The 72,089-nt window shown below is 45.9% G+C and overlaps 1 protein-coding gene and 1 pseudogene across 3 annotated transcripts; one reads left to right on the forward strand and one right to left on the reverse strand.

Moving 5' to 3' along the window:
- Positions 1 to 10,464: 10,464 nt before the first annotated feature.
- Positions 10,465 to 60,473, forward strand: ppip5k1a (diphosphoinositol pentakisphosphate kinase 1a). 3 transcript variants are annotated; one of them, XM_065015499.1, is made up of 31 exons: positions 10,465 to 10,570; positions 19,115 to 19,734; positions 21,653 to 21,848; positions 22,305 to 22,395; positions 22,885 to 22,970; positions 25,039 to 25,193; positions 28,495 to 28,596; positions 28,708 to 28,869; positions 29,439 to 29,560; positions 30,483 to 30,584; positions 30,857 to 30,943; positions 32,521 to 32,596; positions 33,533 to 33,645; positions 34,186 to 34,271; positions 34,922 to 35,047; positions 35,123 to 35,244; positions 35,322 to 35,504; positions 36,327 to 36,468; positions 36,968 to 37,191; positions 37,558 to 37,685; positions 37,937 to 38,051; positions 38,159 to 38,266; positions 38,345 to 38,461; positions 38,994 to 39,134; positions 39,481 to 39,574; positions 45,382 to 45,507; positions 48,124 to 48,186; positions 52,799 to 52,978; positions 56,131 to 56,268; positions 56,428 to 56,541; positions 57,217 to 60,473. In XM_065015499.1, exons 2-31 carry the CDS (start codon positions 19,579 to 19,581, stop codon positions 57,834 to 57,836), a joined length of 4,275 nt encoding a protein of 1,424 aa, XP_064871571.1. In that variant the 5' UTR covers positions 10,465 to 10,570; positions 19,115 to 19,578; the 3' UTR covers positions 57,837 to 60,473. The 3 variants fall into 3 exon arrangements, with proteins under 3 accessions (XP_064871571.1, XP_064871572.1, XP_064871573.1); XM_065015500.1 differs by lacking the exon at positions 52,799 to 52,978; XM_065015501.1 differs by lacking the exons at positions 48,124 to 48,186; positions 52,799 to 52,978.
- An 11,064-nt stretch (positions 60,474 to 71,537) lies between these two features.
- The window catches only part of LOC115116026 (microtubule-associated protein 1A-like), a 16,043-nt pseudogene continuing 15,491 nt past the window's right edge, over positions 71,538 to 72,089 (reverse strand).

Below are 72,089 nucleotides of genomic sequence, written 5' to 3' on the forward strand. Positions count from 1 at the left end.
GTCCGATACCAACAGGTTTAGACCATTTCTGTCTACAAGCCGTCAGACTGCTGAACACTTGAACTGGATCTGCTCTGATACTCTGCACCTTAACACACACCCACACTGACATCCATAAACACACACATTAACTCAAATCAAAGTTTATTTGTCACGTGCGCTGAATACAACAGGTGTAGACCTTACAGTGAAATGCTTACTTACAGGCCCTAACCAACAGTGCAATTTCTAAGTAAAAAGGAAAGGTATTAGGTGAACAATAGATAAGGAAATAAATAAAAACAACAGTGAAAAATAACAGTAGCGTTACCTGTTCTGGAGTCTTATGGCTTGGCGGTAAAAACTGTTGAGAACCCTGTTGGTCCTAGTTCCTAGAGAGAACAGTCTATGACTGGGGTGGCTGGAGTCTTTGACAATTTTTAGGGCCTTTGACTGACACCTGCTGGTATAGCGGTCCTGGATGGCAGGAAGCTTGGCCCCAGTGATGTAGTGGGCCATACGCATTACCCTCTGTAGTGCCTTGCGATCGGAGGCTGAGCAGTTGTCGTACCAGGCAGTGATGTAACCAGTAAAGAATGCTCTTAATGTTGCAGCTGTAGAACCTTTTGAGGATCTGAGGACCCATTGCAAATCTTTTAGTTTCCTAAGGGGGAATATGCTTTGTCGTGCCCTCTTCACGACTGTCTTGGTGTGTTTGGATCATTCTAGTTTGTTGGTGATGTGGACACCAAGGAACTTCAAGCTCACAACCTGCACCACTACAACCCGTCGATGAGATTGGGGGCGTGCTCGGTCCTCCTTTTCCTGTAGTCCACAATCATATCCTTAGTCCTGGTTACATTGAGGGATAGGTTGTTATTCTGGCACCACCCGGCTAGGTTTCTGACCTCCTCCCTATAGGCTGTCTCGTCATTGTCGTGATCAGGCCTTTCGTCTCCAAACTTAATTATGGTGTTGGAGTTGTGTCTGGCCACCCAGTCGTGGGTGAACAGGGAGTACAGGAGGGGACTAAGCACGTACCCCTGAGGGGCTCCGGTGTTGAGGATCAGCGTGGCAGATGTGTTGATACCTACTCTCAACACCTGGGGGCAGCCTGTCTGTAAGTCCAGGATCCAGTTACAGAGGGAGGTGTTTAGTCCCAGGATCCTTAGGTTAATGCTACACACACATCACAGCTGCTGCTACCAGACTGTTATTATGATTGCTAAGTACCCTAGGCTGCTATACAATTTAAACACTTGACCCCCAACCCCCCCTTCCCAAAAATGGTGCCTTCCTGTGTTATACTGATGCTAACATGTTTATTCTATTCTACTGAGCCATTTACTTTGTTCGTATTCTTAAACACTACGTGACCAAAAGTATGTGGACACCTGCTCATCGAACATCTCATTCCAAAATCATGGGCTTTAATATGGAGTTGGTCCCCCCTTTGCTGCAATAACAGCCTCTACTCTAGATGTTGGAACATTGCTACAGGGATTTGTTTCCATTTAGCCAGAAGAGCATTAGTAAAGTTGGGCACTGATGTTGGGCGATTAGGCCTGGCTTGCAGTCTGTGTTCCAATTCATCCCAAAGGTGTTCAATGGGGTTGAGTAGTGATGCCGGAAGGGCGGGCAGGTGCGGGCAGCGATCTGTTGAAGAGCATGCATGTAGTTTTACTTGCATTTAAAAGCAGTAGGAGGCCACGGAAGGGGAGTTGTATGGCATTGAAGCTCATCTGGAGGTTAGTTAACACAGTGTCCAACGAAGGGCCAGTGGTATACAGAATGGTGTCGTCTGCGAAGAGGTGGATCAAAGAATCACCAGCAGCGAGAGCGACATCATTGATGTATACAGAGAAGAGAGTCGGCCCGAGAATTGAACCCTGTGGCACCCCCATAGAGACTGCCAGAGGTACCCCCATAGAAACTGCCAGAGGTCCGGACAACAGGCCCTCCGATTTGACATACTGAACTCTATAGGAGAAGTAGTTGGTGAACCAAGCGAGGCAATCATTTGAGAAACCAAGGCTGTTGAGTCTGCCAATAAGAATGTTTTGATTGACAGAGTCGAAAGGCTTAGCCAGGTTGATGAATACGGCTGCACAATAATGTCTCTTATCGATGGCAGTTATGATATCGTTTAGAACCTTGAGCTTGGCTGAGGTGCACCCATGACCAGCTCTGAAACCAGATTTCATAGTGGAGAAGGTACGGTGAGATTCTAAATGGTCTGTAATATGTTTGTTAACTTGGCTTTCAAAGACCTTAGAAAGGCAGGGTAGAATAGATATAGGTCTATAGCAGTTTGGGTCTAGAGTGTCTCCCCCTTTGAAGAGGGGGATGACCGCAGCAGCTTTCCAATCTATGGGAATCTAAGATGATACGAAAGAGAGGTTGATCAGGCTAGTAATAGGGGTTGCAACCATTTCAGCAGATAATTTTAGAAATGGAGGGTCTAGATTGTCTCGCCCGGCTGATTTGTAGGGGTCCAGGTTTTGCATCTCTTTCAGAACATCAGCTATCTGGATTTGGGTGAAGGAGAAGTGGGGAGGTTTGGGCGAGTTGCTGTGGGGAGAGCAGGGCTGTTGACTGGGTAGGGGTAGCCAGGTGGAAAGCACGGCCAGCCGTAGAAAAATGCTTATTGAAATGCTCAATTGTTATGGATTTATCAGTAGTGACAGTGTTTCCTAGTCTCAGTGCAGTGGGCAGCTGGGAGGAGGTGCTCTTATTCTCCATGAACTTTACAGTGTCCCAGAACTTTTTTGAGTTTGTACTACAGGATGCACATTTCTGTTAGCCTTAGCTAGCCTTTGCTTTCCTAACTGCCTGTGTATATTGGTTCCTAACTTCCCTGAAAAGTTGCATATCACGGGGCTATTCGATGCTAATGCAGAATGCCACAGGATGTTTTTGTGCTGGTCAGGGGCAGGTCTGGAGTGAACCAAGGGCTATATCTATTCCTGGCTCAAATTATTTTTGAATGGAGCATGCTTTTTTAAGATGGTGAGGAAGACACTTTTAAAGAATTACCAGGCATCCTCTACTGACGGGATGAGGTCAATGTCATTCCAGGATACCCGGGCCAGGTCAATTAGAAAGGCCTGTTCTTTGAAGTGCTTTAGGGAGCATTTGACAGTGATGAGGGGTGGTTGTTTGACCGCAGACCCATTATGGATGCAGGCAATGAGGAAGTGATTGCTGAGATCTTGGTTGAAAACAGCAGAGGTGTATTTGGAGGGCAAGTTAGTTAGGATGATATCTATGAGGGTGCCCGTGTTTACGGATTTGGGGTTGTACCTGGTAGGTTCATAGATAATTTGTGTGAGATTGAGGGCACCAAGCTTAGATTGCAGTAGCGTTATGCAGTAGCGTTAAGATTTCCCTTCACTGGAACTAAGGTGCGTAGCCCTAACCATGAAAATCAGCCCCAGGCCACTTTACAGTTGGCACTATGCATTGGGGCAGGTATCATTCTCCTGGCATCCACCAAACCCAGATTTGTCCGTCAGACTGCCAGATGGTGATGCATGATTCATCACTCCAGAAAATGCGTTTCCACTGCACCAGAGTCCAATGATGGCAAGCTTTACACCACTCCAGCTAACGCTTGGCATTGCGCATGATAATTTTAGGCTTGTGTGCGGTTGCTCGGCAATGAAAACCCATTACTTGAAGCTCCCGACAAACAGCTATTGTGCTGACGTTGCATCCACAGGCAGTTTGGAACTCAGTAGTGAGTGTTGCAAACGAAGACAGACCATTTTTACTTTCTATAAGCTTCAGCACTCGGCGCTCATTGCCTTCTTGAATCATGCAGAGATGGGCATCATGAGAGATGGGCGTCTCGTCATTGATTTTGTCGGAAAGGGGAGAAATTGTGGTTTACAATGGTATTGATATTACAGTTGATCTGGAAGTATTACGTTTTTTGGGTGCTAAAATAAGGTAAATTGTACGAACCAGCGCGATGTAGTGAGTTAGTTTACGTTAATCCACTTGTTCAACATGCAGACAAAGGAGTCCAAAAAGCTACCGCTAAACTTTGTTCAAACAAGTCAAACTACGTTTCTATTTAATCCTCAGGTATCCTAAAATGTAAATAAACTATAATATTTCATGCGGAAAGAAGTATGATCAATAGAAAAGTAAAATTAGTAAGCGCACGTCCTCTTCGTGGTGTGCGAACAGACAGATATTTTCTCAGACGGAAAGTTTTTGTAGGACTCTTCCTACAAAAACTTCTAATTCTTGCTTGTTTTTGAAGAAACGCGCCTGAAACAATGAACAAAGACTGTTGACATCTAGAGGAAAGCCATAGGAATTGCAATCTGGGAGCTGGAATTACATTGGACCCATAGATTTACATTGTAAGAGCCTGGGACCGCCCCAAAAAACACATTCTGGTTGGTTTTTTCTTGGAATTTCGCCTGCCATATCAATTGTGTATAGTCTCAGACATTATTCTTACATTTTTTTAAACTTCAAAGTGTTTTCTATCCAATGCTACCAATTATATGCATATCCTGGCTTCTGGGCCTGAGTAACAGGCAGTTTACTTTGGGCATGTCAGTCAGGTGGAAATTCAGGAAAATAGACCCTATCCCTAATAAATTTGGTTGCCAACCGCCATATAAAATCCACAGAAGAAGAAGAACAAGGAAGAAGGGGAGTGTGAGAGGGTTGGAGGGTTGGAGGTCGGAAATGGTGGCGAGTAGTGCGTACGAAATGGAGGAAATTGAGAAAAAGTTGGTGAAGCTCAGCTGTGTTGGAATGCGAACAATATGGGTGTCAGTTCTGATGGTTTGGAGCGAGGGATGAGGGTCAAGGACCGGAATTGTCGGTAGTGGAAAGACATAGGAAGAAGAGAGATCATGATACAAAAAGCAGTGGAGCTTTAAGTAAAGAAAGCATAAAGAGGGACAAGGTAGGAAGTAAGAGTAATGTGTTGGAGTGGAAAGTGGTGATAGTGTTTGATGAGACCACAGGGCCGCACTTAAACCCTATCCGACTAACTAATGCCGTAGAGAAAGAGGTAGGTGAAGTGAAATTAGCTTGATTAATTGGAAATGATAGATTGTTAATATTGTGTGGTAGCCAGGCTCAACAAGCGAAGATTCCGAAAATGGAAAATGTCAATGGGAAGAAGATTAAATGCGATGTCCTTATGCTAGATTGAGGGGAGCCATCACCGGGTCTCAATTTCTATGTCCACAGATGATATTAAAGAAAATGTGAAGGGGGGCAGAGTGATTGATACCAAAAGGTTGATCAGTAGGAAAGAGGGTAAAATAAGTGAAACCTTATCAGTGATAGCGAGGTTTGAGAAAGTCTTGCCAGGAAAAGTACAGATCCTTGGTTTCAATTTTAGAGAATTTGTCCCATATGCACTGGTGTGTTTTAAATGCCAAAGAATGGGACATGTAGCTGCTCAGTGTAAAGGAAAGAAAAGATTGCCAAGTGTGGAGGGGCACGTGATTACGGTGAATGTGGAAGCAATGTGAAGCTTAAGTGCTGTAATTGTGGGGAAGAACACAATGCAGCATTGGGTGAATTCCAGGTACAGAGAGAGGCTAGAGAGGTCAGAGATCTGCCCAGTGACATGAGCCTAACAAACAAGGTAAATAACTTCCATGCTCGCTTTGAGGAAAGTAACGCTGAAACATGCATGAGAACAACAGCTGTTCCGGATGACTGTGTGATCATGCTCTCCGCAGCCGATGAGAGTAAGACTTTTAAACAGGTCAACATTCACAAGGCCGCTGGGCCAGAAGGATTACCAGGACGTGTACTCCAAGCATGCGCTGACCAACTGGCAAGTGTCTTCACTGACGTTTTCAACCTCTCCCTGTCTGAGTCTGTAATACCAACATGTTTCAATGAAACCACCATAGTCCCTGTGCCCAAGAACACTAAGGTCACCTGCCTAAATGACTACCGACCCGACCCGTAGCATTCACGTCTGTAGCCATGAAATGCTTTGAAAGGCTGGTCATGGCTCACATCAACACCATTATCCCAGAAACCTTAGACCCACTTCCATTTGCATACCGCACCAACAGATCCACAGATGATGCCATCTCTATTGCACTCCACACTGCCATTTCCCACCTGGACAAAAGGAACACCTAAGTGAGAATGCTATTCATTGACAACAGCTCAGCGTTCAACACCATAGTGCCCTCAAAGCTCATCACTAAGCTTAGGACACAGGGACTAAACACCTCCCTCTGCAACTGGATCCTGGACTTCCTGACAGGCCACCTCCAAGTGGTAAGGGTAAGTAACAACAAATCCGACACATCATCAACACGGGGGCCCCTCACGGGTGCGTGCTCAGTCCCCTCCTGTACTCCCTGTTCACTCATGACGGCACGGCCAGGCACATCTCCAACACCATCATTAAGTTTTCTGATGACACAACAGTGGTCGGCCTGATCACAGACAACAATGAGACAGATTATAGGGAGGAGGTCAGAGACCTGACCATGTGGTGCAAGGACAACAACATCTCCCTCAGTGTGATCAAGACAAAGGAGATGCTTGTGGACTACAGGAAAAAGAGAACCAAGCACACCCCCATTCTCATCGACGGGGCTGTAGTGGAGCAGGTTGAGAGCTTCAAGTTTCTTGGCGTCCACATCAACAACAAACTAACATGGTCCAAGCACATCAAGACAGTCGTGAAGATGGCACGACAAAACCTTTGGCGTGGGTCCTCAGATCCTCAAAAAGATTTTACAGCTGTACCATCGAGAGCATCCTGACGGGTTGTATCACTGCCTGGTATGGCAGCTGCTCGGCCTCCGACCGCAAGGCACTACAGAGGGTAGTGCGTACGGCCCAGTACATCACCGGGGCCAAGCTTGCTGCCATCCAGGACTTCTATACCAGGCGCTATCAGAGGAAGGCCTTAAACATTGTCAAAGACTCCAGCCACCCTAGTCATAAACTGTTCTCTCTACTACCACACGGCAAGCGGTACCAGAGCACCAAGTCTAGGTCCAAGAGGCTTCTAAACAGCTTCTATCTCCAAGCCATAAGACTCCTGAACAGCTAATCAAATGGATACCCAGACCATTTGCACCCCCCCCCCCCCACACGCTGCTACTACTCTGTTATTATCTATGCATAGCCACTTTAACAACCTTACCTGCATGTACATAATTATCTCAATTACCTCAACACCGGTGCCCCCGCACATTGACACATTGACTCGGTACCTGTACCCCCTGTATATAGCCCCGCTATTGTTATTTACTGCTGCTCTTTAGTTATTTGTTATTCTTACCTCTTTTTTAAAAATTATTTTTAATTTTTAGGTATTTTCTAAAAACTGCGTTGTTGGTTAAGGGCTTGTAAGTAAGCATTTCACTGTAAGGTCTATGGGCATTAGGTGAAGTTCTAGGTCATTACATTATGGTCTCCCATACATCCTCTCTATGTGTAGGAGATAGTGGTTCTTTAACTCTTTTCACTTCAGCTTGAAGGCATCAGTCACCAGTCCTGTCTCAGGGGTCCAGGGCTCTGGACTGTTGTATTCGGCGTATGTGACAAATAAAATTTGATTTGATCTAGGATCAGTCGTGATGTATCATATGCAGAGGCCGTAAAACAGATTGGTAGAACTACAGTGAGGACTGATGGAGTTTACATGGATGTGCCGGTGGTAAGTGGACCTACTGTCAGACTGATGGAGTTTACATGGATGTACCTGTAGTAAGTGGACCTACTGTCAGACTGATGGAGGTTACATGGATGTACCTGTAGTAGGCGGACCTACTGTCAGGCTGATGGAGTTTACATGGATGTACCTGTAGTAAGTGAACCTACTGTCAGGCTGATGGAGTTTACATGGATGTACCTGCAGTAGGTGGACCTACTGTCAGGCTGATGGAGTTTACATGGATGTACCTGTAGTAAGTGGACCTACTGTCAGACTGATGGAGGTTACATGGATGTACCTGTAGTAGGTGGACCTACTGTCAGGCTGATGGAGTTTACATGGATGTACCTGTAGTAGGTGGACCTACTGTCAGACTGATGGAGTTTACATGGATGTACCTGTAGTAGGTGGACCTATTGTTGGGGCTGGTGCATCTGGTGGTCCTGGCATGGTTTCGAGGCCCGTTTAGAAATCTTGTGCTCATGAATGTGTGGTGTTAAAGGACACTGAAAATGAATAAAGTTAACTTCATAGCTTTTATTGTTAAGGTTGTCAGTACGCCTCGGGTTGTGGAAAGCACAAATGCTAGGTTGAAGGTTATTGTGGAGAAGGCAAAAGAGATAATGCGGGTAACAGATGTTACTGTTGGCATTCTGAAAAATCCTAAGGTTGGAGTGTTTCAGCATGATATAGATAAAGTTTAATGGGGTTGGGGATGGGTTTTTGGGAGAGGGGGGGGGTGTGGTAGAGGGTAGGGATTTATTTGGTTTCGAATGTTATTTTCATGATACTACAGAATTGGGCAGATCAAGATTGATAGTACATTCCACCACAGTAGGTGGCAACATGCACTTTAAACGTTTGTTTTCGGCCCCCATGATATCATAGAATAAGAAGATGTGTAGAAGGCGTATGATATGATGTGGAAGCAGGGAGTGTTAATCAAGCTTGATATTATGGGGTAGGAGGAAGAATGTTCAACTGAATAAAGGATTTCCTGTTTGGAAGGTCTATCCAGGTGAGGGTGAGAAAGTCACTATCAGGCAGCTACCTGGTGGATAATGGTACAGAACGGAACATGATTACTCCTCTGTTGTTCTCAATCATGATCAATTATGTTTACTCTCAGGTACCGCCGGATATTGGGAGGTCGTTACTTGCAGAAATGTGCCATACATCGTCAGGAAGCAATAGATGAGGTAGATCGGTGGCCATTAATGTGGGGATTCAGGTTCTCTAGAGAAAACTCAGACAGTGTTCTTTACCAGGAAGAAGGTGAGGTATGCTTGAGGTTGTATGGGAGAAACTTGGAGAGGGTGGGGGCCTTCAGGTTTCTTGGGGTATACTTTGACACTAGACTGACCTGGGCAGAACACATTGAGAGAGTGGTGGGAAAGTGTAAGAAGGTGCTGAATGTCTCATCCTACAGGCATGTTGGGAACATGAGCAAAGACAGAACACAAGCTTTGGGTGGGTAATACCCAGGCAAAGGAGATGGGACTGTATGGAAGGGAGTTTAGTCCAACGGTAGGTTTTCATGTAAAACCACCATGGCTACTCCCACCTCCAGTAGTTGATCTAGAAGTGTTGAGGAAACAGAGTGTTGAGTCATCTGATTTGTTTAACAGACATCTGTTGTTGTTTTTTTCCTTAACTAAGTAAGTTAGTTAAGAACAAATTATTATTTTCAATGACAGCCTAGGAACAGTGGGTTAACTGCCTTGTTCAGGGGCAGAATGACAGATTTTTACCTTGTCAGCTCGGGGATTTGATCTTGCAACCTTTCGGTTACTATTCTAACCACTAGGCTACCTGCCACCTCCTGTCCTTGGATATTGTGTATCAGGATTTTGTGGCCATTTACACAGATGGTTCAAAAGATGGTCAGCATTTGTAGTGCAGGAATGTGGGGTGGAAGTCAGGAAACGTATTACAGATCCTATGGCTGTATATATGGCAACATTGATGGCAATACTGTTGGCCTTGCAGTGGGTGGAGGAAGTCAAGCCAGAAAGAGTAGTTATTTGCTCTGATTCATGTGCAGTGTTAATGAGTCTCCAGTCCTTTAGATCACGTAGCAGACAAGACCTGCTTTATGAGGTGCTACAAACCCATTGCAGGATTAGACAGATGGGTATACAGATAAGATTTACTTGGGTCCCAGCCCATGTGGGGTGGAAGGGAACGAGGCAGTTGATGTACTGGCTAAACAAGCACTAAGAAATGGGGATGTTGTAGTTTCAATGAGCGAGGCAGAGGCAAAAAGACTGATATGGACAGTGATGGTGCAAAGATGGCAGGAGCAGTGGAATAGAGATACTAAGGGCATGCATTTATTTCAAGTACAGAGGAAAGTCGGGGAGGGGAGGACGGCAGGAAGGGACAGAAGAGAGGAGTCTATTTTTTACAAGATTAAGGGTGAGACACGGCAGGTTAAATAAGACTTAAATGTGACAGGAAAGCATCCAACAGGAAAGTGTGATTATTGCCAGGAAACAGAGAGTGTGGAGCATGTATTGCTACAGTGTGGGCAGTATCAGAGGGAAAGAGAGAGGCTGATATCTAGTATGAGGGAGAAGGGGATACATGGAATTATTTTAAACGGTGGATTGAGTAGAACGTCATTAGATATAGTCTCAAATATTTTCTATTTTTTTAAGAGCAACGGGGCTGTCAGATAGGATTTAGTTTCTCTCTGTCTCACACTCCAGTACAGTAGTTGGCGGTAATGCACCACAACGTTGGATGCCAACCGCCGATAATCTCCACCAAAGAAGAAGTAGTAGTAGTAGGTGGCGATAATGCAACATTATTGGATGCCAACCGCTGTTAAACCTCACCGAAGAAGAAGTGAGGTATTGCTTAAAAGCTGTCAAGGGGGAAAGAGGCGAAAAGACGTCAACAAAACGATATAGCCACTTCGTAAGTAACTTGTTGCTTAATTATCATCGACAGTTATATATTTGTTATAATGACTACAGTACTAGCTAGCTGAGTCACGGGGGGCGTTGATTACATACAAAAATGGCACGAATACAGGCTTGATTTACATAGCTAACTAGCGTTACCAGTCTTAGCTAGTACAGCAGGTTTGCAAACGTAGCTAGCTAACGTTACTGTTATGAGTTCAGCTATCTAGCTATGATACCAATGTTATTTACTATTATTATTGCTCTGTTATTCAAGATAGCCTAGGTAGTTAACTATAACTAGTATTATTCGAGGTGTTCGGATAAAATAGCTAACGTAGCTAGCTAATCTAACCTAGCTTGCTGATTTATTCACACTAACGTTAGCTAGTTTTGATCATGGTTTTGAAGCCGACAACAAATTAAGTCTTCTCTCCCTGCTCTGTGGATAAGATGGCCGAGGTTCAACCCTCACGTTGACACAACGACATATCAGGGCTTTACAAGAATAGGACAATCAACATCTCGCAAGATGTAACATTGATTTGATGAAAGACTGCTGCGTGCATCTGTGCATCTGCAACCGTTTACAACTCTCGTCAATGCAGGATGTGAGTGTTCACTTAGCCCTATAAATAGTATGCGAAATTCATTATATTAATAACAAATATTTACATTTGGATGTAATTGTTTATTTCTGTTATGCTTTAATATACTGTAATGACCTGACTAGATCATAAATGAACAATTGTCCAGACAGAGGCTTGAGTTTGCGAATTGACGGTTTATTAAACCAACTTTACACAGGCTACTGTTTGGGCCGTAGCACACGCCAAATAGATGACAGATAACCCACAAGCCAATCGTGACCTTCTCTTGTGAAGCCCAGACGTAAGAGAGAGAGAACAAAGGCTGAACCTGGTCTTAACTTCCAATGCTCCACCCCCCTGCCCAACCCCCCTCCACGCCACTCCGCCAACCACCAGGATGCCCGGCATCAGAACATTCCAGGCATTCCCGTGATTGGCAGATAGCAGGTTGATTGACATGTCGGACCCCGCGAACACCGGGTACTGGTCAGTACAACACAACCACCTCCTAGCCTAGCACATAACACACAGCTGTCTGTGCGGGTCGCTACAATACATTCATTACACACACAAAAAGACAATATGTAAATGTTTGAGTATCATGAATTTGATCATGAATCTCAGTTCCATTACACAAGTTATTGGATAAAGGTGTCTTATGTATGGGGGAGTACATTAAAAAAATTAATAATAAAACGTTAAATTGAGACTTTTTTTGTGTGTGGGGTGTAGTGTTCCCACACGGACATATCTCCATGTTACACTGCGTGAATATGGAAGACAGAGGGACCACCTGTGCTAATTAGCTATCTAGAATGCTCAGAACACCTGTGTGTAACGAAGGCAGCCAGAAACTTACTGAAAGATACTGTTGGCTGCAACTGATAAAGCTGGTTGAAACAGTGCACAGTAAGTGTTTTTTGCATTTGTGAAATAATTGATCTGATATTAAAGTAGAGGGCTTCTGTTTCTAGGACTGTATTGCAAGTGACAATTGATTCAAGTTTCGATGGAGTGATGGGCTGTTTTGGCTGTCAGAGCCAGTCTACCTCTGAAAATAACTTGGACATCTTAAGGAGCCTATCGTTACCCCTAGAGTACATCATGAGCTAGAATTTGGCATACTGTTTATAGGACTAGTGTTCTGTGCAGCCATCAAGTCAGCAACATCAGATTGTTTGTATATTTAGGTAGTGAGTTGGTACATTCTTTGGTTACCTGACATTGATATGGAACAAGAAATCTTAATTAGCAAAGATAATTTTGTTTTAAAATTTCAACTCTATTGGACTACCTGGATGCACCGCACAGGTACATAAAACCTATTTGTAAGTTTGTCTGAGATGAGTCTTACTGTTAGCCAGTGTAGCCTAATGACCCAAGAGAAAGGAATAGCTCTTCAATCCTCAGGTTGTTTTTAGCCTAAATAATCAATAATATTTCAACCGGACAATAACGTCGTCAATATAAAAGATAAACAAGAAAGGCACTCTCTCGGTCAGACGCATGAAAAAGCTCTGACACTTTAGGGCCCACCCATTCAGACTGCTCTTACTTCCTCATTTTTCAGAATACACGCCTGAAACCATTTCTAAAGACTTGACATCTAGTGGAAGGCAGAGGAACTGCAATTTGAGTCCTAAGTCAATGGATACTGTAATGGCATTGAATAGAAAACTACAAAACCAACAAAAATAACTACTTCCCGAATGGACTTTTCTCAGGTTTTCGTCTGTCAAATCAGTTCTGTTATACTCAGACACTATTTTAACAGTTTTGGAAACTTTAGTGTGTTTTCTATCCAAATCTACCAGCATATCATATCTTCTGGGCCAGAGAAGCAGGTAGTTTAATTTGGGCATGCTTTTCATCCAACATTCCGAATGCTGCCCCCTACCCTAGAGAAGTTAACCGGCTTACTTTGGTGTGCAGATTGATAGATTTGTGAAGATGAATCAACTGTCATTATGATTTCAGTTAGATTCTAGCCTATATGATTAGGCTATTTTTGAATGACCTCTGTTGGGGAACGTAGCCTAAACTAAAACATATATATGTGGTGGGTGGTTAGAATTGGATGTGAGATTTATTGTAGTCTATACGTGTCCTGCCGCTGTTTACCTAACTGTGCCATTACTCACATGGATAGCCTAAATTGTCTTTGAGCTTTTTCACGGCTAATAGTCACTATAACGGCATCTAGCCTACCATTAGTGATGATGGCCAATGTACCATGGACTTTGCTACTTTCACACAGTCAGCAGAATTTAGCTTTGTATGGGAGTTGGGGGCAGATATCAAACAGCAGTGTTCTGTTTGTGCCTAGCTTTCATTTAGTCAGTGCTGGCAAGTACAGGATTTTGTGTTAACATTTCTGTCTCTCTATGATGTGATTTTAATGCAGCATCGTTCAAGTAGGTAGAGTAATTAGACCTGACAGGTTCTACACACTCCCCTGCAGTTCCTCCTCTACCCCTACCTAGTCCCTATATTGTAGGTAATCACGTTTTAGGCTTCTCCATTTTCTTCGCTAGGTTTTTTGTTGTTGACATGTCCAGGCATGTAAGATGCTTTTGTGCAGTAATTAGGCAACGTATTTTGTAGCCTGACTATGCTATTCTATAATACTCAGCCAGGCACAGAATATTAGTAACAGTCTGTGAATAACAGCTCTCCTGATGGGAATTAACTGGCTGGATATTGTCTCTACAAGAGGCTTGTCTTCCAAAGTTCTGTATGATGTGGCAGGTTGTAATGAGTGGTAACAGCTAACCGAGAGCTTAGTAATCGGCCATGTAGGCCAGTGCTGCTCTGTCATGGGACACAGACCTGCAACCACAGTTCAGCGCTGATGTCAAATCATCCACAGAACACATACAATAGATGTGTTCTTCCTGAGGTTTTCCAATGCTTGATTACAGGGTTTTGCTGATGTCAGGGCAGGCAGTGTAACATTTAGTGTTTGGGGGGAATCGATGCGCCCTCATGCCACTGCTGTGTGCTCTTAACAGATGAGCTTGGTCACACTCTGGGGCGTCGGACGCAGTGTCCAGTTTTACAGAGCAATTATCAGTATGGAACTGGGCCTCTAGCCCCTCCCCCGTCTTAATATGGATGCTGTTGGGAATCCTATGGGCCAGTGGTTCCCAAACTTTTTATAGTCCCGTACCCCTTCAAACATTCAACCTCCAGCTGCGTACCCCCTCTAGCACCAGGGTCAGCGCACTCCAGTGGCGTACCCCCCTCTAGCACCAGGGTCAGCGCACTCAAATGTTTTTTGCCATCATTGTAAGCCTGCCACACACACACTATAGAATTAATTTATTAAACATAAGAATGAGTGAGTTTTTGTCACAACCCGGTTCGTGGGAAGTGACAGAGCTCTTATAGGACCAGGGCACAAATAATAATAATACATTTTGGTCTTTATTTAACCATCTTACTAATAAAACCTTATTTGTTCATCGAAGATTGTGAGTAACTTGTGCTTGAAAGGATGCTCAGAACTCTGCAATGTTGGGTTGTATCGGAGAGTCTCAGCCTTAAATCATTTCCCACAGTCTGTGCCTTTTCCGTTTTCATGTCAGTGCGGGCTGAGAATCCACTCTCTCATAGGTACGTGGTTGCAAAGGGCATCAGTGTCTTAACAGAGTGATTTGCCAAGGCAGGATACTCTGAGCGCAGCCCAATCCTGAAATCTGGCAGTGGCTTCTGATTAAATTAAATTTTCACAGAACCGCTTGTTGTAATTTTCGATGAGGCTCTCTTGTTCAGATATCGGTAAGTGGATTGGAGGCAGGGCATGAAAGGGATAACAAATCCAGTTGTTTGTGTCATCTGTTTCAGGAAAGTAATTGCGCACACAACTCACTCCGGTGCTTCGCTGTATCACATTTGACATTGTCCGTAAGCTTGAGTTAATTTGCACACAAATCATACAACGAAAATCTCATTTTATTTGTCACATACACATGGTTAGCAGATGTTAATGCGAGTGTAGCGAAATGCTTGTGCTTCTAGTTCCGACAATGCAGTAATAACCAACAAGTAATCTAACTAACAATTCCAAAACTACTGTCTTATACACACACAAGTGTAAGGGGATAAAGAATATGTACATAAAGATGTATGAATGAGTGATGGTACAGAGCGGCATAGGCAAGATACAGTAGATGTTATCGAGTACAGTATATACATATGAGATGAGTATGTAAACAAAGTGGCATAGTTAGTGGCTAGTGATACATGTATTACATAAAGATGCAGTAGATGATATAGAGTACAGTATATACGTATACATATGAGATGAATAATGAAGGGTATGTAAACATTATATTAGGTAGCATTGTTTAAAGTGGCTAGTGATATATTTTACATTTCCCATCAATTCCCATTATTAAAGTGGCTGGAGTTGAGTCAGTGTCAGTGTGTTGGCAGCAGCCACTCAATGTTAGTGGTGGCTGTTTGTGAACAGGCAGTGGCTGGGGTGGTTGTTGTCCTTGATGATCTTTATGGCCTTCCTGTAACATCGGGTGGTGTAGGTGTCCTGGAGGGCAGGTAGTTTGCCCCCGGTGATGCGTTGTGCATACCTCACTACCCTCTGGAGAGCCTTACGGTTGTGGGCGGAGCAGTTGCCGTACCAGGCGGTGATACAGCCCGCCAGGATGCTCTCGATTGTGCATCTGTAGAAGTTTGAGTGCTTTTGGTGACAAGCCAAATTTCTTCAGCCTCATGAGGTTGAAGAGGCGCTGCTGCGCCTTCTTCACGATGCTGTCTGCGTGGGTGGACCAATTCAGTTTGTCTGTGATGTGTATGCCGAGGAACTTAACTTGCTACCCTCTCCACTACTGTTTCATCGATGTGGATAGGGGGGTGTTCCCTCTGCTGTTTCCTGAAGTCCACAATCATCTCCTTAGTTTTGTTGACGTTGAGTGTGAGGTTATTTTCCTGACACCACACTCCAAGGGCCCTCACCTCCTCCCTGTAGGCCGTCTCGTTGTTGTTGGTAATCAAGCCTACCACTGTTGTGTCGTCCGCAAACTTGATGATTGAGTTGGAGTCGTGCGTGGCCATGCAGTCGTGGGTGAACAGGGAGTACAGGAGAGGGCTCAGAACGCACCTTTGTGGGGCCCCAGTGTTGAGGATCAGTGGGGTGGAGATGTTGTTGCCTACCCTCACCACCTGGGTGCGGCCCGTCAGGAAGTCCAGTACCCAGTTGCACAGGGCGGGGTCGAGGCCCAGGGTCTCGAGCTTGATGACGAGCTTGGAGGGTACTATGGTGTTAAATGCCGAGCTGTAGTCGATGAACAGCATTCTCACATAGGTATTCCTCTTGTCCAGATGGGTTAGGGCAGTGTGCAGTGTGGATGAGATTGCATCGTCTGTGGACCTATTTGGGCGGTAAGCAAATTGGAGTGGGTCTAGGGTGTCAGGTAGGGTGGAGGTGATATGGTCCTTGACTAGTCTCTCAAAGCACTTCATGATGACGGAAGTGAGTGCTACAGGGCGGTAGTCGTTTAGCTCAGTTACCTTAGCTTTCTTGGGAACAGGAACAATGGGGGCCCTCTTGAAGCATGTGGGAACAGCAGACTGGGATAGGGATTGATTGAATATGTCCGTAAACACACCAGCCAGCTGGTCTGTGCATGCTCTGAGGGCGCGGCTGGGGATGCCGTCTGGGCCTGCAGCCTTGCGAGGGTTAACACGTTTAAATGTTTTACTCACCTCGGCTGCAGTGAAGGAGAGGCCGCATGTTTTGGTTGCAGGCCGTGTCAGTGGCACTGTATTGTCCTCAAAGCGGGCAAAAAAGTTATTTAGTCAGTCTTGCCTGGGAGCAAGACATCCTGGTCCGTGACGGGGCTGGTTTTCTTTTTGTAATCCGTGATTGACTGTAGACCCTGCCACATACCTCTTGTGTCTGAGCCGTTGAATTGAGATTCTACTTTGTCTCTATACTGATGCTTAGCTTGTTTGATTTCCTTGCGGAGGGAATAGCTACACTGTTTGTATTCGGTCATGTTACCGGTCACCTTGCCCTGATTAAAAGCAGTGGTTTGCGCTTTCAGTTTCACGCAAATGCTGCCATCAATCCACGGTTTCTGGTTTGGGAATGTTTTAGTCGTTGCTATGGGAACGACATCTTCAATGCATGTTCTAATGAACTCACACACCGAATCAGCGTATTCGTCAATGTTGTTGTCTGACGCAATACGAAACATATCCCAGTCCACGTGATGGAAGCAGTCTTGGAGTGTGGAATCAGATTGGACCAGCGTTGAACAGACCTCAGCGTGGGAGCTTCTTGTTTTAGTTTCTGTCTGTAGAAAGACCTGTGTGTTGTCCTTGTTAATGCAGACAGAGAAGACAGAAGAGATCCAACTTCTGAATCATAGCCTCAATTTTTGTCCCGCATATTGAATATAGTTGCGAAGAGTCCCTGTAATCCTAGATTCAGATCATTCAGGTGAGAAAAAACATCACCCAGACAGGCCAGTCGTGTGAGAAACTCGTCATCATGCAACCAGTCAGAGAATTATGGTCAGTAAAAACTTTAAGCTTGTTTCTCAATTCAAAAAAACATGTCAATACTTTGCCCCTTGATAACCAGCGCACTTCTGTATGTTGTAAAAGCGTTACATGGTCACTGCCCATATCATTGCGTTGTGCAGAAAATACATGAGTTCAGGGGCCTTGCTTTAACATAGTTCACCATTTTCACTGTAGTGTCCAAAACAGATTTCCCTTGGCAGCAAGAGCCTCTCAGTGGATGCTGCCATATACCCAAGTGGTGTCGGGAGCAACTGCTTGCACACGCGTTACCACTCCACTATGTCTCCCTGTCATGGCCTTTCCACCATCAGCACAGATACCAACACATCTTGACCACCAAAGTCCATTTAATGTCACAAAGCTGTGCAGTACTTCAAAAATATCCTCTCCTGGTTTGCAGAAGAGGATGTCTTCCTTAATTGACCCCGCATAAACGTAACGTACACATACCAGGAGCTGTGCCAGGCCCTCCACGTCTGACTCATCCAGCTGTAACGCATAGAATTCACTGGCTTGTATGCCAAACAATAATTGTTTCAAAACATCTCCTGCCATGTCACTGATGCGTCGTGAAACAGTGTGTTGTTTGATGAAGGAATTGTCTGTGTATTTGTTGTTGCCTTTTCTCCCAGCATTGTCCCAGTCATATCTGTGGCAGCGGGAATAGTTAAGTCCTCCACAATAGTATGGGGCTTGCCTGTCCAAGCCACTCGTTAGCTCACCATATAAGACGCTTCTAGCACCTTCTTATTAATGGTATCTGTTGCTTTTATACATGTCTTACTACTTGAAAGTCATCTTAATTCTCGCCCAAAGAACACCTGTGGCTTATTTTTCAAATTGGGATGTTTTGTTTCTAAATGTCTGCGCAAGAGTGACGGTTTCATAGAGTTGTGAAATAGTACTTTTGCACATATACTGTAACACACTGTGTCTGAGGAAAGGCACTACTCTCAATATAAGTGAATCCCAAATCAATGCAGTTCTCATCATATTTGTGCATCTTCGATCAACTAACGTCATTGTCTGTTCGGTGCTTTCCCTGGTAAGGGGGCAGTAGCTCTTCGGCTGCATCAGATTCACAACTGTCAGTGTCCATGCTAGCTGGTCCTTCACATGTCAAATTACTGATGCTAGCATTGGATGTGCTCGTGGAAGCAGAACAACTTGTGTCATCGACAGGTGCAGGTGTAGTACTGCTGGTAGTAGCAGTACTATCAGTAAAGCTGGTATGTGTCTATGGATGCAGGCCTTACTAAATGGACTGCTTGAAAATGTGAATTATTATTCGGTTTTTATTTCAACTTTTTTATAGATTTTTGTATTTACATGTGAATCACATTTTTATTCGCCACATTGCGTGTACCCCTGGGGTACCTGCTATTGAATATCCTCTATAATCTCTGTTTCATTTCTAGACTCTGTTGATCTTGGACAAGAATAGAGGAATGGGCTGTGGTCCCATTATAGTTGGATCTACCCCTACTAGTCCTGAGACCACACAAGAAGCCCAGCCCAAGGCCAGGCCCGAAACATGAGATCTTTAACCGCTAAGTAAAGAATGAGGCCTCAGCAACCCCACCCCAGAAACACCATCACCACTACTACTAACATAGTCTGTCACACACCTATTACAACTTAACCCTCAACACATTCCCCCTGCCCCAGGACCAGCTCTTGTATCCCCTTCCCTTCCTCACCTAACCCCCTACCACCCCCAACCCAATACACCCCACAGAGCAGTTTAGCCCACCTCAAGACTTGAGTCACCAGCCAATCAGCTCCTAGTAGGCCTTGTGCGCCTCCATCGGCGGCCCTCCCCGGCGGTGTGTTGGTGTGCGATGGCGCGGCGGGACGCTGAAGGCTGCCGCCGGGGATTGTGATGTCAGAGCCCGCCAGCCCGGGCGAGAGCCAGCGCGGCGCTCCCAGATTCTTCGTGGGCTGCGAGGACGATGAGAGCGAGGGCCTGGAGGACTACGACGGCTGCAGCATGAGGACCGACATGGAGCTGTACGAGGACGACGAGGACACAGACTCGGTGAGACCGCATGAGACGAGACTACACAAGATTACATCAGGCCTCATGATGTCACATATGAATCACCCGCATGAAAATACATTAGACAACTGGCCCTGATATGGTAACCTCCATTACTATTACAGTTGAAGTCAGAAGTTTACATACACTTTGGTTGGAGTCATTAAAACTCGTTTTTCAACCACTCCACAAATTTCTTGTTTACACACTCTAGTTTTGGCAAGTCGGTTAGGACATCTACTTTGTGCCGACACAAGTAATTTTTCCAACAATTGTTTACAGACATTATTTCACTTACTGTATCACAATTCCAGTGGGTCAGAAGTTGACATACACTTAGTTGACTGTGCCTTTAAACAGCTTGGAAATTCCAGAAAATGATGTCATGGCTTTATAAGCTTCTGATAGGCTAATTGACATCATTTGAGTCAATTGGAGGTGTACCTGTGGATGTTTTTCAAGGTCTACCTTCAAACTCAGTGCCTCTTTGCTTGACATCATGGGAAAATCACAAGAAATCAGCCAAGACCTCGAGGGAAAAAGTCTGGTTCATGCTTGGGAGCAATTTCTTCCTGAAGGTACCACGTTCATCTGTACAAACAATAGTACGCAAGTATAAACACCATGGGATCACGCAGCCATCATACCGCTCAGGAAGGAGATGCGTTCTGTCTCTTAGAGATGAATGTACTTTGGTGCGAAAAGTGCAAATCAATCCCAGAACAACAGCAAAGAACCTTGTGAAGATGCTGGAGGAAACTGGTACAAAAGTATTTCTATCCACAGTAAAACGAGTTCTATATCGACATAACCTGAAAGGCCGCTCAGCAAGGAAGATGCCACTGCTCCAAAACCGTCATTAAAATGCCAGACTACGGTTTGCAACTGCACATGGGGACAAAGATTCTACTTTTTGTAGAAATGTCCTCTGGTCTGATGAAACAAAAATAGAACTGTTTGGCCATAATTACCATCGTTATGTTCGGAGGAAAAGGGGGAGGCTTGCAAGTTAAAGAACACCATTCCAACCGTGACGCACGTGGGTGGCAGCATCATGTTGTGGGGGTGCTTTGCTGCAGGAGGGACTGCTTTGCTGCAGGAGGGACTGGTGCTCTTCACAAAATAGATCGCATCATGAGGAGGGGAAATTATGTGGATATATTGAAGCAACATCTCTCAAGACATCACTCTTGTTAAAGCTTGGTCACAAATGGATCTTCCAAATGGACAATGACCCCAAGCATACTTCCAAAGTTGTGGCAAAATAGCTTAAGGACAACAAAGTCAAGGTATTGGAGTGGCCATCACAAAGCCCTGACCTCAATCCTATAGTAAGCAAGCAAGGAGGCCTACAAACCTGACTCAGTTCCACCAGCTCTGTCAGGAGGAATGGGCCAAAATTCACCCAACTTATTGTGGGAAGCTTGTTTTGAGGCTACCTGAATCGTTTGACACAAGTTAAACAATTTAAAGGCAATTCTACCAAATATTAATTAATCGTATGTCAACTTCTGACCCACTGGGAATTTGATGAAAGAAACAAAAGCTGAAATAAATAATTCTCTCTATTATTCTGGCATATCACATTCTTAAAATAAAGTGGTGATCTTAGCTGACCAGGGAATAATTTACTAGGATTAAATGTCAGGAATTGTGAAACTGAGTTTAAATGTATTTGGCTAAGGTGTATGTAAACTTCTGACTTCAACTGTAGATACCATCACAATGGAGGTAGATATTAGGGCAGCACAAGATCATGTAAGACTGCATGAGACTACTCAACTGTAAAGCACTTTTGTGACAACTGTTGATCCATTTCATTGACTAGTTGGTTGACTGGTTGTAAAGCTACTCAAGACTATCGTCAATAGACAAAGTAGCCTAACTCAATAAAGTGATCTCCCTCCCTCCCTCTCAGCCCCCCGAGCGACAGATCGTGGTGGGGATCTGTTCCATGATGAAGAAGTCCAAGTCAAAGCCCATGACCCAGATCCTGGAGCGTCTGTGCAGGTTTGAGTACATCACTGTGGTCATCTTCCCTGAGGACGTCATTCTCAACGAGCCCGTGGACAAATGGCCCCTGTGTGACTGCCTCGTCTCCTTCCACTCCAAAGGTGGAATACACACACACACACACACCAACTCTGTTCGCTGATGAAATAACTGTATTCAACTTAATTACCCCACCCATTATTCTATAGTCCAAAAAGTGATTACACATATTTAAACACAGTCACATGCACACTACATCATACATACACACACACACACACAGACAGCCCGTTCTCGTACCACGCTGTGTCAGCATTACTCGTCTTCAACCCATCTAGAGTAATTCTGTCTGACACCACAAACAGCCTGTTTTGACTAATGTGACTAAATTTGCTACCATTGATTTTAGGAAAGTGTTGGAGAAACCCACTTGAACAATGTTTGCCCACTCATTTCAATTACATTCACTTGTCTGTCTTCATTAATGTGTCCCATTCTTGCCCCTGGCGAAGTTTGCACATACGCTGTAGCCTGCGTATAGGATTTGCTAACAGTTGGTGTCGCATTTGAATTTGTAGGATTCCCGCTGGACAAGGCAGTGAGCTACGCCAATCTCCGAAACCCACTGCTCATCAATGACCTGAACACACAGTACTACATACAGGACAGGTACAACCAAAACTAGAGATGCATACTGTAGGATTGTCATGACAACAGTATCACAATACTCCGATTTAGAAGTCTCATGGCAAGCTAATAAAACAAGAAGCAGACTTCATTTCTTGAGGAAAACAGTCCTGATGTTGGGAAACAAACGGCCTTATTCTGTTACCCAGAGTCACGTGTTTATTATCCAAGCAATAAGACACAATATTTACCATATTTGCCATGTATCGGGACAACCCTAGCGTTCTGTATAGAGGGGTGTAGCTATCACAGAGCATCATGGTGAATACTGTGCTGTTCTGGAGGTCTTATGTGGAATAAGGACCGTATGTTATATTATGGTGATTACTGGTGGTGATGTGTGACCAGCATTGTTTGGACTGGTGTCACGTGGTGATGTGTGCTGCCTTCGATATACAGCGTTCATGTTAAGTGAGATGGCTGACTATCTCTCACTTGAATGCTGAATGTTATGTTTTGTCTGTTTTGTAGGAGGGAAGTGTATCGTATCCTGCAGCAGGAAGGCATCGATCTGCCACGCTACGCTGTGCTGAACCGCGACCCAGATAAACCAGACGGTCAGTGTGTGTTCCCCATGGGTCAAGCGTTGACTGTCCCATCAGGAATGGTCAATATTCTGTCCCTGCCCTGTAGTGTAAATCAGTCATTAGGGTTACATAAAATTGATCAGAAATACAGTGTAGACATTGTTGTAAATGACTATGTTGTAAATGACTATTGTAGCTGGAAATGTTATTTACATGTTTTTTAAATAAAATTTAAAAAATGGAATGTCTACGTAGGCGTACAGAGGCCCATTATCAGCAACCATCACTCCTGAGTTCCAATGGCACGTGTTAGCTAATCCCTTTTGCAATTGTTAGCACAGCTGAAAACTGTTGTGCTGTTTAAAGAAGCAAGAGAACTGGCCTTCTTTAGACTAGTTGAGTATCTAGAGCATCTTTCTTCTGAAACTCGTCAGTCTCTTTTTGTTCTGAGAAATGAAGGCTTTTCCATGTGAGAAATTGCCAAGAAACTGAAGATCTCGTACAACGCTGTGTACTACTCCCTTCACAGAACACTGCAAACGGGCTCTAACCAGAATAGAAAGAGGATTGGGAGGCCCCGGTGCACAACTTGAGCAAGAGGACAAGTACATTAGTGTCTAGTTTGAGAAACAGACGCCTCACAAGTCCTCAACTGGCAGCTTCATTAATTAGTACCTGCAAAACACCAGTCTCAATGGCAACAGTGAAGAGGCGACTCTGGGATGCTGGCCTTCTAGGCAGCGTTGCAAAGAAAAAGCCATGTCTCAGACTGGCCAATAAAAATAAAAGATTAAGACGGGCAAAAGAATAAATCAAAATCAAATGTATTTATATAGCCCTTCGTACATCAGCTGATATCTCAAAGTGCTGTACAGAAACCCACCCTAAAACCCCAAACAGCAAGCAATGAAGGTGTTGAAGCACGTTGGCTAAGAAACTCCCTAGAAAGGCCAAAACCTAGAGAGGAACCAGGCTATGACGGTTGGCCAGTCCTCTTTTGGCTGTGCCGGGTGGAGATTATAACAGAACACGACCAAGATGTTCATAAATTAAGAGCATGGTCAAATAATAGGTCTGGGACAGGTAGCACGTCCGGTGAACAGGTCAGGATTCCATAGCCGCAGGCAGAACAGTTGAAACTGGAGCAGCAGCACAGCCAGGTGGACTGGGGACAGCAAGGAGTCATCATGCCAGGTAGTCCTGAGGCATGGTCCTAGGGCTCAGGTCCTCTGAGAGAAAGAAAGAAAGAGAGAAAGAGAGAATTAGAGAGAGCATACTTAAATTCATACAGGACACCGGATAAGACAGGACAAGTACTCCAGATATAACAAACTGACCCTTGGCCCCGACACATAATCTACTGCAGCATAAATACTGGAGGCCGAGACGGGAGGGGTCAGGAGACACTGTGGCTCCATCCGATGATACCCCCGAACAGACACTGGACAGAGGAACTCTGCCCCCCACCCCTTAATGCTTCTAAAATGTTACAACCCTTTCTCAGTAAAGGTAGAGCTGTCAGTTAGTGTTATCACGATACTTCAATGTCAAAAAAAGAACATGAAGCAGACTCCACTCAATGGTCCTTTTAAGAACCTGCTTTATGTCAAATACTGTGTGCTGTAGCTTGAAGAGTAAACATGTGACCAGCTGTTAGTTTCTAACATTAGGACTCTGATTTCCTCAGGGAATTCAGTCTGATTAATGTTTTGTTTGCTTGCCATGATACTTTGAGAATGTTGATAAAACAACACTATTCAGTGTATGAGGGCATGGTTGTACAGACTGTCAATGGTATACTAAGACATGTAATTGTCTGTTTTTGAAACGGGGACTATAATGTACAGGTTCAACTGGTTGAATCCTACTATTTACAGTTGAAAGGGCTGACCATCGTCTGACTATGACGATGAACTGACAATATGCACCTGGTTCGTATTCACTACAAACTGAATGGAAGAAGTGGACCGAAACTAGGAGGGGCTACCTGAACTTGTCCAAAAAAACACATTTTCTTTGTATAATGTTTTCTGTTGCAAAACATTTAGCTGCGGTGTGCACTAATAAATACAACTTTGTATTGGTGTGTCTTCCCCAGAGTGTAACCTGGTCGAGGGAGAAGACCATGTGGAGGTGAATGGGGAGGTGTTCCCTAAACCCTTTGTGGAGAAACCCGTCTGTGCTGAAGACCACAACGTCTACATCTACTACCCCACCTCAGCGGGAGGGGGAAGCCAGCGCCTCTTCAGAAAGGTCACATTCTGATCCCTAAGCCGTTAAACCCTTAAAAAATGACCCCAATACGTTCCTCTGTCTAACCCACATGGGAAAGCCCCTGGGGTAGCTTTTTGACCAGGCTTCTTTCTCCCTCACACTTCCTCTCCTCCCTCAGCCCCAACCGAAGAGTTCCTCATAGCCATAATAGCACTTATTCTAAAGCACATTAAGGGTACTTAAATAGGTGAAGCCACACCAGGCACTCACTCTGGCTGGGCTCATCAACCAGGCAGGAACACGATGACATTAGAGCTGTGTCGACACTTGACATGAAACCTCTGCTATCAGATTACGAAGATCGCATTGAAAAGGCAGGTGGTCGTGTGGTCAGATTGCGTTCAGATCTGGCTGACCACTTCAGGAGTTGGTCAGGGATGTATTGTGTGTGGATTTCTCCTCAGTCTGGACGCAATCAGGCTACCGAAAGCGCATACAGTGGGCACCGTCATCAGCAGTCTGCCCATAGGTCTCCAGAAATGGTGTGTTTTTGGCGCGAGAGGCACCTTTTTTCATTAAACATGGGAGGAAATGCATTCTTAGCATGTGAGGAACGTGTTTGCTGGCTTCAAATGCTAGCCAGCTAGCTTATTTAGAAAACATATTTTTGGTTTGGCTAGAGTTATGCTAACCTCTTTGCAATCCCTTTAATGTTGCTTTCTGGCTAGTTAGAGGTTAGCTACAGTAGTTGGCTACTGCCATCCAGTTGTTGTTATCAGATTTAGCCGGTTCCACCGTTTGCAGAATGCTTACATGCATCTGAATATTACGTGGGAAAAGGGAATCCAGACACAATGTGGACACGGTAGACACATTTAAATGTAGGTCTAGAATTCCATGGTCAGAACTCTAATCAGAATACAAAAGCTGCATGAACTGTCAAGTGTAGACACGGCCTAGGTTTTATCTAGTCTGCGTCCCAAATGGCACCCTATTCCCAATATAGTGCGACACTTATGACCAGAGCCCAATGGGCCCCTGTAGTGCACTACATAGGGAAGCAGGGTGCCATGTGTGATGCAGACCTCCTATTCTGACAGTGGGAGGAGAACAACCATCACTTTACTACAACAGTATTTTCAAAGGAAGAAAAGGAACCTGTTATTTTCTGATCTGACGGATGGTCCGGATTCAGATATCACCTGTTATGCTACTGCCAGTAGGGTATAACACACACCGTGCATTCGGAAAGTATTCAGACCCCTTGACTTTTACCACATTTTGTTATCTTGCAACCATATTCTAAAATGGATTAAATACTTTTTTCCCCCATCAATCTACACACTGCCCCATAATGACATAGTGAAAACAGGTTTTTAGACATTTTTGCAAATGTATAAAAAAAGATGCTTTATTTACAAGTATGCAGACCCTTTGCTATAAGACTCGAAATTGAGCTCTGGTGCATCCTGTTTCCGATGATCATCCATGAGATATCTCTAAAACTTGGAGTCCACCTGTCGTAAATTCCATTTATTGGACATGATTTGGAAAGGCACACGCCTGTCTATACAAGGTCCTAAAGTTGACAGTACATGTCAGAGCAAAAGCTTAGCCATTAGGTTGAAGGAATTGTTCGTAGAGCTCCGAGGTAGGATTGTTTCAAGGCACAGATCTGGGGAAGGGTACCAAAACATTTCTGGATGAAGTTTGGAACCTCCAAGACTCTTCCTAGAGCTCTAGAGCTGGCTGCCCGGCCAAACTTAGCAATCGGGGGAGAAGGGTCTTTGTCAGGGAGGTGACCAAGAACCTGATGGTCACTCTGACAGAGCTCCAGAGTTCCTCTGTGTAGATGGGAGAACCTTCCAGAAGGACAACCATTTCTGCAGCACTCCACCGATAAGGCCTTTATGGTAGAGTGGCCAGATGGAAGCCACTCCTCAGTAAAAGGCACATGATAGCCCGCATGGAGTTTGGAGTTTGCCAAAAGGCACCTAAATGACTCTGACCATGAGAAACAAGATTGAACTCTTTGGCCTGAGTGCCAAGCGTCACGTCTGTAGGAAACCTGGCACCATCCCTACGGTAAAGTATGGTGGTAGCAGCATCATGCTGTGGGGATGTTTTTCAGTGGAAAGGACTGGGAGTCTAGTCAGGATCGAGGGAAAGATGAACGGAGCAAAGTACAGAGATCCTTGATGAAAACCGACTGGGGCAAAGGTTCACCTTCCAACAGGACAGACCCTAAGCACACAGCCTGGAGAGACTTGAAAATAGCTGTGTAGCAACGCTCCCCATCCAACCTGACAGAGCTTGAGAAGATCTGCAGAGAAACTGGAGAAACTCTCCAAATACTGGTGTGCCAAGCTTGTAGCATCGTAGCATCGTAGACTTTACCAAGCCGACTGGAATGGAACGAAACTGGGATGGACCAACCTTTTAGTTTCAAAACATCGTCCGACACTTTGCTACGGTGTGCAACTAATGAATTCACCCCAGGACTAGGTTTCGTCTGGGAAATTTCCCAATAGAATATAGCTATCGTGATTGGCTCTATATGTTCCATATTCTATTTGTATGTGTTTAACTGTACACACCAGTTGCTTGATTATGACAGCTGCCAGGCTTACCTCCTGCTCTATTAACAGGCTCTGAGGTGAAACGTCATCTAGGTACAGATCTTGGATCAACTCCCCAATCATAACCTTAACCATTAGTGGGGAAAATGCAAAACTGACCCAAGATCAGCGTCTTCACCTTACAATATTAATAGTAATACATAGTCCTTCAAATATACAACAGCCCATTGAAATTATATTTGACTCAGTAAGTTTTATTCAGTGTGATCTCACCTCACATTCTCAGAGGGCTTTCGGGACTTTCATAAAACGGACCAATGTTTTTTGTCGGGATTTATAACCATTCGATCCCAATAGCGGATTTTATCACACACATTATTAGCATCCCAGTCGACTGTAGTAAGCTGCTCTGTGTTCTTCCTCTGAAATGGAATAGATAATAAGGGATGTGCAACACTGTCTACTGATGAATGAACCCTAGTCTCTTTCTTTGACTCTGGTTACAGTTGAGTAGTATGGTGGACGTTCATTCAGTCCTAATGTAATCCTATCGTGTGAAGAGCAGCATTTCCCAAGTGTTTAGTCCACCTGGAGCCTGTTGGTGGGTGGTTTTATTCTGCGTTGTAGAATGATTGGTCTGTTTAGTTGGTGGTTCACACCAACAGCTTTCAGTTGATCACAGAGCTAAAGGAGTTTGGGAACCACTGCTGTAGACAGTACGTAGTTCTCCCAGTTCTGACGCTGTTGCCTCTGTCCTGTAGATCGGGAGCCGGAGCAGTGTGTACTCACCAGAGAGCAACGTGAGGAAGACTGGCTCCTACATCTACGAAGAGTTCATGCCAACGGACGGGACAGACGTTAAGGTGTGTGTTATGTGATTGTCAGTCTGTATTTCTGTTTATCTGTCTGTATCTATGCATGTTTGTTTATTTGTTGTGTGTGTGTACTAAATCTCCATGTGTATCTGTCCTCAGGTGTATACGGTGGGGCCTGACTATGCCCACGCTGAGGCCAGGAAGTCTCCTGCCCTGGATGGGAAGGTGGAGAGAGACAGCGAGGGGAAGGAGATCCGCTACCCCGTCATGCTCACCGCCATGGAGAAACTAGTGGCCCGCAAGGTCTGCCTGGCGTTCAAGGTCAGTTATGGCTCAGTTGGTTGTGGGTTCGATTCCCACGTGGTGCTGAATAGATTGCCACATTATACTGAATAGCCGATAGGTGTGAACTATTTGCTGCTCTGGATGAAATCTACATCAAGTGCCTCTGGCTAGGGGCTATGGGTCGACGTGGAATTGGTCATTGATTTGCCCCTCTTCTATTTAATGAGCTGGTACACAGTTCAGACCTGGGTTCAAATGCTATTTTAGATACCCTATCTGTGCTTGCCTGTTGCAATGGAACCAATAGGAAAGTGCAAATCCCACCCACCTAGCAGGCTAAAAGCACTTAAACTGTTTTAACCCAGGTCTGACGTACTGTAGCTCCAGGCAGCCTGTTGAGTGCACTCTCAACTTGATCGATCACTTTGATAAGGGAAGTGACAAGAGCGAACAGAACGGAGGCTGAGGTCATATAAAGGAGAATCAACAAATACAGACCCTCAATAAGTACATTTTCCCCCTCTTACCCTGATTGATATTCTTGATAATGCCACCCCCAATTACACTACATGTCATTCCTATCTGACTGTCTTTTCCCCCTGCAGCAAACAGTGTGTGGCTTTGACCTTCTCCGAGCCAACGGTCACTCCTACGTCTGCGACGTCAACGGCTTCAGCTTCGTCAAGAACTCCATGAAGTACTACGATGACTGTGCCAAGATCCTGGGGTACGATGTGCCAGAGGGCTATTTCGGTCATATTGTGTTTTCATAGGGTTACATTATGCCAGGGCTATGCCGGTTCTGACTCCTGGTCCAACAGGGGCATAGTGTTCTGACTCCTGGTCCAACAGGGGCATAGTGCTCTGACTCCTGGTCCAACAGGGGCATAGTGTTCTGACTCCTGGTCCAACAGGGGCATAGTGTTCTGACTCCTGGTCCAACAGGGGCATAGTGTTCTGACTCCTGGTCCAACAGGGGCATAGTGTTCTGACTCCTGGTCCAACAGGGGCATAGTGTTCTGACTCCTGGTCCAACAGGGGCATAGTGTTCTGACTCCTGGTCCAACAGGGGCATAGTGCTCTGACTCCTGGTCCAACAGGGGCATAGTGTTCTGCCTCCTGGTCCAACAGGGGCATAGTGTTCTGACTCCTGGTCCAACAGGGGCAGACTTCAGATCCACCCCTGCTGTAGCACAACTGATTAGACTAATTGTGGTCTTTGTTGAAGACGGGTAATTAACCTGGCACCCTCCAGGATCAAGGTTGCCCCCCTTCTGTAAGCCAATAACAACTAGTCCAGTTCAGCACAAACTGATTAAAGGTAGCCTAGGGTGTTGTTTGGGACAACTGATTCTGAATCATTTCAAGTTTTTTTGTCCGGAGCGACATGTAGTTAGTGAATTCATCTTAAGATAGCTAGGTGGAACAACCACATTTCAGTCATAGTAAGAACGTTTCCTCAAAGTAGCATTCAGCAATGTCAGTGGGGAAACAAATGGTACTACAGATGACTTGCTATTATTATCTCACTAGTTACATAGAATTTAATAATCCGTCAGAAGATCCAGATGTTGGTAAATGTTGACTGTATGTTAACCATAATCTATTTCTATGATGTGAACTGTGTTTCCTTGTCTTGTCCTCTGCAGTAATATAGTGATGAGGGAGTTAGCTCCTCAGTTCCACATCCCCTGGTCCATCCCTACTGAGGCTGAGGACATCCCCATCGTCCCAACCACATCTGGCACCATGTGAGTCTTACACACACAGACTAGTATGTTAGTGCATATGATCGGTAAAACGTTGCCAAGACGAACTTGTAGGCGCAAAAACATTGAGGTAGACAAATGTACAGTTTTACTGTAGCCACAACATCAAAACCACTGCTGTCTCAGGAGATAACTGGCTTCACTGTGAAGTTTCTGCTTATTTAGACATGCCAGTGATGGGTAAAAGTCATTACCCCGACCTACCATCATTGTTCACTCATATTCCTTTTTACTGTCACATTCCCTCCAATCAGGATGGAGTTACGCTGTGTCATCGCAATAATCCGCCACGGAGACCGAACTCCTAAGCAAAAGATGAAGATGGAAGTGCGGAATCCCATGTGAGTTCTTTGGTAACCCTGTATGTGAAGTCTAGGTGTAATGCCTTAGATGTCATGATCGTCAAGGACCCCTTAATTGTGTTTAACATTTTTAATTGAACCTTTATTTAACTCTTTTAATTCTTTAAACCGTGTCATTAATCCTGACAAATTACCAGTCATTAAGTTTCATGACATCAACTGTTCCATGACGACTCGGCAGGTAGCCTATTGGCCATTAACCGAAACGTCGCTGGTTCGAATCCCAAACCAACTAGATTTTAACAAATCTGCCGACATGCCCTTGAGCAAGGCACCTAACCCTAATTGCTCCTGTAAGTCGCTCTGGATAAGAGCATCTGCTAAATAACTAGTGTCCAGAGCATGGAGGCGCTACCAGGAGACAGGCCAGTACATCAGGAGGCCGTAGGAGGGCAACAACCCAGCAGCAGGACCGCTACCTCTGCCTTTGTACAAGGAGGAGCAGGAGGAGCACTGCCAGAGCCCTGCAAAATGACCTCCAGCAGACCACAAATGTGCATGTGTCTGCTCAAACGGTCAGAAACAGACTCCATGAGGGTGGTATGAGGGCCCGACGTCACAGGTGGGATTGTGCGTACAGCCCAACACCGTGCAGGACGTTTGGCATTTGCCAGAGAACACCAAGATTGGCAAATTCGCCACTGGCGCCCTGTGCTCTTCACAGATGAAAGCAGGTTCACACTGAGCACATGTGACAGTCTGGAGACGCCGTGAAGAACGTTCTGCTGCCTGCAACATCCTCCAGCATGACCGGTTTGGCGGTGGGTCAGTCATGGTGTGGGGTGGCATTTCTTTGGGGGGCTGCACAGCCCTCCATGTGTTCGCCAGAGGTAGCCTGACTGCCATTAGGTACCAAGATGAGATCCTCAGACCTCTTGTGAGACCATATGCTGGTGCGTTTGGCCCTGGGTTCCTCCTAATGCAAGACAATGCTAGACCTCATGTGGCTGGAGTGTGTCAGCAGTTCCCGCAAGAGGAAGGCATTGATGCTATGGACTGGCCCTCCCGTTCCCCAGACCTGAAACCAATTGAGCACATCTGGGACATCATGTCTCGCTCCATCCACCAACGCCACGTTGCACCACAGACTGTCCAGGAGTTGGCAGATGCTTTAGTCCAGGTCTGGGAGGAGATCCCTCAGGAGACCATCCGCCACCTCATCAGGAGCATGTCCAGGCATTGTAGGGAGGTCATACAGGCACGTGGAGGCCACACACACTACTGAGCCTCATTTTGACTTGTTTTAAGGACATTACATCAAAGTTGGATCAGCCTGTAGTGTGGTTTTCCACTTTAATTTTGAGTGTGACTCCAAATCCAGACCTCCATGGGTTGATACATTTGATTTCCATTGATCATTTTTGTGTGATTTTGTTGTCAGCACATTCAACTATGTAAAGAAAAAAGTATTTAATAAGAATATTTCATTCATTTCAGATCTAGGATGTGTTATTTTAGTGTTCCCTTAATTTTTTTGAGCAGTGTATGTGTGTGTTTTATTTATTATTTTTTTACTACATTTGGTATAAAATACAATGTCTTTCTCTCTTCAATAGGTTTTTTGAATTGTTTGACAAATACGGGGGTTACAAGACGGGGAAATTGAAGCTGAAGAAGCCAAAACAACTGCAGGTAACTAAATAGAATGAGCGACCAACAAAGCCACACGAGAAGAGGGCGTTATAGTTTCAACGTTTCAGTACAAAGGCCTTTCTGGTCTTGAAAGGCTTTTGTACTGGAAGGTTGATATTATACAAACTATATCCTCTTTCCTTGTTTCTTCTATAGTATGTAGCCCTTTAGGGGATATACTTCACTGTTGCTCTTTATTTTACTCACTTTAGCCAAGTAATAAATCAATTCCTGTCATTTTACATGGCTGACTTAACTTTTTAACTGTACTTGTCCATGTGTTTGTGTTTGTTAACCACGAGACTGTGGAAATAATTTCCTCCCTGGAGGAGGACAATACGCATGGAAAGTGGATTAGTGTACGTCACATTTTGGTCAAACGTAAACACAACTGTGGCCACGTCATCATTTTTGGAAACGTGTTACGGTAGCTAGTGCATGAGTATAGGAGGGATTGTTAGCCAGATGTATTATTTACAGTTAACTTACTTACAGATGCTGTCAAATATATTGGCACTTTTGCGTGATTCACTTTCTTCTCAAATCTGTTAATTTAATTTTTGTTTTGTTTACATGTGTGTGTTTGATTAACAACTGCATAGGATCAAGAAGAAGAAAACAATTGTACATTGTGATTTTTCTCTTCATTTGACTACATCTGTACTTAGTTATATCTTACTAACTTGGCTAAATGTGGGTTGAAAGAATTCACTTACTTAGTTAGCCATCGCACCGCTCTTTGATCACAAATGTATCAATTCCTGTGTTTCGATGGTCAAAGCTGTATGTAGGAATCCCATTTGACACAACTAATTTCAACTGTCCATTTTGTTTGTGTAAACCACAAGACTGTTAAAATAATTTCCTCAAAGTAATATATTCTATTCCATCTCTCTGATGGCTTTGTCATTTTGTCCACTTCCTTTGTGTGGTTAGGAGGTACTGGACATAGCTCGGCAACTGTTGCTAGAACTGGGTGATGGAAGAGAAGACTGCGAGATCGAAGAGAAGAAATCCAAACTGGAACAGCTGAAGACTGTTCTGGAGATGTGAGTGACATGTCTAACTAGGCCAACGTGTTATTAGGCACACAATCTCACCTGGGGCTTCTTGACTTTATGGGCCATCGTAGTTCTATCGAAATGTCATCAAAACTAGATTGTGGAAAAATATGAACTGGACAACTCACATATTGTCCAGTTTTGTCTGTGCAATACGCTGTAAAGTAGTGTATGGAACCTGTAGGTTAGTCCAATCAGATGTCATTCTTAGACATTTGAAAGATTGAGGAAGAGTGAATCCGTTCTCTTTGAACTGGTAACTAGTTTATGATAATGACAAATGATCTACAAGCAGCCAGAACAAAGTTGAGGCTGTTAAAAAAAAAAAATGTCAGTGATTAACTGGTTCTGCATTCAACAACACTATCATTGCGTAGTCCCTGATTTCCAGGCACGTTTTAGCTAGCTAGACAATGGCAAGTTGGCTGAAGCAGAAACAGACATCCAGGCTATTCGATGCATGATTGACTGAACCTGGACAGTCATAACACATGGTTCTCCCTCTTTTTCTATTCTTGTCTTTTCCAGGTATGGCCACTTTTCTGGGATCAACAGAAAAGTGCAGATCACCTACCTGCCCCACGGGCAGCCCAAAACATCCAGCGAGGAGGAAGGTAGGAAGCAGAAAACGGAGGAAGCATTTCACCTCTACTGCTTAGATCATAAGGGGACAGCTTACCCCCAGCCACCAGCACCATGTACTATATGTCTGAGTTGCATTTGTGGAAAAAGTGTTCCATCGTAAAACGTCCCTTACGCGCCAATCCTCCAGCAAGCATCAGTGTCTTATGGTAGCCAGATATCACTTGACATACCAGCAAATGAACACTGGTCTCTATTAAGAGCTGGGTATCAGTTTCTCCTCACATGAACACATCAAATTGCGACTCTGCTCCAGTTCATAGTCATTGTTTCTCTATCTAGCGCTAGACGTTTGAGCCCTGCATGACAAAAACACTGTCGGTATTGCCAATTAGTGAGTTTTATCACAGTGGTAGGTAGGTTATCTGTAGTTACTTTTGCGTAATCTTCATTTTTTTCATTTAGTAACAAATGCTTTGTGTGCTAATTGTAACAAAAGTGTTGTCAATTTCAAACTGCTATCAGTGATAGGAATTGTATTAAATGCCTGAGTACAATACGTATTGGTCTCCAACCAAACTCAACTTCACACACAGTTAAAGCCAGCCTGGGCATTCAATTGAGGTTTTACGATACGTAGGATTGAATTGATTGCTAGTTAAGCTGATGTGGTGTTCCACAGACACACGTAAGGAGTGCCCTTCTCTGCTGCTGGTGTTGAAGTGGGGAGGGGAGCTGACCCCAGCAGGCAGGGTACAGGCTGAAGAGCTGGGCAGGGCCTTCCGCTGCATGTACCCTGGAGGACAAGGTGAGAGACACACACAAACACTGTTGCCAACTATGTTCACTGAAAAAAACATCTGATCATTGTCTGTTGTTCTAGGAGACTATGCTGGGTTCCCTGGCTGCGGGTTGCTACGGTTACACAGCACGTACCGACACGACCTCAAGATCTATGCATCTGACGAGGGCAGAGTGCAGATGACTGCCGCAGCTTTCGCCAAGGTAACCACTAAGCGTCAGAGGTTAGAGGTCAAAGCTCTTTGTGTGTAAATGTGTTTACCTGAGTGTTTGCCTGGCAGGGTCTGCTGGCGTTAGAGGGAGAGTTGACGCCCATCCTTGTGCAGATGGTGAAGAGTGCCAACATGAACGGCCTGCTGGACAACGACAGCGACTCGCTTAGCGGCTGCCAGCACCGCGTCAAGGCCCGTCTCCACGAGATCATGCAGAAAGACCAGGAGTTCACAGAGGACGACTACGATAGGGTAATTGATTTTATTGAATTCCTGCTCAGCCAATCACCAAGTGCAACCAACCTGGGTAGTGTTCAGGACACACCGTAGCAAAACTTGTGCGATGCAAAACAAAAACAGGCTTGTAGATAGTACCTGCCCATTCACTCCGCTTCGGGAAGTTTTCATTGGTTTTGTGGCTCAGGTATCAAACTCGGGTCGTCAGTGTGCCCTAGCCTAGGCATTAGCTTGGGGAGCTAACATGAGTCGTATTAGACCTAAGCATTAACTTGGGGTGCTGACATGAGTCTTATCAGGAAAGCATAGGTAGATCACCATACTTACCTCCATTACAGACACAAGCTGTGAAAAAGAAATGGGCATTGTTACAAAGTCTAAAGTAAATCTAGCCTCCGGAAGGGCTTAATCCTAATGAGGTTTGCAAGCGGAACAAACTCCCTTTTCCACAAATCCTTTCTGAAGCTTTTAGTTTCCTATTTAATGTGTCTTACTGAATGGGAAGGGACAGGAGCTAGGCTAAATCAAGCTGGAGCTAGGCTAAATCAAGCTGGAGCTAGGCTAAATCAAGCTGGAGCTAGGCTAAATCAAGCTGGAGCTAGGCTAAATCAAGCTGGAGCTAGGCTAAATCATACGTGAGTGAGATGATGTATAGAAACTAGTAATTGCTACAGGAGGGTGGAAATTGTTCTGCTATGTTATTGCTCTGCTCTTTGATCATTCTGGGCTTTGTAATTGGTTGTAATGAAAGCAAAGCGGATTTAGGTGTTTTAAGCTGTTCATTATTGCATAATGTTCTTTAGCGAGTTGTGTGTGTTCATCCATCCATCCATCCAGCTGGCCCCTACAGGTGCATCCTCTGTGGTTAACTCTATGAGAATTGTGGAGAACCCTGTGATGACATGTGACCAGGTCTACACACTCATCCAGAGTCTCACCTCCCAGATACGCAAGAGACTAGAGGACCCCAAATCTGCAGGTACACCCTTATGTTAACATAGTATAGCACTGTGATGGTGTTATTTCAGCTCGATACAATGTTGAACGCGAACCATACATTGGCAATCAATACAGCACAAGGCGAGGTGGATCTGCTACTCTCTGTTATCATCTATGCATAGTCACTTTAATAACTCTACCTACATGTACATATTACCTTGACTAACCGGTGCCCCTGCACCTTGACTCTGTACCAGTACCCCCCTGTATATAGTTTCACTATTGTTATTTTACTGCTGCTCTTTAATTACTTTTTTATGTCTTATTTGCTTTTTTATATTTTTTAACTGCGTTGTTGGTTCGGAGCTCGTCAGTAAGCATTTCACTGTAAGGTCTACCTACACCTGTTGTATTCGATGCATGTGACTAATACAATTTGATTTGATCTGTACCAATCCCAGACTACTGTGTTTCTCCTACCTGCCCTCTACTTCCTCTTCTCCTCCATCTCCTTTTCTTCCTCTCCTCCTGACCGTCAGACCTGCAGCTGTACCACAGTGAGACTCTGGAGCTGATGCTGCAGCGCTGGTCCAAGCTGGAGCGGGACTTCCGGATGAAGAGCGGCCGCTACGACATCAGCAAGATCCCAGATATCTACGACTGCGTGAAGTACGACGTGCAGCACAACGCCACGCTGGGCCTGGAGGACACACTGGAGCTGTTCAGGCTGTCCCGAGCCCTCGCCGACATCATCATACCACAGGTGAGGGGTGGAATGGATGGATGGACGGAATGGTGAGTGGAGAGAGGGGTGGATGGATGGAGTGGAGAGTTGGGTGGGTGCATGGATGTTTGGAAAGATGGATGGATACTCTGTTCAGATTGTCACACGCCCTCGCTGATATCATACCACAGATGAGAGAGGGAGAGTTGGGTGGGTCAGTTGTAAGCGGTAGATGGATACTCTGGAACTCCACAGGCTGTCAGAGGCTCTGGCTGACATCCTCATACCTACTGTTGATGGATACAGTCACTGTTTATATGCTCCCAGACTTTGTATATAGCAACGCTCTGACCACTGTGTGTCTTAGGCAGGGAGTAATTCTCACGACTTGTGTATTCTCCTCAGGAATACGGCATTAACAAAGTGGAGAAGCTGGACATAGCGTACGCCTACTGCCTACCTCTGGTCAAGAAGATCCAGCTGGACCTCCAGAGGACCCACGAGGATGAGTCAGTCAACAAACTCCATCCACTGTGAGTCTTGAATCGCAGGGCAGCAATAGTCAAGTTGCACCTAGACGCTGATTTAAGGTCAGTTGCGTTTCCTCTCTCTGAATGGTTAAGATTTGGAAAGGGTGAGCTGATCCTAGATCTGAATCTAAAGGCAACTGCAACATGAAGTTGTAGCTCAGTCAATTATGTCCCACATATGTCTTTGTTCACACGGTCCATGTTTGACGGCAACTTAAATAAAACATTGATGTTCTGTTTCTCTGGCGACTCAGGTACTCTCGAGGAGTGATGTCACCAGGTCGCCACGTGCGGACACGTCTGTACTTCACCAGCGAGAGTCACGTCCATTCTCTACTCAGCACCTTCCGCTACGGAGGCCTGCTCGACGTAAGCACACAACTACCACAGAGGAACTACGGTTACCTAGAACTACATTTCCCTGAACAGCAGCAACAGAACTACATTTGATCCAATAATTGGTGTGTGTGTGACAGGAGGAGAAGGATCAGCAGTGGAAGCGGGCGATGGACTACCTTGGTGCCGTTTCTGAACTCAACTACATGACCCAGATAGTTATCATGCTGTATGAGGACAACAACAAGGTAGTGGTGTGTGTTTCTGTAGTAGTTGTGTGTCTGTTTCCCTTTCTTTCACTAAGCCCTCTCTGTGCTGTCCCTCAGGACCCGTCGTCAGAGGAGCGTTTCCATGTGGAGCTTCACTTCAGCCCTGGGGTCAAAGGTTGCGAGGAGGAGGAGAAAGCGCCAATGGGCTTCGGCTTCCGTCCCGCTTCCGCAGAGGTAAGTGTTTAATGTCTGGTCCTAATGTTAATCTAATATCTAATCTAATCTAATATCTAAATCTAATGTTTTCACATATGAAAGTCACTACCCTGGTTTGGTTTTGAAGCATTTCTGAGAATTCTACAAAATATGTTATGGTTTAACAAGAACTGAAAATAACCGTTTCACGGTGCAATTTGCAAGATGTACTTTCTACATGACTTAGCAAGCTAGCTTGTTTACAACGGGCAGAAGTTTAACGCTACTCGGGCTGCTGTGTCACAAAGCCTGGTACTCTGGTCCTGGTTCTTGAACCCACCACTCTGGCAGGTCCAGGATTCATTCAACCAAGGTTTGTTTGAGTTTCACACATGCTTTATAGCGCGGATCAGGGTACCAAACAATCTAGCTTCCGGATCATACAGGGAAATGTGAAAGTGCCCATAGTGGTACATCAATGCCCTGTGAAGTGTGGGTATGGTATATTGTGTTTTTTAAATGTGTTGTGTGCACGCACCCCATGTCTGTGGCACCCTTCTTCCTGGTTCAGAATGATCAGAAACAGACAGACCCTGGCAGCTTGGAGGATCTATCACGTGACGAGCCCGACCGGGCCCTACCACTCTCTGAGCCAATGGGCATCCACCGGAGATCCCCTCTGATTCGCAACCGCAAGACTGGGTCTATGGAGGTAAAATCTCACACACACACACACACACACACACACACAACCTTCTATTGTCAATAAAGCCAGGGGTAGGAGTAGTTGTAGTGATAGTAGCAGCAGCAGTGAAAGATGAGACAAGAATTGCAAGCATCTTTTGACTATAGAGATATACTATAAGACTTTTGTGTTCCGTGAGTTAGGATGCATCCATAAGCCAGGGCTTTCCTGCTGTGTTGTTGCTCTGAGTTACTTGTCTGTTTGGCAGTGGTCACATGTGGTCCTTCAGTCTGGCAGCCAGTGATGGAGATCTGTGTATGGTGTCAAATGCTCTGAATTTGCTCCTTACCATATAATGTGCGTGTCACCCCAGGTCCTGTCGGAGACGTCTTCATCCAAAGCAGGCAGCTACCGTCTCTTCCCCTCCTGCTCTCGCCAGTCCCCTGAGATGAAGCAGAGTGGTCTAGGTGGGTGTCTCCTTCCTCTCTGCTCCCGAACACGCTCAGATCTAGGATTAGTTTCCCCTCCCCCAATCCTAGCCTTAACCGTTAGTGGGGGGAATGCAAAATGAACCTAAGAGCAGCGTCTAAGGGCAACTTTACCCAATCCTTCCCTTACACTGTAGCTATGGCAACTGTGTTTACCTATATCACCCCAACTGTCATTAAAACCTATGGTGGTAGAGGGAGGGGTGGCATTGGTGCGCTCACTGTCTATTTCTGATAGAAATCAACCTGGAGTTAGATACTGTGCTAGAGGCCTAGCTAGGTACTAGTCCCGTGTATCTCAGTTTGTAGAGCATGGCGCTTGAAACGCTAGTGTTGTGGGTTTGATTCCCACGGGGGACCGGTATGAAAATGTATGCACTCACTACTGCTCTGGATAAGAGCGTCTGCTAAATTACTAAAATGTCAAATGTACTATGGACAATAGTACAGGCCTAGCTAGGCACATGCGGACCATGCTAGAGGCCTGGCTAGGCACATGCGGACCATGCTAGAGGCCTGGCTAGGCACATGCGGACCATGCTAGAGGCCTGGCTAGGCACATGCGGACCATGCTAGAGGCCTGGCTAGGCACATGCGGACCATGCTAGAGGCCTGGCTAGGCACATGCGGACCATGCTAGAGGCCTGGCTAGGCACATGCGGACCATGCTAGAGGCCTGGCTAGGCACATGCGGACCATGCTAGAGGCCTGGCTAGGCACATGCGGGCCATGCTAGAGGCCTGGCTAGGCACATGCGGGCCATGCTAGAGGCCTGGCTAGGCACATGCGGACCATGCTAGAGGCCTGGCTAGGCACATGCGGACCATGCTAGAGGCCTGGCTAGGCACATGCGGACCATGCTAGAGGCCTGGCTAGGCACATGCGGACCATGCTAGAGGCCTGGCTAGGCACATGCGGACCATGCTAGAGGCCTGGCTAGGCACATGCGGACCATGCTAGAGGCCTGGCTAGGCACATGCGGACCATGCTAGAGGCCTGGCTAGGCACATGCGGACCATGCTAGAGGCCTGGCTAGGCACATGCGGACCATGCTAGAGGCCTGGCTAGGCACATGCGGACCATGCTAGAGGCCTGGCTAGGCACATGCGGACCATGCTAGAGGCCTGGCTAGGCACATGCGGACCATGCTAGAGGCCTGGCTAGGCACATGCGGACCATGCTAGAGGCCTGGCTAGGCACATGCGGACCATGCTAGAGGCCTGGCTAGGCACATGCGGGCCATGCTAGAGGCCTGGCTAGGCACATGCGGGCCATGCTAGAGGCCTGGCTAGGCACATGCGGGCCATGCTAGAGGCCTGGCTAGGCACATGCGGACCATGCTAGAGGCCTGGCTACTGTAGGCACATGCGGACCATGCTAGAGGCCTGGCTACTGTAGGCACATGCGGACCATGCTAGAGGCCTGGCTACTGTAGGCACATACCATGCTAGAGGCCTGGCTAGGCACATGCGGACCATGCTAGAGGCCTGGCTACTGGCGGACCATGCTAGAGGCCTGGCTAGGCACATGCGGGCCTGGCTACCATGCTAGAGGCCTGGCTACTGTAGGCACATGCTAGAGGCCATGCTAGACCATGCTAGGCCTGGCTACTGTAGGCACATGCGGACCATGCTAGAGGCCTGGCTACTGTAGGCACATGCGGACCATGCTAGAGGCCTGGCTACTGTAGGCACATGCGGACCATGCTAGAGGCCTGGCTACTGTAGGCACATGCGGACCATGCTAGAGGCCTGGCTACTGTAGGCACATGCGGACCATGCTAGAGGCCTGGCTACTGTAGGCACATGCGGACCATGCTAGAGGCCTGGCTAGGCACATGCGGACCATGCTAGAGGCCTGGCTAGGCACATGCGGACCATGCTAGAGGCCTGGCTAGGCACATGCGGACCATGCTAGAGGCCTGGCTAGGCACATGCGGACCATGCTAGAGGCCTGGCTAGGCACATGCGGGCCATGCTAGAGGCCTGGCTACTGTAGGCACATGCGGACCATGCTAGAGGCCTGGCTACTGTAGGCACATGCGGACCATGCTAGAGGCCTGGCTACTGTAGGCACATGCGGACCATGCTAGAGGCCTGGCTACTGTAGGCACATGCGGACCATGCTAGAGGCCTGGCTACTGTAGGCACATGCGGACCATGCTAGAGGCCTGGCTACTGGGCACATGCGGACCATGCTAGAGGCCTGGCTAGGCACATGCGGACCATGCTAGAGGCCTGGCTAGGCACATGCGGACCATGCCTGGAGGCCTGGCTGCTAGAGGCCTGGCTAGGCACATGCGGACCATGCTAGAGGCCTGGCTAGGCACATGCGGACCATGCTAGAGGCCTGGCTAGGCACATGCGGACCATGCTAGAGGCCTGGCTAGGCACATGCGGACCATGCTAGAGGCCTGGCTAGGCACATGCGGACCATGCTAGAGGCCTGGCTAGGCACATGCGGGCCATGCTAGAGGCCTGGCTAGGCACATGCTAGAGGCCTGGCTAGGCACATGCGGGCCATGCTAGAGGCCTGGCTAGGCACATGCGGGCCATGCTAGAGGCCTGGCTAGGCACATGCGGGCCATGCTAGAGGCCTGGCTAGGCACATGCGGGCCATGCTAGAGGCCTGGCTAGGCACATGGGACCATGCTAGAGGCCTGGCTAGGCACATGCGGACCATGCTAGGCACATGGCCTGGCTAGAGGCCTGGCTACACATGCGGACCATGCTAGAGGCCTGGCTAGGCACATGCGGACCATGCTAGAGGCCTGGCTAGGCACATGCGGACCATGCTAGAGGCCTGGCTAGGCACATGCGGACCATGCCTGGCTAGAGGCCTGGCTAGGCACATGCGGACCATGCTAGAGGCCTGGCTAGGCACATGCGGACCATGCTAGAGGCCTGGCTAGGCACATGCGGACCATGCTAGAGGCCTGGCTAGGCACATGCGGACCATGCTAGAGGCCTGGCTAGGCACATGAGGCCTAGGCCATGCATGCGGCTAGGCCATGCCATGCTAGAGGCCTGGCTAGGCACATGCGGGCCATGCTAGAGGCCTGGCTAGGCACATGCGGGCCATGCTAGAGGCCTGGCTACTGTAGGCACATGCGGGCCATGCTAGAGGCCTGGCTACTGTAGGCACATGCGGACCATGCTAGAGGCCTGGCTACTGTAGGCACATGCGGACCATGCTAGAGGCCTGGCTACTGTAGGCACATGCGGACCATGCTAGAGGCCTGGCTACTGTAGGCACATGCGGACCATGCTAGAGGCCTGGCTACTGTAGGCACATGCGGACCATGCTAGAGGCCTGGCTACTGTAGGCACATGCGGACCATGCTAGAGGCCTGGCTACTGTAGGCACATGCGGACCATGCTAGAGGCCTGGCTACTGTAGGCACATGCGGACCATGCTAGAGGCCTGGCTAGGCACATGCGGACCATGCTAGAGGCCTGGCTAGGCACATGCGGACCATGCTAGAGGCCTGGCTAGGCACATGCGGACCATGCTAGAGGCCTGGCTAGGCACATGCGGACCAGGGCCTGGCTAGGCACATGCGGACCATGCTAGAGGCCTGGCTAGGCACATGCGGGCCATGCTAAGGCCTGGCTACTGTAGGCCTGGCTACTGTACATGCGGACCATGCTAGAGGCCTGGCTACTGTAGGCACATGCGGACCATGCTAGAGGCCTGGCTACTGTAGGCACATGCGGACCATGCTAGAGGCCTGGCTACTGTAGGCACATGCGGACCATGCTCGAGGCCTGGCTACTGTAGGCACATGCGGACCATGCTCGAGGCCTGGCTACTGTAGGCACATGCGGACCATGCTCGAGGCCTGGCTACTGTAGGCACATGCGGACCATGCTAGAGGCCTGGCTACTGTAGGCACATGCGGACCATGCTAGAGGCCTGGCTACTGTAGGCACATGCGGACCATGCTAGAGGCCTGGCTAGGCACATGCGGACCATGCTAGAGGCCTGGCTACTGTAGGCACATGCGGACCATGCTCGAGGCCTGGCTACTGTAGGCACATGCGGACCATGCTAGAGGCCTGGCTACTGTAGGCACATGCGGACCATGCTAGAGGCCTGGCTACTGTAGGCACATGCGGACCATGCTAGAGGCCTGGCTAGGCACATGCGGACCATGCTAGAGGCCTGGCTACTGTAGGCACATGCGGACCATGCTCGAGGCCTATTCAAGTGGTAGCCAGGTTTTCGGTTTTAAGATTGTAGGGATGTGTAGTTATCTTGTCACTGATTTTCTTTTTTTTTTCTTTTTTATCAGAGTTTTGGTAAAAATGTATGTTTTTATGATTAACCATCCTAATGACAATTCTTTTGAGTTTCCAAGTGCATCTACTCACATTTTGGATTTTCTAACAATTGAGAAACTTACTTTGAACTTACTGGTTTGAATGCTAATATTAGCTTCATAACATTGAATCAGCTGGGCCACGGTCATGAACACCATATTAGGAAGGAATAGGGTTCCATTTGCTCAATGGTGTTTTCCTGCTTTTTGAATGGAGGTCAATGGAGAAAGATTTTAAACTGATTGAATGGCTATTTTTACCAGGTAGGCACCAGCAACTTAAGTAAATAAATTACACACAAACAAGAATCACTTGCCTCCAACCAAATTAATTAGAATTTTGTGTAATTTAGTCCAGGCCATAATTATTTATTTTTACAAAAGAAGACAATTAGATTTCACTTCAAAGTAAAATTATGTGTAAACCAAACAAATACACGTGTGCACAAAAAATTTCAACTTATTTTAGAAGAAATAGTGAAGCGTGCAAAGCTGGCATTATATTTGACCGCATCTGTGTAACTAGGAAGTGACACGTACCGACTTAAACCCATTTCACACCACTCATCTGAGCCAAGCTGAGCCATGCTGGCCTGGTTACGCACCCACCATAGTTGTTGGAACTGTGCTGGAAAGGATCATGTGAAAATCACAATCTAAATATAATGATAATATTCCATTTAGCAGATTATTTTATCCAAGGTGACTTACAGTACAGTGAGTGCCTCCATTTCTTATGCGTGTGAGTGATACCTTTAGGAATTGATCCTACGACCTTGACATTGCTAGCGTCACTCTCTTACCAGCTGAACCACATATTATCAGAGCCAGTAAGGTCTAGTCGGAGCGCTATTGTGAAAAGGGTATTAAATAAGCCTAGTGGCTCATAATAAGTCTATTTACAGTAGTTCCCTTGGCCTTGCATAGGTTAGGAGTTGGGATGTTGAATGACCTTGGTATGGGGAGTCATGTGACTACTACACCTGGGTTCAAACACTATTTGAAATCTTGCAAATACTTGTGGAGTTAGCTCTAGTCTGCCTAGAGTGAGTGCAAGATGTACGCTGTTGTATTTATACATTTTTTAAAATTGAATCTTTATTTAACTAGGCAAGTCAGTTAAGAACAAATTCTTATTTACAATGACGGCCTAGGAACAGTGCCTTGTTTGGGGGTAGAACGAAAAATCTTTACCTTGTTAGCTCGGGGATTCAATCTATCAACCTTTGGTTACTGGCCCAATGCTCTAACCACTAGGCTACCTGCCACCCACGGTTTCCACTTTAAAACTGTTCTGTTGGTTCCTTTGCGCCAGACAAGCTCAACAAGCCCAGATACCGTATTTGATAGGATTTCAACCCAGGTCTGCTAAGTACCTCTCTCTCCTCATGCTAACTGAGTCAGAGCATTGTTTGAATAACTGCATGTTGTGTTGTGGTGACTAAATCCCCCACCCCTCCCACAGGATCTCAGTGTGCGGGACTCTTCAGCACCACTGTCCTGGGAGGCTCCTCTAGCGCCCCCAACCTGCAGGACTACGCACGCACACACCGGAAAAAGTTCTCCTCAAGCAGCCTGTCCTATAAAGACGGTATGTGGCCAAGATCCTGTTTCTAATTCCTCTAGCCTAGAGAGACACACTGTTTCTAATTCCTCTAGCCTAGAGAGACACACTGTTTCTAATTCCTCTAGCCTAGAGAGACACACTGTTTCTAATTCCTCTAGCCTAGAGAGACGCACTGTTTCTAATTCCTCTAGCCTAGAGAGACGCACTGTTTCTAATTCCTCTAGCCTAGAGAGACGCACTGTTTCTAATTCCTCTAGCCTAGAGAGACGCACTGTTTCTAATTCCTCTAGCCTAGAGAGACGCACTGTTTCTAATTCCTCTAGCCTAGAGAGACACACTGTTTCTAATTCCTCTAGCCTAGAGAGACACACACTGTTTCTAATTCCTCTAGCCTAGAGAGACACACACTGTTTCTAATTCCTCTAGCCTAGAGAGACACCCTGTTTCTAATTCCTCTAGCCTAGAGAGACACCCTGTTTCTAATTCCTCTAGCCTAGAGAGACACCCTGTTTCTAATTCCTCTAGCCTAGAGAGACACCCTGTTTCTAATTCCTCTAGCCTAGAGAGACACACAGTGGATGGGTATTGTTAGACCTTGAGTGGGCAACCCTGGTCCTGCATACCCTGTGGCTATCTAGGACCATGGTTGTCTAACCCTGCATTAGACTGCTGGTCACCAGACCTCCATACCATCCCTCACATTGCATAGTCGCACACCAAGCAGGGCAGGTTTCCCTTCATGCTTGTAATGCACCTTGGTGCTTTTCACGCTACTGAGCTGAACCGTACTGAGCCAAACTAAGCTGAGCTGGCCTGGTCACATCCACCGTAGTTGCTGGAACCATGCTGTAAAGGAGAAATATGAAAATAAATTTTATAAAATTCTAAAAGCGCATTTACAAAATAAATCCGTAACGCAATGTCATTCATTTGGAATGGATAACATTGCATAGTTTATCATCAACAATGAATATATATATATACATACACACAACATTATAAATAGGCCTACAGATTATTTTTTTTCTCCATTAAACTGAAGATAATTTATACAGCCTTGACATTTAGCCTTGTTTCTACTGGACACTTGATATGGAAGCACTACAGATATTTCACATGAAGTCTATACAGATATTTCTTAATTATATTGCAGCACTATGTGCCAGCAGGTTTTTATTTATATATATATTTCTAGAACGTTCCCATGGTTTCCTGATCAGAGTTGAATGTATTTATGAGACTCGGTCAGCAGATGGCTCTGGAGCTCTAGTAGAAAGTCCCAGTAGTTGATTTAGCAGAAGTCCCATTCAATGATGAGCACAGTATGCCATTGTCCATACTCTTACTTGGCCATGTTTGCTCTTACAATACGCACATATTTGCATATGCACATATTTGCGCTGATATCACGACGCACACATATGAGTGATTAGGCCATTCTGTATTTGGATCTATTTATGGAGAGGACGCCCTCGTCATTAATTGCTGTCATTGACGGTCAAGAGATGCCATTTTGTGTTTACCTGTACATACCAACTTTACGTAGCGGTCAAGCTTTTGAGTTGTTCATTGTCTTTTGTGTTGTCTAAACCAGCAGACATGGGACGACAAAGCTGTCTGTAGTTGGCTGTCCACATGGTGTCACTGTGATGTTGTCATAGCTGTTTTTCTATTGGGCTGCCATCTTCTCGGTTGTCTTGTTGCGTCTCACTCAGTGTCGAGTCACACTCATCATGTCTGCTGTTCCATTAAGTCTATCATTTGCGTCCTTACTCTTGTTACTGATCATGAAAACATCTGAAGCGGAGATCACTGTGATCTTTGGTGTTCTCATACATAGTCCCTTTTGAAGAACCTATATTGACATGATTAGTGCTTGTGTGTGCGTGCATGTGTCTGTGAAGCTGGCCTTCCAGAAACATGATGCTGTTGAGCAGTACTTTGCTGCTGTCAGTCTTGATGCTTTGTTACTTCGAACAATACTCCAAGCTTTTGATATAGTTTGCCCAGCACCGTGGCACACCTGGAGGGCTGATAACCTAATTCACAATGGAATGGGCAAGCTAAATCAAATGCACCCATATCTCCTCCTGTATTTGGGATGCAACACATCTGAAGGGAGTGGTTGGTGTTGGGGGCGTGTATAGGCCTACATCATACGTACCGCTAAATGTCCCTAATTGTTGAGAAGTTGTCAAGATGGGAAATGGGTTTTTGTCTTCCTTTTTTGTCTTCCATCTCCTACATTTCCAGCCGTCTCATTTCGTCCTGTCACCATGAGAGATTTTCATCCAATGTGCCTGTAATTTGACCTTGAAAGTGTCCGCACTTCTAACACACATTGTACCTCGTCAATTATAGCCCATGTAGTGTGATCCTACAAAAGATCCTGCCGGTCTTTCCCTCTTATGTCCCTTTTTAATCTTAACTCCTCTTAGAACCACAAACACTTCACATGGAGTAACTTGTGGACTTTTCTGCTATGGCCCCTAAATGCTTCCCACTGTACCTAACGCTAGAAAAACTCTTCTTGAAATAGTTAACACCCCTCCCACCAAGACCTCCAGTGTACACACACAAACCCTTTGCAGGTGTTCTGTGACCGATGGTAACACTAGTGACCTTTCTCTATTTCCTCAGAGTTGTTGTCTATGCCGGCAGTAAAGAGATTTTCTGTGTCGTTTGCAAAGCATCCGACTAATGGTACGTCTGCTTCTTTCCGGTATATTTCCACTTCTCCACCTCCGTGTGTCTTGCATGTCTTTGTTGGAAATCTCTTTATTTGTACATTTCGGTTCTATTTCACGTGGCCGTTACTACCATGTTTCCCAACCCTCTGGGGTTTTTAGTTTTTCTGCTGTCTACCCATTCACTTTATCACTACCCCACGTTCTCTTTGTTACAACCTTTTCACCCTCACCTAATGATTCAATATTTGTCAGTGAATAGAGAGAGAGTGTGTGTGATCTTGGCTGTGTGTGTGCATACACATCTATTATTTATGTTGACGATGTGTATTGAAACCATCTCTTGAAAACACCAACCAAAAACCCTCACCAACTCCTAACCCTTCCCCTGTTTCTTGTGACTTCAGTCCCCACTATTCTCATGTAATATTCTGCATTGGCCACCTAAGCTACAACTTATACCCTACACTTTTGAATAGGTGACTGGATAACTGAATAAACTGTCTTGACTGGGACAGAACGATTGGCGGTTACTGCTAAACGGGGAAAGGGTTCATGTGTTTAGTTTGTTTTGTACCAGGTATGGTTGTCATGATATGGATGAATCTGCATATGACCAATGTGTTTAGTTTGTTTTGTACCAGGTATGGTTGTCATGATATGGATGAATCTGCATATGACCAATGTGTTTAGTTTGTTTTGTACCAGGTATGGTTGTCATGATATGGATGAATCTGCATATGACCAATGTGTTTGCTTGTGAAATACCGAGCTCATTGTTTTCCAGGACCTTTTTCAGTACCTTGGGCTTTTGAACACTTTCCTTGACACCGGTTATATTCACTGGGTAGTGGGCACCAAACAGAAGTCAAATGTTTTTAAACAGAAAACGAGGATTCAAATCACTCTTCAGTTTTCTGAAAATATGTTCCTCCTGGTTGGGTCTACAAGCTATGTAGTGAACGTTTAAACATGATCATTGTATTGGAGGGGTTTAGACCTTTTCTTAGCAACACTGTCAAGGAAGAACTGGTTTTCAAGAGAAATTTTGGAAGCTCCTTTATCCAAAGTGTGCATAAATGTTTGTGCAAGTGCCCCCAGGAAGAATCAAACCCACACCCCAAGCACCATGCTCTACCTAATAAGCCACACAGGCAACTACAACACAAAACAGACTGCTGTGTATCAACTGTATATTTCAGAGGGTCTATGTAGTGTATCCTGCAGGGCTCTCCAACCCTGCTGTAGGTTTTCATTCCAACCTTAATATAACACACCTGGAATTAAGGCTTTTATTTACAGTCTTGCCTTCATTGCAGTCAGGAGGAACTCCATGTCCAATCACTAAATACCTGGAGAAAATGATAATTAGATTGACACATGAAAACAGTAGATGACCTGCTCTGAGCACACTTCACACTCTGGGGTCCAGTATTCTGACTGTAGGGACGTTGGTTAGGGACAGGTGTACTTGGGTAACTGCCTGTGGGGTCCAGTATCCTGACTGTAGGGATGTTGGTTAGGGACAGGTGTACTTGGGTAACTGCCTGTGGGGTCCAGTATCCTGACTGTAGGGATGTTGGTTAGGGACAGGTGTACTTGGGTAACTGCCTGTGGGGTCCAGTATCCTGACTGTAGGGATGTTGGTTAGGGACAGGTGTACTTGGGTAACTGCCTGTGGGGTCCAGTATCCTGACACTAGGGATGTTGGTTAGGGACAGGTGTACTTGGGTAACTGCCTGTGGGATCCAGTATCCTGACTGTAGGGATGTTGGTTAGGGACAGGTGTACTTGGGTAACTGCCTGTGGGGTCCAGTATCCTGACACTAGGGATGTTGGTTAGGGACAGGTGTACTTGGGTAACTGCCTGTGGGGTCCAGTATCCTGACACTAGGGATGTTGGTTAGGGACAGGTGTACTTGGGTAACTGCCTGTGGGATCCAGTATCCTGACTGTAGGGATGTTGGTTAGGGACAGGTGTACTTGGGTAACTGCCTGTGGGGTCCAGTATCCTGACTGTAGGGATGTTGGTTAGGGACAGGTGTACTTGGGTAACTGCCTGTGGGATCCAGTATCCTGACTGTAGGGATGTTGGTTAGGGACAGGTGTACTTGGCCACTGCCTGTGGGGTCCAGTATCCTGACTGTAGGGATGTTGGTTAGGGACAGGTGTACTTGGGTAACTGCCTGTGGGGTCCAGTATCCTGACACTATGGATGTTGGTTAGGGACAGGTGTACTTGGGTAACTGCCTGTGGGGTCCAGTATCCTGACACTAGGGATGTTGGTTAGGGACAGGTGTACTTGGCCACTGCCTGTGGGGTCCAGTATCCTGACTGTAGGGATGTTGGTTAGGGACAGGTGTACTTGGGTAACTGCCTGTGGGGTCCAGTATCCTGACTGTAGGGATGTTGGTTAGGGACAGGTGTACTTGGCCACTGCCTGTGGGGTCCCTGAGGGATGTTGGTTATCCTGACTGCCTGTGGGGTCCAGTATCCTGACTGTAGGGATGTTGGTTAGGGACAGGTGTACTTGGGTAACTGCCTGTGGGATCCAGTATCCTGACTGTAGGGATGTTGGTTAGGGACAGGTGTACTTGGCCACTGCCTGTGGGGTCCAGTATCCTGACTGTAGGGATGTTGGTTAGGGACAGGTGTACTTTGGTAACTGCCTGTGGGGTCCAGTATCCTGACACTAGGGATGTTGGTTAGGGACAGGTGTACTTGGGTAACTGCCACCATTGGAGCCAATGCTGCTGGACTTCTGGAGAGTAGCAGGTTCTGGAGAAGACTACCTTTTCATTTGGACTGTGTATTATATACTGCGCTGCCTATTGGATCTCAAAGCAGAAGTTGAAATACTGTACATAGTCTGTCTGTTTAGGACTACTAGGATACTCAGTCCAGTTCAATGAGAGATGGCCGTGGTCATTTGTTGTATGGCTACTTGGGGAATATGAACCTATCACAGCCAGAAAAGGTGAGGAATGTATTCTGCAATGGTTATGAAAAAATAAATAAGAAATACATTCCTGTGTCTTTTTTTTTTTTTTATTCCAAAAATAAACCAGATTTTCTGCTCTTTTCACTAATGGAAAATGGCTGCCTCTTGTTATATTTTCCAGTTTTTTAGTAGTTTTTTGGATAAGAGTGTCGTCATATCCTGTATTTGCACAAAATACTTGTCTGCTTGCTATACAACCACTAGAAAATGTGTGTATGCATGGCCTAAAGTTTGCGGGTCTCACTCATATTTCGGGGTATATTTTGTGCATACCAAACGTTTATAAATGAGGGCCCTAAAATGTAATTCCAGTACATGAACACATCACCTAATTGCTTTTATGGGATTTTGTTAATGACAGTCATTTCATTTTAAGCAACTTGAAGCATGTCAATTCACAACTGTGTGTATATATTGACTTTGATAGGGACACAGGATGACACGTGTGCTGTGGCTGTTCCCCCTCTGTGGGGGCCTGTGTCAGGTACAGTAATGAATGAGGCTAAGGTTTACATCCAACTGCAGCTTTATGCAACCGGTCAAACAGGATTGATTGTACAAAACGATTGTGGCACGGCAAAAAACGCTATGCACGCTGGACCGCTTTCGTGTAGTGTATTTTTATTGGACACCAGATTGAGTTATTTTCTCTCTAGGATTTGAATGTATTCACAATGAGACAAACATATTTGACATATCTAAGCATGTGTAGCTCCACGTCTCAGCGGTTTGAACGTCTTCAGTTCTATCACAAATGCTCCCATGTGGTCTCAACTTGAAACTAGTCAATGCTGTTAACAAATGAAATGCATTAAATACAAACGCAATATTGACATTTCCTCTGTGGATTTTCATTGGATTTGTTTTTCTGTCTTCTAAACCTATAGATTGTATCCCAGAGCTTTTTCCGTAACCAAGATGAGATTGCAGTGGAGCCATGTGATACGCTATTCTGTCTTTTGGAGTTTGAGGCGTTTCTCTCTCTGTCAATGCTTGGGACAGTTGGATGGAGCAGATTTTGCTGAGGTCTTTGTGCAAACCTGTGGGATGATTGGGTTGGATCCGCTGAATGTTGCTTGACGGTTTTTGCCATTTCTGGTAGCTGGTCCAGAGCATGGAGGAATGGAATGGTTGACAGGAGAAGGTTGGCTGTTAGAAATAGCAGTCATTTACTGTACCTCCAAGTCACCCATCTCTGGCCACACAATGGGTGATACCTCTCCTCCCTCCCTCCTCCCAGTCACCCCTTTCTGTCTGCACAATGGGTGATACCTCTCCCCCTCCTGCCAGTCTCCCCCTCTGTCCACACAATGGGTGATACCTCTTCTTTGTCCTTTCCCCCCATTACCTCTGCTGTGTCATTCATCCACTCTCTCTCCTAATTTTACCCCCCCCTTACTGTCCTTCTTTCCTCTCTTCCCCCTCTACTTTCTATCCTCCTATTCCTCTCTTCCCCCTCTACTTTCTATCCTCCTATTCCTCTCTTCCCCCTCTACTTTCTATCCTCCTATTCCTCTCTTCTTCTTCCCTCATCCTTTATGGTCATCCTCTGCCTCCCCTCCTCCTTCCATCTCCGCCTCCCCTGCTCCATCCGTCCTATCCTCTCCTCCTGTTCCTCCTTCCCCAGAGCCCTTGGAGGAGCACCACGTGACCCAGCTGTTGAGGCGCTTCTCCACTGATGCCAGCCTGTGCCGCCCTCTCTCTCTGGACGGGGCGCTGGCCCACCACCTCAACCAGTGCTCCTACCACCTCCGCCTCTTCCGTAACTGGCTCATCTCTGGCCAAGACCCCCTAGAGTACTTCTACGGTCAGCCCCTCTTCAACCCCCTGCCCTCCTATGCCCTTTAAACCCTCTGCTGTACTGCTTGCAGATCTGAGGATTCGTTTGGTACTGGTGTGCTGCTAGTTACTGCTGCCGCAGTTGACTTTTGCCGCTTTGCCTTCGGGGGTTTGTTTGACGCATGCTTGCCTGCGACTTTTGGGAGAGCGGCTTGTCATTGGTGTGGTTTGGCTTTTCAGGTGTCTTGCATTAGTTATCTTAACTGAATCTTATTTCCTCCCTGCAGTTCAGTTCTTATTTGATCTTGCTTCTTTTTAGTGCTAATGGTCTTAATTTGAGTGACTGTTGCCAACGTAGATCTTTTGAACCAGGACCTGGCTGCAGTTTGGAATGTAGCTGAGCTAGTGGATGGATGTTGTCAGATGCTGTTTGTCTGAAATGAAACCCATTGTGTTGTATAAAACTGCACAGCCTGTGACTAGATCACTTGTCTGAGATGAAACAACTACTGAGGTATTACTAGAAAATGACAATTACATATCAACTAGTTTCTGGTTATAATGACATTAGTTCAACCAGTTTTGCCCACTAGGATGTTCCTGATACAACATACTCAAACCGTGTGGCAGTTCAATTTTGCATAGTAACAGCATCCCTGTCTGGTTGGTGTAGACTTTGGTTAATGCTTTTCTATCCAATAGAGTGAACTTGATTGTAAACTGTTTTTCGCGATTGATGTGAAATGTACCCGGATTGCAGTGAACAGTGAATGGATGGTCTATCAACTGGACTGATTTGTTGCTTTGTAGACACCTTGGGCTGTATGATCTGAAGTGTTCCGGTGCTTTACTGACTGTCAATAAGACCCGTTTCACACTACTGAGTCGAGCTGAACTGTACTGCCCTGGTTACACATCCACCATAGTGGCCGAAAAAGACAAAGAAAATATTCAAACAGTACAGTTCTGGTCAGCACAGTAGTGTGAAAGACAGCGTGCATGTCGGTCTTGCTTCCTGGATATGGTTTGAGTCGTGTGTCCACTACAATGGATAAAAAAATGTGTTGTACAGTAGATAGAAAGCGTACCCAAACTCGCTTCAACCCAGCCTGGACAAAAAAGGGAACCGACTGAGGGACTGGAAAATCCCAAATAGCATTTTTTACCCCAGGACACTTCAGCAGGTGACAATATATAAAAATGAGCGCTCTGTGTCTGCATTGATCTGAGTATGTATTTATTTATGGGACATATGTCGGCTTGGGCGCCTTCTTCAGAGACTTGGGTAGGAAACCCACCTACATAGCTGAGCCATGATTAATACTCACATAGTACCGTATGATCGCATCTTTACTCTCCTGTTAGTGTCCTGGGGTAAGGGATGCTTTTTGTGTTGTACAGTCGTCTTGAATGAGATTTGTCAAAAGTTTGAACACCTACTCATTCAAGGGTTTTTCTTTATTCTGCTGTCCAACTCATCCCAAACCATCTCAATTGGTTTGAGGTCGGGGGGTTGTGGAGGCCAGGTCATCTGATGCAGCACTTCATCACTCTCTTTCTTGGTTAAATAGCCCCGACCCAAGCCACACCTCCGGGCTGTGTAATTGGCCTGTTGAAAAACTAATGATAGTCCCACTAAGCCCAAACCAGATGGGATGGCGTGTCGCTGCAGAATGCTGTGGTAGCCATGCTGGTTAAGTGTGCCTTGAATTCTACATTTATCACAGACGGTGTCACAAGTAAAGCACCCCACACCACCACCTCCATGCTTCACAGTGGGAACCACGCATGCCGAGATCATCTGTTCACCTACTCTGCTTCTCACAAAGACACTGCGGTTGGAACCAAAAATCTTAAATTTGGACTCATTAGACCAAAGGGCATATTTCCACTGGTCTAATGTCTATTGCTTGTGTTTCTTGTCCCAAGCAAGTCTCTTCTTCTTATTGGTGTCCATTAGTAGTGGTTTCTTTGCAGCAATTTGACCATGAAGGCCTGATTTACACAGTCACCTCTGAACAGTTGATGGTGAGATGTCTGTTACTTGAACACTGAAGCATTTATTTGGGCTGCAATTTCGGAGCCTGGTAACTCTTATGAACTTATCCTCTGCAGCAGAGGTAACTCTGGATCTTGCTTTCCTGTGGCGGTCCTCATGAGAGCCAGTTTCACCATAGCGCTTGATGGTTTTTGCGACCGCACTTGAAGAAACTTTCTAAGTTCTTGAAATTTTCCGCATTGACAGGCCTTCATGTCTTAAGGTAACGATGGACTGTCGTTTCTCTTTGCTTATTTGAGCTGTTCTTGCCATAATATGGAATTGGTCTTTTACCAAATAGGGCTATCTTCTGTATACCCCTCCTACCTTGTCACAAAACAACTGATTGGCTCAAACGCGTTAAGAAGGAAAGAAATTCCACAAATTAACTTTTTAACAAGGCACACCTGTTAATTGAAATGCATTCCAGGTGACTACCTCATGAATCTGGTTGGCAGAATGCCAAGAGTGTGCAAAGTTGTCATTAAGACAAAGAGTGGCTACTTTGAAGAATCTCAAACATAAAATACATATTAATTTGTTAAACACTTTTTTGGTTGCTACATGATTCCATATGTGTTATTTCATAGTTTTAATGTCTTCACTATTATTCTACAATGTAAAAAATAAAAACCCTGGAACAAGGTGTGTCCAAACTTTTGACTCATCCTGTATGTGGTTACATGAATCAGACATGTCCAGTGTCTGCCTGTATGTGGTTACATGAATCAGACATGTCCAGTGTCTGCCCCCACTATTGTTTGTGTGGAAACCAACCGTAGCAGAAATACACATAACAGAAATACAATGTAATATTAGGGCAGTGTTCACCTTCCACCTCTAGTTCCAGAGAGTTACCCGGTGTGCAGGCTTTGGTTCCAGCCCAGCACTAACAAACAAATGGAACTGTTTGTGATCAGCTGATAGTGCAGGGCTGGAACAAAGCGCTCCACATCCAGAACTAGGACGGCCAGTGATGACTGCAGTAGGGTGAGTGACTGGCCTTGGGGACTGGGGAGGTGGTTTTGGCTGTAGTAGTGGTCCTGCCTGCTCCAGAGACCCCTCTAACCACCTCTCCTAGCCCAGTCTGACTGAAGGGTGGTGGGGCTGCGGGCCTGGGTCTTTCCCCTCTCTGACTGCAGGCTTTGAAGGCTGCTCCATGGTGCCCTCCATCTACCCACTGGAGACGTTGCACAACTCGCTGTCCCTCAAGCAGGTGGATGAGTTCATCACTGCCGTGTGTGAGACTGGTGGAGATGCCCACTCCAGGACCACAAGAGGTAATGGACTGTTACACACACACACACAGGAAAACCATATGGAAATGTCTTGACTTGACAGATATAAGATATCACTGGTTAATGAAATGCTTACTGGATCACAGCCCTGGGTCCACCCCTCTCCTCCTCACAGCCCTGTGTCAACCTCTCTCCTCACAGCTCTGTCGGCCATGTTTGACTCTCAGAACCAGCCGTCGGTGGACTCCTACATGCCTCAGAGAGTCCTCTCCTCCTCCGTATCCCCCCGACAGCGCTCTGACAGACCTCCCTGGTGTGAGTGTCCATTCTCTTTCATGTGATTAATTTACCTTTTTAGTTTGACCGGTTAAGTTTTTACATTTACATTTAGAGTTGCAATGGGAAGTATTTGAGTGTTGGTTTGGGTTGGTATCTAGCATCAAATGACTGTCAGTAGGTCTTATTCTGGTGTGTGTACATGTACATTCCAAAAAGTGTTTATTAGAAGTTGGAGTTGAAATTTCTCATTTGAAGGCTTTCATGTAATTGCCTACCACAGTATCCCGAGGCTCCACTGTCTGTGGGCTATTTAAAGTGATTTACTACTACAGTGGCCCACCACAGCCTGTGTTGACTATCTGGGTTTCCAACCCTCTCCCACCGCTGTCTTCTATCATCTTCTGTAATCCACTTATTTCCTGATTTTCAGAGGTGTGATCAAGGACAGAAACGTTCTGTGTTTTAATGGTGGTTTTGTTCTAAGTGAAATCCCCAGGTACCATTTTCCTTAGCGGTGGGTAGGTTTGGCTTTTTTATGTGCTAACTAGCTCACAGTTCTTTCCTCTCTGGTCTTGTCTTTCCCTGCACTCAATTGTAACCTATTAGCCACAATTTCAATATGATTAACATTACCTTAGTAAACATAATTGAATTGATAATGACTGATTGCTTGGTACATTGATTAATTGATCATTTGTTTGGTCTCTGCAGACAGCAGCGGTCCGTCCAGTACAGTGTCCAGCGCTGGCCCCTCCTCCCCCACCACGGCAGACTCCTCCGCCCATTTTAGCTTCAGCGACAAGACGTCCTTCACCCCCGAGAACAGCGAGGAGATCCACTCCTGCCATCACAACACAGTTCAGCAGGCCCCTACTGCTGGCCCCCAAACCTCCAAATTCTCCAATCCCACCACCCCCTGCCAGACACCCCCAGAAGACAATCCTGAGGCACCAGCCACCCCCAGCCACCTGCCCCTGAGTGGAAACTCTGAATCAAGGCAGGAGGAGCCAGGCGAGTCCCCTGCTTCAACTGAGGCCACTTGCGGTGAAGTTCCAGACCTCAGCCCATTGAGCCCGTCATCTTCCCCACTGGCAGACCTCTCTCTGGGCCTTTTGGATGGATACCTCCCCGGTTCTCTCCCGGTGCTCCTGGAGCTCAGAGAGAGCGGCAGTGAGGCAGGATCCAGCGCACAGACGCCCCAGTCCCCAGAGGGGCCTGACGAGTTCTTTGACACCCAGGAGACGACGGAGATGTGGAGGGGCAGCACGGGGAGCCTCCCCCATCCTGGGACGCCACTGGAGGTGGGAGCCCCTCACGCGTCAGAGCCCTAGGTGGGGGCTCAGAGAACCAGAGAAGGAGCCTAGGTCTTCTAAGAGGCTAGAAGGAAGTAAGGTAGAACTTCTAGGGGGCTGGAAGGAGGCTTCCAGGAAGCCCTTCAAAAACTCTCCTCTGCCAGTTCCATGTGGTGAACCCCCAGTGGAGCATTCTAGTGACCTAGTCTTAGACCAAGGCCCTGTGGCTTGTAACTTGTGTCTGGTGAATAGTGGATCGGGCTGCTGCTTCTTAGTGCTTCTCTACCCTGGTCGTGTTCATGAGACACAGAAACGGAGAAAAAGGGAGAGGACTTCCTGGACTTGGTTAAGATACGTGCATTTTCCGTTACAAAACGTTTTAAAATGTTTTCCGTGGCATGCCATAATGAACACGACCCCAGTCTCTATCCCACAGCTGTCTGTGAACCAGCCATTGTAGGATAACTCCGTGTGACCATAGAACTACCACCGAGTACAGTACAACATCCTTATCATGACTGTCATGTATGGATGTTTTTGTCCCTGTGTCCGATAGAAAGCCACTTGTTCTGAAGTGAACCTTTTGATGTTGCTGGTGTAAACAGTCTATAATGGGTGACATCTTCTATCCACTGAACAGCCCTCAGTGTGCACCATCTTCTATCCACTGAACAGCCCTCAGTGTGCACCATCTTCTATCCACTGAACAGCCCTGTGTGCACCATCTTCTATCCACTGAACAGCCCTCAGTGTGCACCATTGTGGAGGTCTCGCCAAAATAACTGAAACAACATTTCAATTTGACAGGTGGGCTCGCATATTGCATCATGTACATCGCTACATACATACCGTTTACTATAGCTAGAATTGCAGCATGTCCACCAACTCATGGACATTGTAAAAGGAGATGGTTTGAGAGACATCTCATTTCAAGTATTGTGAGTAATACGTTTATTTTTCCTGCTGGGAAATGTATATGTCAAAATGTCATCAAGTCGTTTTGAAATGCATTTTCAGTTGGCAACTTTATTGCAGTATATTGAAATCATGGTCTTGTCACACATTGAAATGATAAATACACCACATGTCTGGTCTGTGACATTTCATCAAACAGAAGATGTCACCCTGTGCCTCTCCCCAGTTCTCCTATTCTAGGCTCTCCTCTCCCTGTGATGGTCTGTAACACCGTTAAGGTCTGTTCACTTGATATGCGCCACAACTGTATTGCATCGAGCCAACAATAGCCACGGTAGGCTCTTTCTTGTTACTCTGATCTTGCGCTGCACCCGACCAAGCAGCGCTCTGCACCTTGTGCCAATCAAGTGAACAGGCCTTAGAAACTCCTGACTAGCAGCTGAGGTCTTTTCTTAGGGGTAAAGAAGATCTCCACTACATGTGTGGTGAGATGTATTATTTCCGTTTCCTCTTTTGAGATTCAATACACTCAAATCTGAGCCTGGTCCCCCACTGCACAGATGTAGGATCTTAATCTGAGCCTGGTCCCCCACTGCACAGATGTAGGATCTTAATCTGAGCCTGGTCCCCCACTGCACAGATGTAGGATCTTAATCTGAGCCTGGTCCCCCACTGCACAGATGTAGGATCTTAATCTGAGCCTGGTCCCCCACTGCACAGATGTAGGATCTTAATCTGAGCCTGGTCCCCCACTGCACAGATGTAGGATCTTAATCTGAGCCTGGTCCCCACTGCACAGATGTAGGATCTTAATCTGAGCCTGGTCCCCCACTGCACAGATGTAGGATCTTAATCTGAGCCTGGTCCCCCACTGCACAGATGTAGGATCTTAATCTGAGCCTGGTCCCCCACTGCACAGATGTAGGATCTTAATTTGAACCAGTTTGCTACAGCAGGAAAATCATCCTGCAGGAACTGGAAATGTGGATTATTATTAATGGACATTTTTGTAAGGAGTCATTTGATACATTTTTAATTGGAAATCAAACTTCAGAATCCCTTTTAAACATCAAATACACTACACAATTTACATTTCCTGCAATGTAGGGGACATTTCCTGCAATGTAGGGGACATTTCCTGCAATGTAGGGGACATTTCCTGCAATGTAGGGGACATTTCCTGCAATGTAGGGGACATTTCCTGCAATGTAGGGGACATTTCCTGCAATGTAGGGGACATTTCCTGCAATGTAGGGGACATTTCCTGCAATGTAGGGGACATTTCCTGCAATGTAGGGGACATTTCCTGCAATGTAGGGGACATTTCCTGCAATGTAGGGGACATTTCCTGCAATGTAAATTGTGTAGTGTATTTGATGTTTAAAGGAAAGTTCTCCTGCAACATTGTGATCAAATGAAGATCTTACATCTATGTGCTGTAGCTAGCTCTTCTATTGTTGTCAAGCCATACATGTTGTCACGACAATGAACGCAAACACACAGGAGTTGGCTAAAGCACAAACGGACTGGAGCACCAGGCTACTATCCCTGTAGCCCCTAGTCACTTCCCCTAGTCACTTCCCCTAGTCACTTTCCCTAGCCCCTAGTCACTTTCCCTAGCCCCTAGTCACTTTCCCTAGCCCCTAGTCACTTCCCCTAGCCCCTAGTCACTTCCCCTAGCCCCTAGTCACTTCCCCTAGCCCCTAGTCACTTCCCCTAGCCCCTAGTCACTTTCCCTAGCCCCTAGTCACTTTCCCTAGCCCCTAGTCACTTCCCTAGCCCCTAGTCACTTCCCTAGCCCCTAGTCACTTTCCCTAGCCCCTAGTCACTTCCCTAGCCCCTAGTCACTTCCCCTAGCCCCTAGTCACTTCCCTAGCCCCTAGTCACTTTCCTAGCCCCTAGTCACTTCCCTAGCCCCTAGTCACTTCCCCTAGTCACTTTCCCTAGCCCCTAGTCACTTCCCCTAGCCCCTAGTCACTTCCCTAGCCCCTAGTCACTTCCCTAGCCCCTAGTCACTTCCCTAGCCCCTAGTCACTTTCCCTAGCCCCTAGTCACTTTCCCTAGCCCCTAGTCACTTCCCTAGCCCCTAGTCACTTCCCCTAGCCCCTAGTCACTTTCCCTAGCCCCTAGTCACTTCCCCTAGCCCCTAGTCACTTCCCCTAGCCCCTAGTCACTTCCCCTAGCCCCTAGTCACTTCCCTAGCCCCTAGTCACTTTCCCTAGCCCCTAGTCACTTCCCTAGCCCCTAGTCACTTCCCTAGTCACTTTCCCTAGCCCCTAGTCACTTCCCTAGTCACTTTCCTAGCCCCTAGTCACTTCCCCTAGCCCCTAGTCACTTCCCTAGCCCCTAGTCACTTCCCTAGCCCCTAGTCACTTTCCCTAGCCCCTAGTCACTTCCCTAGCCCCTAGTCACTTCCCTAGCCCCTAGTCACTTTCCCTAGCCCCTAGTCACTTTCCCTAGCCCCTAGTCACTTCCCCTAGCCCCTAGTCACTTCCCCTAGCCCCTAGTCACTTCCCCTAGCCCCTAGTCACTTTCCTAGCCCCTAGTCACTTCCCTAGCCCCTAGTCACTTCCCCTAGCCCCTAGTCACTTCCCCTAGCCCCTAGTCACTTCCCCTAGCCCCTAGTCACTTCCCTAGCCCCTAGTCACTTCCCTAGCCCCTAGTCACTTCCCCTAGCCCCTAGTCACTTCCCCTAGCCCCTAGTCACTTCCCCTAGCCCCTAGTCACTTCCCCTAGCCCCTAGTCACTTCCCCTAGCCCCTAGTCACTTCCCCTAGCCCCTAGTCACTTCCCTAGCCCCTAGTCACTTCCCCTAGCCCCTAGTCACTTCCCTAGCCCCACTTCCCCTAGCCCCTAGTCACTTCCCCTAGCCCCTAGTCACTTCCCCTAGCCCCTAGTCACTTCCCCTAGCCCCTAGTCACTTCCCCTAGCCCCTAGTCACTTCCCTAGCCCCTAGTCACTTCCCCTAGCCCCTAGTCACTTCCCCTAGCCCCTAGTCACTTCCCCTAGCCCCTGAAGGACCTGCATAGGAGGGAGCAGTACTCTGCTGACTAAAAATAATCCACGTTTGATTTGATCACAACTTGTGCACTGCCTTTTTTTGCCAAATTCCTTAAACCTCAACTACGACTTTAATATAAGTAATCATATAGAAACCATATGAGGAGAGATTTATATTTAACTTTGAATGACTCCTAGTGAGGTGATATTTTTAATGCAGAGCCATCAGATTTATTAACAGTTTTAACTTGTATCATAGCAACTGTATATTTTTGTAAAAGATCACCTCAAACATTACTGTATTAAGCAATCTTTTTTTCACTGAACAAAAGAGGTCGGGTATTTTTGGATGGTTCTCTGTGGTTCCATTGCGTTAGACAGTTTTTCTTGCAGGGCCTGTTCTGTGTGTGTGTGAGAGTAAATGAGATTCTGTATTTGACTATTGGGGTTGGTACAGTCGTATCGTGATGTACTGTAGAGATGATTATTTCATGTCAGTCAAAGGATGAACAACACTGCTGCTGCATAGAAGCAACATTAACACTGTAATCTGTCATTGTTTCAGTGGACATTTACAGATGTGTGTCAAAATCTAAACAATGAAACTATATCTGATTGTGTGTAATACCTCTGGTCTGTGTCTCCGGCCTACAGTAGTAGTTAGTGTTGTCTGTTGTAAAGTGTTTGCAACTTTCATCTGCAATTCAGGATGCTAAACTACACTGAAGTGCTGTATCTGTTAGGTTTGGAAAGAGTGATTCATTTTGAGTCAACTGTTTGAAGAAGATGGAAAGTGAGTAGATAAAATGAAATAGCATAATGAAGAATTCCCTGTTTAGCTGCTATGCACTTCTAAACTCTTCATGAAGGCTTTACGAATGAAAAATGCACTTAAATGCTTTTGGAGATCTCAGTGATTTCAGCCTTTTAACTTAAAAGATTCAGCTGAGAAAACGCACTCTTCAATTTCTATGCTATTTGCTGTGTGGGGTAATCGGCTCAATGGCTCTATGGTTTCTACAAATGCAGCTTTATTTCTCTAAATGATGTTCTGAATAAAATGTCCTGTGAAATGATATTTCTCCCACTGTGTGGATTTGACTTACATGGCATGTGAGTACATGGCTGTCTGAGGAATGACTGGCCTTTGTTCATATAACCAGGCTTTTCCTGTTTTAGATTTGTGAGCATCTGGACGGGACACAACGATTCCACAACAACCAAAAGACCGTATGGTTGATTGTACTTGCAGTACATAGAAACCCTTTACCAGCAGATAACAATATGGTTTACATTGACAATACTTATGTCTAGATAACATGGCTCAAATCATATATTCATAAAAATGTAATCTAAATTGTGATTTGAATTGGTATGTTGGTGGCAGCGAGCGGTGGGTTATTGACTGATTGGGTCTACAGGGGTGCATCCTCACCCCTTTTTACGTTGACAGTATTTCCCATCCCCCAGTAGGTCAGTGACATGAGCACTAGCATTTTGTTAATGGTGTCATACAGCCCAGTAATGTCATTGGGGTAACAACTTCCAGATGCCTCGTGCAACAGGGGCCTGTTCAACGAAACAGAATGTTCTGATAAAAATGTGTTGTCTCATGTACCATTGTCATGTATACCAAACAAAAATATAAACGTAACATGTAGTGTTGGTCCCATTTTCATGAGCTGAAATGAAACAACTAAAACCAGATAAAAAGTAATGGAACAATTACATTTTTTAAATACGATAGTCTTAGAGAACAAACAATCAGGGTTCATCTAAAATGTAAAAAATGGCATTGAATTTGTTCCAATATTTGAGTCACTCAGATACTCTAAGAACAAGGCAAAGCCATGAGAAAATGTGTATTATTGAAGAAAATTGGCTTTAAAACTGAACGTGTTCTCAGCCGCATGGTGCGGCAGGTAGCCTAGTGGTTAAGAGCGTGGGGACAGTAACCAGCAGGTAGCCTAGTGGTTAAGAGCGTGGGGACAGTAACCAGCAGGTAGACTAGTGGTTAAGAGCGTGGGGACAGTAACCAGCAGGTAGACTAGTGGTTAAGAGCGTGGGGACAGTAACCAGCAGGTAGCCTAGTGGTTAAGAGCGTGGGGACAGTAACCAGCAGGTAGACTAGTGGTTAAGAGCGTGGGGACAGTAACCAGCAGGTAGACTAGTGGTTAAGAGCGTGGGGACAGTAACCAGCAGGTAGCCTAGTGGTTAAGAGCGTGGGGACAGTAAGGCACAGCAGGTAGCCTAGTGGTTAAGAGCGTGGGGACAGTAACCAGCAGGTAGACTAGTGGTTAAGAGCGTGGGGACAGTAACCAGCAGGTAGCCTAGTGGTTAAGAGCGTGGGGACAGTAACCAGCAGGTAGACTAGTGGTTAAGAGCGTGGGGACAGTAACCAGCAGGTAGACTAGTGGTTAAGAGCGTGGGGACAGTAACCAGCAGGTAGCCTAGTGGTTAGAGCGTGGGGACAGTAACCAGCAGGTAGCCTAGTGGTTAGAGCGTGGGGACAGTAACCAGCAGGTAGCCTAGTGGTTAGAGCGTGGGGACAGTAACTGGAAGGTTGCTGGATCAAGTCCCTGAGCTGACCAGGTCAAAATCTGTCCTTCTGCTCCTGAGCAAGGCACTGTTCCCCAGGTGCTGAAGATGTGGATGGCAGCCCCCTCGCACCTCTGTGATTCAGAGGGGTTGGGTTGAATGCGGAAGACATATTTCACTTGAATACATTGTTGGGCAACTGACTAGGTATCCCCCCTTTCCCAACATGTGTAGAATTGCAGCAAACTATCTTTTAAAAAAGCAACATTTTGTCTCATTCCGAATGCAACCTCCCAGAATAGAGCCGACAATTGATCAGATACATTCTACAGAGCTGTGTCCACGGAAGTGAGGAGGCTGGTAAAACCAATAACTCAACATGTGAACTCATTCAAACACTGCATGCTGGCAGTGCGAAGACTATTTTTGTTGTGTGCTTTACCCCGTTAGCCTCCATATGCAGATTTGATTGAATAAGGCATCTGAGTGACTTGGCTGAAAAAGGAAGTGGAAGTTTGTGAGACGTTCTTTAATCGAAGTGCAAATCACGAACGCTGCAGTAGGGATTCTATTGATTGCCTCGGCTCCCTTTATCTGTGAGGCTGTGATTGTGTTAGCAGGACTGCTAGTAAGACTACAGACTGCTCATAATGATTTCCACTAAGGCTGTGTCTGTCTCCTGCCTGAGAGAAATGGCGAGAAAGGGGTGGAAAGAGGCCATCTGGTGGGAAAGGCCAGCAGCGCTAGCTAGCTACTGTCTGTAGCTAGCTCTTTGTTCTTTACATAAGTTCAATGATGACTCAGAAACCAATCCAGCATTAATCTGTTGCTATGACATTAACCCTCGCTCGTTGCTGCCACTATAGAGAGGTCTGAGTAGACCGCTGTACAAACGCTGGAGGGAGGGAAAGTAATAACATGTTATTAGGTGCGGCAGGTAGCCTAGTGGTTAGAGCGTTGGGACAGTAACCGGCAGGTAGCCTAGTGGTTAGAGCGTTGGGACAGTAACCGGCAGGTAGCCTAGTGGTTAGAGCGTTGGGACAGTAACCGGCAGGTAGCCTAGTGGTTAGAGCGTTGGGACAGTAACCGGCAGGTAGCCTAGTGGTTAGAGCGTTGGGACAGTAACCGGCAGGTAGCCTAGTGGTTAGAGCGTTGGGACAGTAACCGGCAGGTAGCCTAGTGGTTAGAGCGTTGGGACAGTACAGTAACCGGCAGGTAGCCTAGTGGTTAGAGCGTTGGGACAGTAACCGGCAGGTAGCTTAGTGGTTAGAGCGTTGGGACAGTAACCGGCAGGTAGCCTAGTGGTTAGAGCGTTGGGACAGTAACCGGCAGGTAGCTTAGTGGTTAGAGCGTTGGGACAGTAACCGAAAGGTTGCTTGATCGAATCCCCGAGCTGACAATGTAAAAATCTGTTGTTCTGCCCCTCAACAAGGCAGTTAACCCACTGTTCCTGAGCCGTCATTGTAAATAATAATTTGTTCTTAACTGACTTGCCTAGTTAAATAAAGGTTACATTAAAAATAACCACGACATCGTCCAATTTAATATCAATAAAAGCCTTTATCCCTTGAACTGCTGTCAGCTGCTGACTCAGTGTTAACAGCAGGGGAGATGAGTTAGTTTCTGTCTAGTGCTCTGTATTGTCCTCATTGTTCCATTGAGAGTAGTCAGGTGGGTCGTTCCTCAATTGCTATGGAATTTTGAAAGAAATGTACTTCATTTTTCTAGATGTATTTGGGTACATCTTCCAATTCCAAATATGGTAGCAAAATGACTTTCTTTTAATAATGCATAAACAAAGTTTAGCAGTATAAAGGACTTGCATTATGTTTTATCATTGATAACCAGTTCAATACTCTGTTCAGCAGGAAAAAATGATGTGTTGGAAACATCCTAAAAATGTCTTCAGGGACATCCTGAGCCGGGAACTAGATAAAAACCTCTAGGAGACTAAGACAGAACGTTCTAAGAGCGTTCTAAAAACGTGATTTAAACAAACTCCTTCAAAATGGCATTGTAACTGTTCAGTGAGATTTGGGCCAACCATGGAATAGATAACGATCTGAAATGCAACTGTTGGACCAATTGGCAGCCACCCGACATTACCCCATTGCCCAGTACTGACCGTTGGAACACAAACACACAGGAACACTGCTCCTCATTCATTCCATTTCAGAAAAGAGATGAGAAAAGGAAGAACAGGCTCCGGCTACATCTGTTGGTCCTACTACATCGAGCTCATGTGACCCTGCGGATGATGTCATAATTGTTGCCATTCAGCGTGTGCCAGCTGGGGTATTCAACAGATCGCTGCTCATTTACCAGCCGCTCAAAGCACGGATTGTACCCCGAGTTTGCCTCAAGACAATGGCTGATAAAGTGTGTAAGCACAGTGGCAGAGTATTTGATCAGATCAATTCAGGCACAATCTAGACCTATTCCAAATACTAATTATAAAGATAGAATAACTGCTCTGTTGTAGATTAACTGTATCTTTCCACCATGTCAGTTTTACAATGCAAACACTCATCACTCACTGTAACTGATCTCAGTGACAGTAGAAAAAAGGGCCTTACTGCCTTCAACATTACATCCCTTGCCCAAATTGTGGAAATTCCCCCCACCCTCCTAAAGACAGTCACTGGTGTGCTGCCAAGGCTGGCCAATCTGCACATTGTCCCCCTGTCCAGACCTCCTTTCATATGCAGAGGGAGATTATTCAGGGTTCAGTCTCCCCTTCATCACAGCATGACATCATCCCTAAATTCACCATGACATAATCCCCAAATTCACCATGACATCATCCTGAATTCACCATGACATCATCCCCAAATTCACAGGCATGTTGGGATACAGACGTGGGGTCCTCAGCCAGTGCTATTATACACAAGGCTATGGCTGTGTCCCAATTCTCCCCCATCTCCTGAAATGTGCACTTTCTCACATGGATTTAACAAGGTCAGATTTGCGCCATTTAAAAAAATAATTATTTAACCAGGTAGGCCAGTTGAGAACAAGTTCTCATTTACAACTGCTACCTGGCCAAGATAAATCAAAGCAGTGCGACAACAACACAGCGTTACACATGGGATAAATAAACGTACAGTCAATAACACAATAGAAAAAGCTATATACAGTGTGTGCAAATATAGTAAGACTAGGGAGGTAAGGCAATAAATAGGCCATAGTGGCGAAATAATTACAATTTAGCATTAACACTGGAGTGAAAGATGTGCAGATGATGATGTGCAAGAAGAGATACTGGGGTGCAAAAAAATAATATGGGGAGGAGGTAGTTGGATGGGCTATTTTAAAGATGGGCTTGTGTACAGGTGCAGTGATCGGTAAGCTGCTCTGGAAGCTTCAGTGACTTTTGCAATTCGTTCCAGTCATAGGCAGCAGAGAACTGGAAGGAAAGGCGGCCAAAGTTTGCTTTAGCGCGTGCTACAGGTGGCCAGTGAGCTGAGATAAGGCGGGGCTTTACCTAGCAACGATTACCTGGAGCCAGTGAGTTTGGCGATGGATATGTAGCGAGGGCCAGCCAATGAGAGCATACAGGTCGCAGTGGTGGGTAGTATATGGGGCTTTAGTGACAAAACGGATGGCACTGTGATAGACTACATCCAATTTGCTGGGTAGAGTGTCGGAGGCTATTTTGTAAATTACATCGCCGAAGTCCAGGATCGGTAGGATAGTCAGTTTTACGAGGGTATGTTTGGCACCATGAGTGAAAGATGCTTTGTGGCGAAATAGGAAGCTGATTCTAAATTTAATTTTTGATTGGAGATGCTTAATGTGAGTCTGGAAGGAGAGTTTACAGTCTAACCAGACACCTAGGTATTTGTAGTTGTCTACATATTCTAAGTCAGAACCATCCAGAGTAGTGATGCTAGTCGGAAGGGTGGGCGCGGGCAGCGATTAGTTGAAGAGCATGCATTTAGTTTTACTAGCATTTAAGAGCAGTTGGAGGCCACGGAAGGCGTGTTGTATGGCATTGAAGCTCGTTTGGAGATTTGTTAACACAGTGTCCAAGGATGAGCCAGATGTATACAGAATGGTGTCGTATGCGTAGAGGTGGATCAGAGAATCACCAGCAGCAAGAGCGACATCATCATTGATATATATACAGAGAAAAGAGTCGGCCCAAGAATTGAACCCTGTGGCACCCCAGAGACTGCCAGAGGTCCGGACAACAGGCCCTCCGATTTGACACACTGAACTCTATCTGAGAAGTAGTTGGTGAACCAGGCGAGGCAGTCATTTGAGAAACCAAGGCTATTTAGTCTGCCGATAAGAATGCGGTGATTGACAGAGTCGAAAGCCTTGGCCAGGTCGATGAAGACTGCTGCACAGTATTGTCTTTTATCGATGGCGGTTATGACATCGTTTAGGACCTTGAGCGTGGCTGAGGTGCACCCATGACCAGCTCGGAAACCAGATTGCAGATCGGAGAAGATACGGTGGGATTCGCAATGGTCGGTGATCTGTTTATTAACTTGGCTTTCGAAGACTTTAGAAAGGCAGGGCAGGATGGATATAGGTCTGTAACAGTATGGGTCTAGTGTCTCCTCCTTTGAAGAGCTTTAGGGATCTCAGATGATACAAAAGAGAGGTTGAACAGGCTAGTAAATAGGGGTTACAACAGTTGCGGCGGATAATTTTAGAAAGAGAGGGTACAGATTGTCTAGCCCAGCTGATTTGTAGGGGTCATTATTTTGTAGCTCTTTTAGAACATCAGCTATCTGGATTTGGGTGAAGGAGAAGTGGGGGGAGCTAGGACTAGTTGCTCCAGGGGCTGCAGAGCTGTTGGCCGGGGTAGGGTTAGCCAGGTGGAAAGCATGGCAGGCCGTAGAAAAATGCTTATTGAAATTCTCGATTATCGTAGATTTATCTGTGGTGACAGTGTTTCCTAGCCTCAGTGCAGTGGGCAGCTGGGCAAAATTTTGGAATTAGTGATACAGGATGCACATTTCTGTTAGGAAAGCAAAGGCTAGCTTTTTCAAACTGATTGGTTCCTGACTTTCCTGAAAAGTTGCATATCGCGGGGGCTATTCGATGCTAATGCAGTAAGCCACAGGATGTTTTTGTGCTGGTCAAGGGCAGTCAAGTCAGGAGTGAACCAGGGGCTATATCTGTTCTTAGTTCTAAATTTTTTGAATGGGGCATGCTTATTTAAGATGGTGAGTAAAGCTCTTTTAAAGAACAACCAGGCATCCTCTACTTACGGGATGAGGTCAATATCCTTCCAGGATACCCCGGCCAGGTCGATTAGAAAGGCCTGCTCGCTGAAGTATTTTAGGGCGTGTTTGACAGTGATGAGGGGTGGTCGTTTGACCGCGGACCCATTACGGACGCAGGCAATGAGGCAGTGATCGCTGAGATCCTGGTTGAAGACAGCAGAGGTGTATTTGGAGGGCAAATTGGTCAGGATGATATCTATGAGGGGGCCCATGTTTACGGATTTAGGGTTGTACCTGGTAGTTTCCTTGATAATTTGTGAGAGATTGAGAGCATCTAGCTTAGATTGTAGCACGACCGGGGTGTTAAGCATATCCCAGTTTAGGTCACCTAACAGTACGAACTCTGAAGATAGATAGGGGGCAATCAATTCACATATGGTGTCCAGGGCACAGCTGGGGGCTGAGAGGGGGTCTATAACAAGTGGCAACAGTGAGAGACTTATTTTTGGAAAGGTTGATTTTTAAAACTAGAAGCTCAAACTGTTTGGGCACAGACCTGGATAGTAAGACAGAACTCTGCAGGCTATCTCTGCAGTAGATTGCAACCCCGCCCCCTTTACCAGTTCTATCTTGATGGAAAATGTTGTAGTTGGGGATAGAAATTTCAGAATTGTTGGTGGCCTTCCTAAACCAGGATTCAGACATGACTAGGACATCGGAGTTGGCGGAGTGTGCTAAAGCAGTGAACAAAACAAACTTAGGGAGGAGACTCCTGATGTTAACATGCATGAAACCAAGGCTTTTACGGTTACAGAAGTCAACAAATGAGAGCGCCTGGGGAATAGGTGTAGTACTGGGAGCTACAGGACCTGGGTTAACCTCTACATCATCAGAGGAGGAGTAGGATAAGGGTACGGCTAAAGGCTATAAGAACTGGTTGTCTAGTGCGTTGGGAACAGAGAATAAAAGGAGCAGATTTCTGGGCGTGGTAGAATAGATTTAGGGCATAATGTACTGACAAGGGTATGGTAGGATGTGAATACAGTGGAGATAAACCTAGGCATTGAATTCAACATTTGTATGTATTATGGATCCTCATTAGCTGCTGCCAAGGTATCCAGGCACTCATTTCAGAAGTTACCTGAAATCAGACACAGTTGAGGCTTTTTGTATTCTTCAATACATGTTTTATTGATGATCACCACACTTTCCCCCTTTGACAATAAATCTGCTGAAGTTCTATGTTCCTAAAGATAGAGAAGTATATTGCACTTAAAACAAAATATTTAAGAACAGTCATGAAGCTTGCAAAAAGAAAGAGGAAAGCGATCCCAACAACGCCTTCCTTCCAGCACAGCCAGTGGAGGCAAGACGACGACCTTGTACCAGCCTTCCCCATACCATCCACAGTTAGCTTTTTAAATATGCATCTTTTCAAATAGAAAGGCTATTTTATTCATTTTTAAACTATTACCTACAGGATTAGAACCAATAAGGTAGCATGCACAGACGAGCAGAGTTTATTGGAATGATGGACAATCTTCATGAGGATTTTCTACATCAGGATTCTGAGGAGTTTTGGAGAATTCAACGGAATTATTATTTTTGCACAATACATTGTTACTGTTTTTGTTCTGTTATTTATTTTTATTTTGAAAAATTCACTGTGTGAACCATTATAAATACCCTAGATATAAAATGTATTGATATAGTGATCCGAGTCACTATCTGGCAGTCAGTTTTGTGTGTTGTGGTTTGTGTATGTCTATGAATACAATGTTAATTCTAGTCTTCAGAATGACGCTGACATGAGTTAACAGTTGATGTCTCTGTTAAGACAACCTTGAAGTCAAAGACCACAGGAAAACTGGTTCAATTACAGCACAAGAAGATTGAGCATCTTCTCATAGAGTTGCTGAGATATAAAGGGATACTGTTGTTCTGAATCCCATTCTCTACATGAACGCCAATTGCAAGCACTGGAAAATGATCCAATATTTGTTATACAGAATGTTCTCTCAGCTGAACAATATAGCAGGCATGTTAGTTTGCCTTTGACTGTTAATAAGACAGTTACCTGTACGGTCAAAAATCAGTCTCTGAAAATGTAGAACTTGTCCAGTTTTCTTTAATCAATCGCTGACTAATTAATTCTACTCATTTCTCAGGGCAACCATTAGAAATAGACAGACTTCAGACAAAAGTAAAGAAATAAAATAACAGACATTCTGCCCTAAAAATAAGTTTGATACGCACTGTATTCACACACAATAGAGGAGACAGTCTGACTTTGACTGACAACCCTTTTGAGTTGATGGAGCAGAAATATATACAACTACTAACTAGTATGTCACCAAGGCAACCAAGATATCAATGCCTCCACGGAGAACATAAAGGTTAATCTGCTTCACATTCGGATCAGCTGGAACACTCAGAACTAGCCTGGTTAAACCTCTCAGTATTGTTATCGCAGCCTGGTTAACAGACTGAGAGCAGTTCTGTCTCAGAACTAGCCTGGTTAAACCTCTCAGTATTGTTATCGCAGCCTGGTTAACAGACAGAGCAGTTCTGTCTCAGAACTAGCCTGGTTAAACCTCTCAGTATTGTTGTCGCAGCCTGGTTAACAGACTGAGAGTAGTTCTGTCTCAGAACTAGCCTGG

This window comes from Oncorhynchus nerka, unplaced genomic scaffold (genome assembly GCF_034236695.1).
Source record: "Oncorhynchus nerka isolate Pitt River unplaced genomic scaffold, Oner_Uvic_2.0 unplaced_scaffold_1405, whole genome shotgun sequence".
Taxonomy (NCBI): domain Eukaryota; kingdom Metazoa; phylum Chordata; class Actinopteri; order Salmoniformes; family Salmonidae; genus Oncorhynchus; species Oncorhynchus nerka.

What these genes read in the sequence shown, in the direction of transcription:
- ppip5k1a (XM_065015499.1), top strand. Translation starts at nt 19,579, where the DNA reads ATGTCAGAGCCCGCCAGCCCGGGCGAGAGCCAGCGCGGCGCTCCCAGA. An exon ending in AGAGGACCCCAAATCTGCAG is followed by an intron (nt 36,469 to 36,967) that starts GTACACCCTTAT and finishes CCTGACCGTCAG; the next exon opens with ACCTGCAGCTGTACCACAGT. An exon ending in CCGACATCATCATACCACAG is followed by an intron (nt 37,192 to 37,557) that starts GTGAGGGGTGGA and finishes TATTCTCCTCAG; the next exon opens with GAATACGGCATTAACAAAGT.